The sequence below is a fragment of the Phoenix dactylifera genome, chromosome 1, assembly GCF_051530095.1.
Source record: "Phoenix dactylifera cultivar Ajwa chromosome 1, Ajwa_hap1_PhDact_Kaust_v1.1, whole genome shotgun sequence".
Lineage (NCBI taxonomy): Eukaryota > Viridiplantae > Streptophyta > Magnoliopsida > Arecales > Arecaceae > Phoenix > Phoenix dactylifera.
The window spans coordinates 15,626,065-15,687,012 of record NC_143190.1 but is presented as its reverse complement, the minus strand read 5'-3'; the positions used below and the strand labels follow the sequence as shown (position 1 = coordinate 15,687,012).

The window sequence follows — 60,948 nt, the reverse complement described above, 5'->3', positions numbered from 1 at the left end:
ACCCCTTCCATCATCTGGACCTCGACGACTCGACCCCTCGACTTGCTCCTCCCGGATCTTCCCCGACCCCCGACCCCGACTTGCTGAGTTGCTGCGGTGCCGACCCCCGACCGGCCAACCCCGACTTGCTGGTGAGTTTCCTCTTCTTTCCTCACCGTCCATCACTCCTCAGCTCTTCTACCGACTACCGCCCATCATCTATTTTTATTATTATTGTTATTATTATTTCTTTATGAAAACGTGTTTGGGACTTGGGAGGCCGGAGGAGGGCTGAATGTTATGCTTTCAAGTGTTTAAATGAATTGGTGTCCAAATTTGATTGGTTTTGTTTTGGCCTTGAATAGGCTTTGTATGGCAGTATGGGATGCTTGTGTACTAAATATGCAATTTGACTGGTTGTTTATATTTTTCAAGAAATGTTAGATAGCCAACGTGAATTCGATCAACATGCCTCTACTGCTTATAGTGCAAACGAACTTGTTGAATTGGAAAATATTATTGATTAAGATGATGCAATGGATGAAATGAAAGAAATGGGTACAGAACAATCTTGGGATGACCCAAACAGGAGGAAGAGATCTAAGGTGTGGACTGAATTTGATATCGTAATAGTAGATGGTAACACAAAGGCAAAATGCAATTATCGTAGTGCTAAATTGGCATGGAAGAAGGGGGTGCCACAACTCATCTCAAAAGACATTTAAAAGCTTGCATGCCTCGAAAACTTTCTAAGTCTAGCGAAGACAAAGAGTTAAAACAAAGCTTATTGTCATTTAATGTTACTCAAGGTCATGCAATGCTAGCAACTTACAATTATGATAAAGACAAGATAAGAGAGATTCTTGCAAAGATGTTTATAGTGCATGAGTATCTTTTTAGGATGGTGGAACATCAGTTCTTTGTTTTATTATGTAAAGCTCTTAACCCAAAATTTGAGCTAATAAAGCGGGTTACTTTGAGGAGTGACTGCATGAAAATGTTTGCAATTGAGAAGCAAAAGTTGAGGTCAATGTTAAGAAATGTTGATAAAATTAGCTTAATAACTGATCTATGGACCTCAAATCAAACAATAGGGTATATTTGCCTCACCGGACATTTCTTAGATTCTGAATGGAAGTTGCAAAAGAGAATTTTAAACTTTTGTAGCTTGGCACCTCCCCACACGGGAATTGCTATTGCTGATTATATTCTTCAGTATCTAACTAAATGGAGGATTGAAGATAAGGTTTCCACTATTACGTTAGACAATGCATCTTCGAATGACACAGCAGTCAAAGTCTTGAGGGATAATTTTGCAATCAAAGGAAAGCTTTACTTCAATGGAAAAATATTTCATGTTCACTTTTGTGCACATGTTTTGAACCTAATGGTACAAGATGGTTTAGCAGAAATACGGGATATAATTGAGAATATCCGCGAAAGTGTGAAATATCCGAAGATGTCTCCTTCACGACTTCATAAGTTTACGAAATTGTTAAACAGTTGAAGTTGTCAACCTCTAAAATTTTTCAACTTGATGTGCCTACTCGATGGAACTCAATATATGAAATGCTAGAGTCAGCATTGGAGTTCAAACCGGTGTTTCCAATGTACAAGGAAAGAGACTCCAACTATAAATGGTCACTACAAGAAACTTGGACATTAGCGACGCTTTTTTTGGCTATTAGCGACGCTTTTAAGTGTCGGTAGAAACCATCCCGACGTTTTTCAAAGCGTCAGTAAAGCGTCGCATATGCTACAGTGGAAAAAACATTTTCCGACGCTTTTAAAAGCGTCGCTGTTGCCCAGATAGACAACCCAAGAGGGGGGGGGGGTGAATTGGGTTTTAAAATAATTATTGCAATTTAAAAGTTTTGTGAGTAACTAATTAAAACTTTTGCAAGTGGATTAATTAGTTGCTATATGCAGTGAATGAAAGGAAAGTAAGAGACAATAAAGCAATCACAAACACAAGGAAATTTATAGTGGTTCCGAGCTAACCCTTGCTCCTACGTCCACTCCCCAAGCCTCACTTGGGAATTCACTATAATCCCTCGGATTACAGCCGGTTGTTTTAGAAGCTCACAACCTAACTTGTTGTTTTATGAGATCACAACGAACTCGGTCGGTTTTCCTAGGCTCACCGACTAGAACCACCCGATTGTTTTTCCGGGATCACAATCAAACCCTTACACCGTTGGTTTCAACCTAGGCTTACCAACAAACCTTTACACCCTTGATTCAATCCCCTGATTGAATCAAGTAAGGAACAAATGGTTTGAAAAACAAACAGAAAAATAAAGCTTCTTAACAAGCAGATATTCAGCGATATAAATAATAGAGAAGTTAAGAGCCCTCAAACAAATTTATGAAGATGTAGAGGAGGGCTTCTCGAACTCGGGGTCTCCTCTTGAATGTCTCGAAGACTTGATGACTGACGGAGACTTCTTGAATGCTGGGAAGAGTTGGTTGGATGGAGTTTAATGCCCCTCTTCCTTCTTTTCGGTGTATTCCCTTTGAAATCCTTTGGTAGGTAGAGATTTCTTGTTTTCTTTGAAAGAAATGTCACTCCTCTACCTTGCTACAGTTCTCTGTGGCTATTTAAGCCATTCCCCACGGAAACTAGCCGTTAGACACAATATTATAGCCGTTCTGCACATTCTGCATCTCCTGACAATGTTTCCGTTGGGATCGGAGTCGACTCGTGCGATCTGGAGTCGACTCGCTTGTTGCAGGAGTCGACTCGTGCTTTTCTGGAGACGGCTCGGCAACTGTTCCGGATTTGAATTAAAGTGCTGTCTCGACTTGGAGTCGACTCGACTCAACCTAGAGTCGACTCCCCAATGTCCGGAGCTGACCTGGCATTTTTGGAGACGACTCGTTCCAAGAAATCCTGAGATGTATTTTTCAAGTTTGCTCACTCGAGTCGACTCCCCGAGTCGACTCGACGCTCAGACCCAGAAATCCCGATCTTCTGTCTGTTGACTTGTGCCGTCTCGGAGTCGACTCGAACTGTCTCGGAGTCGACTCGGCTCTCAGTATTCGAAAAACAGTCTTCTGTCTTTTGGGGTCGCGCTGCCTTGGAGTCGACTCGAACTGTCTTGGAGTCGACTCGCCTCTCAGAGACGAAAATACCGTCTTCTGTCTTTGGGGTTGCGCTGTCTTGGAGTCGACTCGGACTTTGCGGGAGTCGACTCGGCTCACAGTGTCCGAAATTTGCTCTCTGACTTTTGCCTTATTTTCCTCTGGGAGTCGACTCTCGCTTCCTTAGGAGTCGACCTGCCAACCATCGGAGTCGACTCGAGTTCTTCAGGAGTCGACTCGGCTCTCAGGGTCCAAAATAGCTTCTCTGTCTTTCTGTCTGTTACTCCTTGGAGTCGACTCGTTCTACTCTGGAGTCGACTCGGCAAGCATCGGAGTCGACTCGCGCTCTTCAGGAGTCGACTCGTTGACAGGTTCTGAGATGATTCTTTCTGTCCGTCTGTCTGTTCTCAGTCGGAGTCGACTCGTAATGTACAGGAGTCGACTCGAGCTCGTGCCAGTGCTTCTGATACGCTTGGAGTTGACTCGAGTCTCAGACTTTGGTTCAAATTGAGTTCTTTACTTATCCAAAATGTATTGAACCAAATCTAGAGACACTTAACCATAAATTTACAAGTATTTGACTGAAACACTAGATTGAATTCATTAGTACAACATAAGATATACTTAAATGCTTTGAGCTCATCAAAATCAAATAGGGTTATAATCAATCACTCCACAATCTCCCCCTTTTTGATGATGACAAAACATTGAGTATATGTAAAGTGAATTGCTCAACAAACAAGGAGATTTATAATAAAATTTTAAAATGAATTCAAGTGTCTAGTTATTTAATTTATCCAAAACTGAAAGGTGTGAAATAATAAATTTTGAAGTTAAAGCTCCCCCTTTCATTTGGAATTATATAAGCCTTCATGTCATGCAGTCAATTGTTTGGCTTATATATATTTAATGAGTTTGCTTTCTTAAAATTTCAGATTCTCCCCCTCAACACATGCATTCAACTTTGTTTAGATTCTCGGAATTTTCTTTTAGTGTATTGAAGCTTTTGAACTTGAATTTTTATTTTTAGAGGAAAAATCTGCCAATTTGTTCTTGAGTATGATTTGACTAATCTCCGAATATCCCTTGAATAGATTCTGGAGATTACTCCTTTAGGAGCCCCAACAGAGAGATAATGAGCCTCGAGGTATCGAATCCACTTAGAACAAATTATGTTGTGTTTTAAAAGGTTCTTTTTATTGATTTCCTTTACATGTCTATTCAATATATTTTCTCCCCCTTTTTGTCATCATAGCAAAAAGGAAGAAAGCACATCACAAAAGCAATTAGAGATCAAATTTGCAACAATTTGGAAGAGAAATGTCTACTCATTGTATTGATGTATATTTAAGTACACTTGTAGATACAACACAAAGTAAAGCAGTAAGTAAATATCAAAAAGAGAAAACAAGCTACACTAGGATTTCTTTGTGGAGGATATGGCTCCCTTGCTCAGTCTAGATTGTTGCATAATTAGACTGATCCCGTCTGTAATGTTTCCTAGTTGCCTTATGATCTCCGAGGTGGCCCTACTCTGGATCGAGGTGAGCTCAGTCAGATTCTCCTGAAGGGTATCCAACTTGGAGATTAGTACATTGGCTAGACGCTCGGCCCCCTGACTCTGGCTGCCTAGGTCCTGTCGGATGTCATCTTGCATCTTTCTTGTGTTACTCGTGACATCGCTCATATTTGAAAATTGGGCTTGTGTAAGGCTTCTGACATTGTAAATCTCTTCCCTCAGATGAGCCGTCATCTCGGTCACGGCTGCCAATGAAGGAACCAGGGCAGTGGAGGGAGCAGCCGCTGGACCTCGGAGCTCCCGCAGTAGGTCGTCCCGAAGATCCCTCACGATCTCCTGCCGCAACTCTCGGAGCTGCTCAGGAGAGATCCGGACCTCCTGTGGATGAGAAGGTGGTGCAGTGGAGGGTCCGGCTGAAGTGGATGGTGCTGAAGTGGAGGGATAGGTAGGAAAATTGGAGTCATGATCAAGGCTGGGGGAGTGACGAGTAGTAGGGTCAGTAGGTGTGGAAGAGGATGGTTTCCGGACCCAGACTCCCTCAACCTTATCAAATGCCATCCTGTGAAGAGTTCCCTCACCCATGCGATCTGCGTATCGCAGTGCGCGAGAGGGTTCCCCCTCAGGAATGGGGACCTCTAACTCCCTGAAGATCAATGTGTACAGCATCCCATAGGAAAGAGTAAGCCTTGGTTTGTCTAGAGGCTCACATAGGTATTTATAGATGAGCTTAGGAAAGTTGATTGGGATATCTTGAAGAATGTAGTACATTAGGGCTAGGTCCCTCTCAGATACAAAGTCAAAACGGCCTGTCTTAGGGAAGAGGGTCCTAGATATAATACTTAAGAGGAGCCGCATTTCAACTGATAGCTGACTTGCAGACACCTCATCTAGGGGGGACTGGGTGGACTCCCTAGTATGGTCGTAAGGGCCTCAGTCCTATCGGCTGGGTGAGAGGGAAACACCCCTACTTGGGGAAGATGAAGGATTTGTGCAATGAAATCCTCCGAAATAAATAAAGGGACACCTGCTACGGTTCCCTGTATCCCACCATGACCCCTAGCTACTGTCCCGTAAAACTCCCTAACTAGCCCCGGGTAAGTAGGGAGATCTAGGGAGCAAAACATCTCTAACCCTTGGGCCCTTAACCTATGCCCTATTGTAAAGCCCTCCCGGAAGAGAAAGTCAAAGTTGACATACCTCCCGGTGGAGACCGCCTTCCCGGCGCACGGACGCGAGGGAACCGGCCTCGGCGGGGAAGGAACCAGAGGTTGTGGCCTCACGGGTTCATTCCGAGCCTTGGACCGTCGCTCGGCGCCGCTCGCGGATTGGGGCCTCTTCTGGCTCGGGACAACAACTTTCCGAGGCATCCTAGACCGAAGGAGGGGGGAAAAACACGAGGAATCGTGGGGAAACTCGATGAAATGCCCTAATGGAGGTCGGAGACGACTCTAGGGTTTTTGAACAGTGGAGGCGGTGAATAGAAGTGTCGATTAAACGCTTCGATTAGGGTTAAAACATCGGATTCCCGACCGTGAGTCGACTCCAGTAAGTTGCAAGTCGACTCGACCTCGAGTCGACTCTAAAATATGCGCGAGTCGACTCCCCCTATGATGCCATCGACCTCGAGTCGACTCCTATCTATGTGCGAGTCGACTCCCCCTCATGAGCCGACTCTAAAATGTATCCGAGTCGACTCGTAATCTGGCACGCACCTAAAAATCATGTTATTTTTGTGCCAAACAAGGGATAATCACTAAGTTTATGATTTGATTTGATAATCATAGATGAGAAACTCTATATTTAACACAAGCTAATCATCAAAATCAATGAACTAGAAGAGAACATCACTAGGATGGATCAATCACTCCTAATCCTCTCCTAAGCACACAAAATCGCTCTTCACACAAGGATTTTGTGAAGATGTCAGCTAGTTGATCATCAGTACAAATAAATTGAAGTGTAACATCACCATTCAGTACATGATCTCTTATGAAGTGATGTCTTATTTCAATATATTTGGTTCTTGAGTGCTGAATCGGATTCTTAGTTAAGTTAATAGCACTAGTATTGTCACAATTAACGAAAATTTTATCTTGTTTAATTCCATAATCTTCAAGTTATTGTTTGATCCACATGATTTGAGCACAACAACTCCCGGCAGCAACATATTCGGCTTCAGCAGTAGATAATGCAACCGAGTTTTGTTTCTTGCTAAACCATGAGATTAGATTTTCTCCTAAGAATTGACATGACCTGCTGGTGCTTTTTCTATCAAGTTTACAACCAGCAAAATCTGAATCTGTATACCCTATTAAGTTCAGGCTAGATTCTTTAGAATACCATAAACCTATATTTTTTATTCATATTAGGTATTTAAAGATTCTCTTAACTGCAATTAAATGTGATTCCTTAGGATTAGATTGATATCTAGCACACATGCATACACTAAATATGATATCAGGTCTACTTGCAGTGAGATATAATAAAGATCCTATCATACCTCTATACATCCTTTGATCTACTGATTTACCTGATTCATCTTGGTCTAGTTTGCATGATGAGCTCATGGGTGTACTGATTGACTTGTTTCCTTCCATATCAAACTTCTTAAGCATCTCCTTGATGTATTTAGCTTGATTGATGAAGATCCCTTCTTCAGATTGTTTGATTTGGAGCCCGAGGAAATAGTTCAGCTCTCCCATCATGCTCATTTCAAATTCACTCTGCATCAAGTCAGCAAATTCTTCGCAGAGGCGATTGTTAGTAGCACCGAAAATAATATCATCAACATAAATCTGCACTACTAACATTTCTTTGTTTTTCTTCTTTAAAAACAGTGTTGTATCTACATTTTCCCTAGAGAACTCATGATCTAGTAGAAATTTGCTAAGTCTTTCATACCATGCTCTAGGTGCTTGTTTCAAACCATGAAGTGCTTTGTTTAATTTATATACATGATTGGGGTATTGATGATTTTCAAAATCAGGAGGTTATTCTACATACACCTCCTCATTGATGTACCCATTTAAAAATGCACTTTTTACATCCATTTGAAATAATTTGAAATCTTTAGAGTATGCAAATGCTAGTAACAATCTAATTGCCTCAAATCTAGCTACAGGAGCAAAGGTTTCATCAAAGTCTATACCTTTTTCTTGATTATAGCCCTTTGCTACTAGTCTAGCCTTGTTCCTAATTACAATTCCATTTTCATCAAGTTTATTTTTATATATCCATTTGGTACCTATTATTGAATATTCAGAGGGTCGTTCAACAAGGTTCCATACCTTGTTTCTAGTAAATTGGTTTAGTTCTTCGTGCATTGCATTTATCTAATTTACATCATTTTCAGCTTCTTCTATGTGTTTAGGTTCAAAATGTGAGACAAAAGCTAAATGATTATTCAAGTTTCTAAGAGATGCTCTAGTCCTAACAGGTTGAGATGGATCATCTAAAATTAATTTCTTAGGATGCCCATGAGCATACCTCCAAGCCTTAGTCAGCCCATGATCCACAATTGCCTCTTGGCTTGATGATGCATTTCCAATTAGTTTTTGTTCATTTTCTTGTAATGTCATCTCATCAATCTTTTCTTCAAGAATTTCAGCATCATCATCAAGATCAACTCTCTTGCTAGAAGAGATATCACTAGTATCATCAAAAACAACATGTATAGACTCTTCAATAACAAGGGTTCTTCTATTAAAAACTCTATAGGCTTTACTTGTTGTAGAATACTCCAAAAATATACCCTCATCAGATTTAGAATCAAATTTACTTAGGTTATCCTTCCCATTATTATGAACGAAACACCTACATCCAAAAATATAAAAATAGTTTACTTTGGGCTTTTTATTTTTCCAAAGTTCATAAGGTGTTTTCTTTATAATAGGTCTCAATAAAACTCTATTTAATATGTGACATGAGGTATTAATAGCTTCTCCCCAAAAATACTTAGGAAGGTTACTTTCACATAACATGGTCCTAGCCATTTCCTCTAAGGTTCTATTCTTTCTTTCCACAACTCTATTTTGTTGTGGTGTCCTAGGTGCAGAAAAATTATGAGTTATCCCCTTTTTACCACAAAATTCATCAAATAGATGATTTTCAAATTCCGTTCCATGGTCACTTCTAATAGCTATGACTGAAACATCTCTAGCATTAGTTACTTCCTTATGAAATTTCTTAAATACTGAAAATGCTTGATCTTTATGAGCTAAAAACATGACCCAAGTATATATAGAAAAATCATCTACAATAACAAGACCATATTTGTTTCCACCTAGACTTGTGGTTCTAGTTGGTCCAAATAGATCCATGTGTAGTAGTTCTAGAGGTCTAGAGGTAGAGACACAATTTATGGATTTAAAGGAGATCCTTGATTGTTTGCCATATTGACAAGCTTCACAGATTTTATTTTTCTCAAATTTTAGTTTTGGCAAACCTATCACGGAATCTCTTTTCACTAGTTTTGATATTGTATCCATACTTGCATGACCTAACTTACGATGCCATAACCAACTTGCATCATTATCCTTAGTTTCATTAACAACTAAACAGGGGTTATGTTTGGCAAGATCCTCAAGGTCTACTACATATACATTGCCACGTCTTATTCCTTTAAAAACTAAACTGTTGTCAATTGAGTTGGTTATGATGCATAAAGATGGTTTGAACAAAACATCAAAACCTCTATCACACAACTGACTAATGCTAAGTAGGTTATGCTTAAGACCATCAACATATCGAACATTATCAATAAAGGTTGAAGGGGTGATTTGTACTTTACCTATACCAATGATGTGACCTTGGTTATTGTCTCCAAATGTCACAGCACCTCCCTTCTTAAGCTCAAGAGTGAAGAATTGGTCTTTGTCACCTGTCATGTGTCTTGAGCAGCCACTATCCAAGTACCAACAGTTTTTGTCGACCTTGGCTGCAAGACACTCCTACACAAGCAAATCATACAATTTTAGGTATCCAAGTTTTCTTGGGTCCTTCATGGTTAGTAATGTTGGTTCCTTTTGGAACCCAAACCTTTTTAATTTTTCTTTTAGTTTTTCCTTTTCTATAATCACATACATTAGCTTTATGTCCTATTGTTCCACAGCAAAAACAGATTATTTTCTTAGTTTTGCTTTTTCCTGCTTTTACAAAGAAATTACTAAGGAGCTTTTGCTTATTTTTTGGTTTATATCCTAAACCAGCTCTATTGAACACAGCTCGTTGACTATTAAGTATCATTTTCAATTTTTCAGAGCTATATGTAAACTTTTCTACAAAAGGTTTGTACTTTTCAAGTTCTAGTGCCAACTTTTGTTTTTCTGTTTTTAGTGCATTTAAGTCTTTTGTGAAATTATCTCTATAAGTTTGTTTATCCTTTTTAAGTTCAGAAATTTTCTTGGTTAGTTTTTCGTTATCTTTAATTAAGGTATTAGTTTTTTGAATTAACAGTTGGTTGCTTGTCTTAAGTTCTGAATTTTCTTTAGTGAAAACATCTTTATCCTTAACTAATGTATCGTACTTACGGAAGAGAGATTGGTTAGTTAGTTTCAATTCTTTGTTCTTAAGGTTTATTGTCTTATATTCGTCCATTAATTCATTAAAAGCATCATATAATTCATTGAAGGTAAAGTCTAAATGTGTTTCAGATGTTACCTCATTATCGTTTGCCATAAAACATAGGTTGGCATTTTCTTCTTGTTCCTCATCCGACGATGATGATGATGTATCGGAGTCCGATAGGGTGGAGACGAGGACCTTCTTTTTCTTGTACTTGCTGGCCTTCTTGAGCAAAGGACAGTCTGCTCTGAAGTGTCCCGGCTTCTTACATTCGTAACATCCGATTCCCTCATTTTTCCTTTTCTTACCTTTATCCTTGTGATAGGAACTTGAGGGGCCTCTCATTTGATGAAAGGACTTCTTTCGGTTGATGAATTTTCTGAACTTACGCACGAGAAGAGCCTCATCATCATCTCCCTCATTGTCTTCCTCTTCACTGCTGCTGCTGCAAGATAAATCTTTGTTAGTAGAAACAGATTTGAGGGCTATTACCTTTTTCTTGTGGGAGGACTCTTCTTCACTGTGTTGCTTCATTGTTAGTTCATGCGTCATGAGGGATCCAAGAAGCTCCTCGAGTGGCAGCTTGTTTAAGTCCTTGGCTTCTTGGATTGCCGTTACCTTGGCTTCCCAGACCTTGGCAAACAGCGAAGAATCTTCCTGACAAGTTCACTGTTAGTATAATTTTTGTCAAGGCTTTTTAGGCCATTGACAATGTCAGTAAATCTAGTAAACATGCAAGTGATTGTTTCATTAGAATCCATCTTAAATAATTCATACTTATGAACTAATATATTTATTTTAGATTCTTTTACTTGATTTGTGCCCTCGTGGGTCACTTCAAGTCTATCCCAAATCTCTTTTGCAGAATTGCAAGTAGAGACTCTATTGAATTCATTTTTATCTAAAGCACAATAAAGCACATTCATTACTTTGGCATTTAGTTGTGCCTTCTTTATATCATTGTTATCCCAATCCTTTTCAAGTTTGGGTATAGTTACACCCTCTACAAAAATTGATGGGACGTATGGTCCATTAAGTATGGTGGTCTACATCTCATAGTCTTGTGCTTGGATGAATATTCTCATCCTTGCCTTCCAATATGAGTAGTCGGATCCATTAAAGAATGGAGGTCTATGGGTGGACTGGCCCTCAATATGAGAAGATCCAAATGACGTTGTCATTTTGATCTTTTACTCTTTTGGTAAAAGAGTTCCGGCTCTGATACCACTTGTTGCCCAGATAGACAACCCAAGAGGGGAGGTGAATTGGGTTTTAAAATAATTATTGCAATTTAAAAGCTTTGTGAGTAACTAATTAAAACTTTTGCAAGTGGATTAATTAGTTGCTATATGCAGTGAATGAAAGAAAAGTAAGAGACAATAAAGCAATCACAAACACAAGGAAATTTATAGTGGTTCGGAGCTAACCCTTGCTCCTACGTCTACTCCCCAAGCCTCACTTGGAAATTCACTATAATCTCTCGGATTACAGCCGGTTGTTTTAAAAGCTCACAACCTAACTTATTGTTTTACGAGATCACAACGAACTCGGTCGGTTTTTCCAGGCTCACCGACTAGAACCACCCGATTGTTTTTCCGGGATCACAATCAAACCCTTACACCGTTGGTTTCAACCTAGGCTTACCAACAAACCTTTACACCCTTGATTCAATTCCTGATTGAATCAAGTAAGGAACAAATGGTTTGAAAAACAAACAGAAAAATAAAGCTTCTTAACAAGCAGATATTCAGCGATATAAATAATAGAGAAGTTAAGAGCCCTCAAACAAATTTATGAAGATGTAGAGGAGGGCTTCTCGAACTCGGGGTCTCCTCTTGAATGTCTCGAAGACTTGATGACTGACGGAGACTTCTTGAATGCTGGGAAGAGTTGGTTGGATGGAGTTTAATGCCCCTCTTCCTTCTTTTCGGTGTATTCCCTTTGAAATCCTTTGGTAGGTAGAGATTTCTTGTTTTCTTTGAAAGAAATGTCACTCCTCTACCTTGCTACAGTTCTCTGTGGCTATTTAAGCCATTCCCCACGGAAACTAGCCGTTAGACACAATATTGTAGCCGTTCTGCACATTCTGCAACTCCTGACAATGTTTCCGTTGGGATCGGAGTCGACTCGTGCGATCTGGAGTCGACTCGCCTGTTGCAGGAGTCGACTCGTGCTTTTCTGGAGACGGCTCGACAACTGTTCCGGATTTGAATTAAAGTGCTGTCTCGACTTGGAGTCGACTCGACTCAACCTGGATTCGACTCCCCAATGTCCGGAGCTGACCTGGCATTTTTGGAGACGACTCGTTCCAAGAAATCCTGAGATGTATTTTTCAAGTTTGCTCACTCGAGTCGACTCGGAAATTCTGGGAGTCGACTCGGCGCTCAGACCTAGAAATTTCGATCTTCTGTCTGTTGACTTGTGCCGTCTCGGAGTCGACTCGAACTGTCTTGGAGTCGACTCGGCTCTCAGTATTCGAAAAATAGTCTTCTGTCTTTTGGGGTCGCGCTGCCTTGGAGTCGACTCGAACTGTCTTGGAGTCGACTCGCCTCTCAGAGACGAAAATACCGTCTTCTGTCTTTGGGGTTGCACTGTCTTGGAGTCGACTCGGACTTTGCGGGAGTCGACTCGGCTCACAGTGTCCGAAATTTACTCTCTGACTTTTGCCTTGTTTTCCTCTGGGAGTCGGCTCTCGCTTCCTTAGGAGTCGACCTGCCAGCCATCGGAGTTGACTCGAGTTCTTCAGGAGTCGACTCGGCTCTCAGGGTCCAAAATAGCTTCTCTGTCTTTCTGTCTGTTACTCCCTGGAGTCAACTCGTTCTACTCTGGAGTCGACTCGGCAAGCATCGGAGTCGACTCGCGCTCTTCAGGAGTCGACTCTTTGACAGGTTCTGAGATGATTCTTTCTGTCCGTCTGTCTGTTCTCAGTCGGAGTCGACTCGTAATGTACAGGAGTCGACTCGAGCTCGTGCCAGTGCTTCTGATACGCTTGGAGTTGACTCGAGTCTCAGACTTTGGTTCAAATTGAGTTCTTTACTTATCCAAAATGTATTGAACCAAATCTAGAGACACTTAACCATAAATTTACAAGTATTTGACTGAAACACTAGATTGAATTCATTAGTACAACATAAGATATACTCAAATGCTTTGAGATCATCAAAATCAAATAGGGTTATAATCAATCACTCCACAGTCGCTAATTCCTGACGCTTTAAAGCGTCGCGAATTACCATTTGCCAAGAAAATTACCATTTGCTGTCTGCCTCTTCTCCTCCATTCAGAAATACAAACAACCTCCCCGATCGGTACCTTTATTCTATCCGTGCGGAGTGGTTGGGTTTGGCTATATAAACAGTTATTTTTTTCAGATCCGCCGATGTGGAACTAAAATGAGGTGGTTTTTTGGAATCCGACGACGCTTTTAACGATGCTTAAAAGTATCGTTAAAAGTGTCGTCAATTACGTATTAACTTCGACGACGCTTTTAAGCGTCGTCATTAGCTGACGCTTTTAAAAAGCGTCGGCAAATGTTGACAGGGAAAATTTTTTGCCGACACTTGGAATAAGCGTCGGCAAATAAGAGTCGGAAGTTTTCTTTTTTTGTGTAGTGTTACCATCCGAGGAGGACTGAATACGAGCTACAGAGGTTTTAAAATTTTTGAAAGTTTTTAATGAAGTCACAGAAGTGTTCTCGGGACGTCAATATCCAACTTCAAATTTGTTCCTTAATAAAATTTGGAGAGTGAAGGAGAAATTAAATGATATGTCCTTCGATACTAGAGATTTTGTGATGCGCATGACTCGAAGAATAAATAAAAAATTTGAAAAGTATTAGGGCGACTGTAACTTGCTAATGGCAATTGGAGCAGTTTTGGATCCTTGCTATAAAATGCAGCTCATTATATTTTGTTTTCCAAAAATTTATGGTGAGGATGTTTTTCAACGCCATATTGATGATGTTCATGAAGTTTTAGATATGCTCTACAAGGAATATGTATCTTCAGATGGACAAATAGATGTTGATGCTAGCAATATCCCTAGTATTATCTCCTCCAAATTGAAAAGAAAAAAAAAGGTCTAATCATGCCTTCATATGTGGGCTCAACAACATAGGAATGTTATTCCTTCAAACAAAATTGAGTTGGACATATATCTAGAAGAAGATATTTACAAGCCTAGTGATGAAGACTATGACAAGTTTGATGCTTTGAATTGGTGGAAAGCAACACTCTAAAATTTCGCTATCTATCAAAGATGGCTCGGGACATACTATCCATTCTTATTACTACTGTTGCTTTAGAGGCTGCATTTAGTGCTGGAGGTAGAGTGCTTGATCAATATCGTAGCTCTTTGAAGCCTAAGACTATACAAGCTTTGATTTGTACTGGAGATTGGTTGCGTCAAGAGCTTGGATTGGAGCGGTCATCAAATATAAGTATTATTTATAGTTTTTAATATATCTTTTAGTAGTTAGTTTTTCAATTTATAATTTCTGATTTTTTGTTTAATTTATAGGTTGATTGAGAGTTTATGCAATGGAACACAGAGACTGGTCTAAACAAGACTACTTGAGAACTTGAGATTTATTATGTTTATTGTGTTTCTTGAACTCTTTTGTAGAACTTGATTTGCATGGGATGTTTTTTAGTTTGTTGAGGATGACCGATATTTTATCATGTACTCATGTTAGATCTCCACCTTTAATGGGGAAAGTGTTATGGATCTATTTCCAACATTACTATGGCACATGCAATCTTCAAAATGGTCAATGTATTTTCGTCATTTGGTATTTGCTGCCCCAGTTACTAGTTAGAGCTCTGAATCCACGGCACTTTTTTCGTAGTGCACCCTCTTCTCCCTTTGGATACTTACAGGTAGAGAAACATGAGAAATATATCAACCAGAAGGGTTAGTCGTGTCTACTCTCTTGCTGATGTTTGATCCCAGCTTCATTCGGTCAGCATTCCTGTGACAAATGCAGGTATAATGTTTAGCTTCTATTTTTTGGTAGCAACCATTCTGATATGTTGCAACATTAATTGTGCTCCTCTTGGGTTTGTATCACCTGCTTTAGGGTGCCAAAACTGAGGGCAATTACAGGTGACATTTGACTACTGTCACTTGGAAATTACAGGTGACTGTTTACTCAGCCAACAATGTTGTTATTTGAGTTTTGCCAACAATGTCAGGCTAATTTACTCAGCCATTGCTAATATCTTGGAGAGAGAATATTTAATTACTAGTATCTATTTTCAAACATGTACGACCTATTGACCATTCAGAACAGGATAGCACTGATAATGGTTATCTCATGTTAATATTTGAGTTAGTCTCACTAGAAAATCTTGTTTCAGCATCATAATTTATAAAAATCTGACCACAAAGAGAAAAATAGCTTGTTTGTGGAAATATGGTGTCAGGGACAACAAAATTTTCAACCAAAAGAGATTTGTATATGCCCAAGTTTCAGCTCGTAATTATTATCGAGCCCGAGCTCGGGCCCGTTCTGGAGCTTGTAATTGAAACGAATTTATGAAATAGTAGAAATAATTGGAAATCCTTGTAATGCATTTTTCAAAAAACAAAAGTACTTATTTTTTGTTATAGGTTGGTCAGTTGTCACCGTCTCCGTTGTAGTCTAGTTGGTTAGGATACTCGGCTCTCACCCGAGAGACCCGGGTTCGAGTCCCGGCAACGGAAGTTTTTTGTGTCCTTTTCTTTTTTTTGCTCCAAAGGAGCAAAAAGTCGAATTTTACGGTCAACAAATGCTTCTAGCTTCGTATATCGGGCGACTTGTTCCATCTCTCCTGGTAAGGCACCATTTCTCCTTCGGTTATTTGATTAAATGCCAAGCTTATTGACATCAATATAGATTCTCTTTAAAACATCAAACCGCCAACCAGATGTTCGATGAAATGCCGCAAACGAACCAGCCGTCATGGCGCCAATGATCATGGCTTTGTTCGTGGACGGGCAGGGACAAGATGCGCTGCGGCTCTTCAAGATGGCAGAGCGAAGGGCTATGTTGGGATGAGGAGGAAACGAGCGTGGGAGAGAGATTGAGGGTGTCGTTCTTTGATCAAGGTTTCCCGCGATTTATTTGTTGGCTAGCGGCATTAGGGAATAAACTTTTAAAAGTTTTGGAGTTGCAAAAATTTGCAGGGTTTAAACGATATTTTTTGCTAAAAAAAAGAATTCAGGATCAGAGAAATCCTGAATAAAATCTAGATGAAGGCTAGACTCAAAACTCAAATTCTCAAAAACTTTATTAACTGCGCTAATTGGGACTCAAAGGACAAATACCTGTAATTTTTTTAAAGATTATTATTTATATGAAAAAAATCATGCCCATTTCGATCTTTAGATTCTTTACACCATAATAACTATTTTTTTGACCATGCAAAATAAAATAATTATGTCTGTGCGCGCGTATGTGTGCATACGTGGGTGCGCGTATGCACATACGTGCAGGTGTGCTTGTGGGTGTTTGTGTTTGTGGGTGCACGTGCGTGCGTATGTGTGAGTGCATGTAACAAAATATAAAGAAAAATAGATTATAACAACAAGAAGAGAAGCAAAAATAGAGAACTAGAAAAATGTGGCAAGCTATTATTGGTTAAGGCCTAACCCAAGCTGCATGATAATCAAAAAAAATATCAAAATGGGGATTAGAGCAACCACTAAATTGAAAGCAACTTTAAGGATAAATGCTATTTCTAAAATCCCAGCTTGAATCAAGAGGATAACAAATAGAATTCTAGATTTCTTCCTCTATCTCGAGGCTGGTTTAAGGGACAAAGGAGAGTAGACAAGAAATTTAAGAATCCAAACCATGGAAGACAAAGTCCTTGTCTTTACTTTTAAAAACCTCCTACAAATCATAATTATACATTAGGCATCTCTTCTTAACTGGATCATTTATGTGCATTAACGTGCTACGTGATGTGGAGCAAAATGATGAGGTGAGTTTATATGCATTACGTTTGCATCTCCAAACATATAATAATACAATCAAACAAAACTTAGAGGGGCAACATAGAGATTCTCTTAAAAAATATTGCATGTATGGTAATCCATGGAAATTTGCCTTTAATCGTAGAAGTTTCATATCGACATAAATAAACCTCTAGACTATCCATTGGGGCTCTCCCTAGAAATTTTATCTTTTTAAAAGTTTCTCATGTAAAATAATATTTTATGGCCCCACCTCATAATAAAAAAGAGAGTTTTATGACCGAAGCAAGGTGAGAAGCAGATAGATCTAACTTCTTGAATATTTTAATTTTTAGATAACATATTTAGATTTAAATGATTTTAGTCACTAGAATCATACAGTTCTGATGTAGTCTACATTGATGAAAAGTTTTACCCGGCTAGTCTTGGATCTTGATGATGTGAGTTCACATTTTAGACAGTACATCTTGATGCTACTCAATAAAAGATAATTTGGACAAAAAATGATAATTAATTGGAACTAGACACTTGCATGTGTGAGTTGGGGCTTTTCCCAAAGGAAAGGTCACACTCCTTTGCTTAACAACCAAAAAAAATATTTGAATTTTGGATGGTACATTCACATATATTTAAATTCGGATAAAATAACGTGGCAGGGTCTACCTCTGTTTTTTTCTCTTATAAAAATAAAACGACAACAAGTACACGCTAGGCACCCTCATAAAATTTTATGAGGGTGCTTTTTCTAGTTCTCCGAGAGGGTGTGAGTACGTGAATATGATGCAAGCAAGACACGTACCCAAAAGCCAATATCCCTAACCATCCGGTAGTAGTACACAAAGCATCAACCCATATTTGGTATGTTAAGGTTATGTACCTTAAGCTGGTGGATTTTTTTTCTTCAAATAAATAATCCATACAATTTTAATACACATATTTAAAAAAATCAAAATATAGTACCTTCTAAAGCATTTTAGGCAGCTTTTTTTTTATCAATTTATAAAATATTTTTAAAATGATTAACCACATACAAAATCATTCAATCCATAATACAGTTAGGCTAGTGATCCATATCCTCAATCATGCATGAAACTTTATAAAATTCAAAATTTCAAACAATATATCTATGCGGCAATGCATAGAGTCGCACTGCTGGGTCGCGGCCCGCGGCCCACTAGATCAGGTTTTTCGTTTTACTTTTTACCAAAAAGAAAGAAAAAAAGTAAGAAAAAAAAAAGCAGCTTTGCTCAGTGTAACACCATTTTGACTCTCATTTGGCACGCGAAATGAATATTATGACAAAAGAAGTATTTTTTTTATAAGATATTGCCAGGTTTCTACGTAATTCAACCATAGATATTTTTAACGACCAGTGTAAATTGGGTAGTTCTAAATACACCCCCCCTATTGCTCAGGACACCCCCCAAAAATTAAAAAAAAAATACCCAAACTAACCTTTAGTGTAATTACCATATTGCCCTTGAAATTTTCTCAATACACCCCCCTTCCTCCTCCTCCGTTTCGTGCTCCGTTCGGCACTGGATCGCCGAACAAAATGCTTCTGTTCGGCTGAACGGTGCCGAACAGAAGGCTTCTGTTCGGCGATCCAGTGCCGAACAGAAGGCTTCTGTTCGGCAACCCTCAACCGAACAGAATCCTTCTGTTCGGCGGAGGGGAGGGGAGGAGGGGTAGGAGGGTGGGGAGGAGGCGGCGGAGGGGGGAGGGGTAGTTGGAGGAGGGGGAGGTGGAGGAGGAGGAGGAGGAGGAGGGGGAGGTGGAGGAGAAGGGGGTGGAGGAGGAGGCAAAGAAGGGGGAGAAGGCGGAGGGGAATGCAGAGTAAGAGGGGATGGGGATGGGGGGCGGAGGTAGAGGGGTGGAGGAGTAGGAGGAGGGAGGAGGGAGGAGGAGGAGGAGGCAGAGGCGGGGCGGAGGAGGAGGGGAGAGGGATGAGGGGGAGGCAGAGGTGGGCGGGAAGAGGGGGAGGGGGAGGAGGAGGATGAGGAGGGGGGAGGAGGAGGAGGCAGAGGCGGGGCGGAGGAGGAGGGGAGAGGGATGAGGGGGAGGCAGAGGTGGGCGGGAAGAGGGGGAGGGGGAGGAGGAGGATGAGGAGGGGGGAGGAGGAGGAGGCAGAGGCGGGGCGGAGGAGGAGGGGAGAGGGATGAGGGGGAGGCAGAGGTGGGCGGGAAGAGGGGGAGGGGGAGGAGGAGGATGAGGAGGGGGGAGGAGGAGGAGGCAGAGGCGGGGGTGGGGAGATGGGGGGTGGGGAGGGTGGGGGTAATTTAGGAATTTTAAATTTTTTAGGGGTGTCCTTAGCAAATGGGGGGGTGTAGAGAGTATTTAATTTTTTTTTAATTTTTGGGGGGTGTCCTGAGCAATAGGGGGGGTGTATTTAGAACTACCCGTGTAAATTGGTAGATGCTTATCAATATTACTTTCGTTTTCTATTCTCGTGCGTAATTTAACTATTTAAACCGGGAGGGCACGTACTTCCCTCTTTTTTTTTTTGTTTTTTTTTTTTTTTTGTTTTTTCGGGGGGAGTTGGAGTGGCCATTAAAACCGGGCGAGGGTCCGAGGGAGAGATGGGGCGAATGGTAGGAACCTTCTGGAACCACACAACCAATAAAACGAAGGCTCTTGTACCCTCTCGATTTTTTCTTCCCTTCTCTTCCCCCAATTAAGCGCGGTCTCGGTCTCGGTCTCCTCGTGCTGCTCTCCTCTAAAAAGTGAGTCATCCGGTTCTCCCGATCTCTTTCGTTGCTCTGTTCCACCATTTTTTTTTTCCTATCCTTCCATCCCTTGTTGAAATCTAAGGAAAAAAAGTGACTGAAATTTTGCAGATTCCTGGGATCCAATTCGAGAGGGCCTTACTCAGAAATGGAGGATGCTCAGGATCGGAATAATCAATCCAATGGTGACCCCTCTCACTCTTGTTAGTGTCAGCCATCAGATTCCAGATATCTTTTATCACTTATTATTATTAGTTTGCGGGGGTTGGGGGGGTTGGTGCTAATCGTAGTTGCTCATTTTATTTCTGGAATGTCTCTGCTAGACCATAGCAGTTCAATTCAGCAGTCCGAGATTGGTACATCTTTGCTCAATTCAAAAATGTCTGTTTCAATTTTTATCTTACATGACAGGAAGATTAATATCAAATAATTTTGTAGTGCACATACCTAGGTTTGAATGTGTTCGCTTTTCGTCTCATTCTAATCCCATCTCCTTTCATTTTCTTCTTTTCTTGTTTGTTCTCGACATCTTTTTCGTTCATTTCATGGCATTATCTCTCAAAATTGTTTAACATCATAACCAGCAGACCAGCAAAGTTGGGCTGACCTTATCTTTTCACCATGATGATCAATAAGCAGTTTTGCCAATGTTCTTGAAGTCTAGAAAAAAAACATTGATTCGTGTTTTGTTTTGTTATGAGTTTGTACAGAATAAAATGAGGGGCTGAAGATCCTCAACTTTTTGGACCCTCATTTCAGACGATGCAGAGTGACAGTGATCGTTAATGCTGTTATTCGAATGTTGAAAGACACATAATTTTCATTCTTACGTAGTTCTTAGATACTTAGTTGGAATTGGATATTTTAGTTCCTATTCAAGCTTCTGTTTAGTTTATACTTTTCTTTTTTATCTTGTAATATATCCAATAGCTGTATTGTTATGCCAAGGACAGTATATCTCCCCCCCCCCCCCCTCCCTCATTTTAATAAATTTCCTTACACACCTGTTTCATATAATACACATTCAAGATCTCTCTGGCTAGACATCTATATTATTTATTCCATGCTTTTATTTTGTTCCTGATTCTCCTCCTAAGTTTTACTTTAGGTATTGCTCTATGCTTATGTCTTTGAATTGGTTAATATTTTCTGTTCTGTTACTTGCTGACATATTTATTTGGTAGGCAATCATATATATGGTTTCTTTTGGATCTATTGAAATTTAATAGTCACCCTGGATGCGTAGTTTTTCATTCTATATGCATTGTGTAGATCCGAATGATGATAATGATATCATCACTGAGAGTGCCGCAGTTGTGCGTGATGAACCTCCCCAAGATGACAAAGGACCCCCGAAGATTGACTGTGAGATGGAGGTCCTTCACGACAAAGTCAAGAAGCAAGTAATTAAGGAGGGTCATGGTCAGAAGCCGGCAAAATTTGCGACATGCTTTTGTAAGTGCTGTATGGTTAGGTCTACCATGTCTTGTCCCTTGAATGAAGTTCACAAGCTATTTAGTGGCATTGTGGTTTCTTTTATTTGAAGTGATGCTATGATTATGTTGCGAAAGGTTTATGTGCATAGTATTTAGATGGCTGTTTCCCTTTAGTTTAATGATGCATCAATTTTCAGCTTTTCATGTGATAAAGAGGCAATGACAAATACCTTAATCTTCAAGTTTTATTTGATTTATGGGGGTTTGCTATTTATGCTAATACTGAGCATATGTGATGCATGGAAGGGTTGAAATGCACATACTAAATGTTAGTTTTGGATTTATAAATCTACTTGCCTGATGACCAACATGCATGTTTTTCAGTCTTAGTCATGCTTTTTGAGAAGGATGTAGGAGAGTATTTGTGAGATAGAAGTGATTTACTAAAGATGTTTCACATCTTCCCAGGCTTTGTAGTTGGTTCATAGCAAATTTCTTCTGACCCATCACACCAATGTTGTCCAAGCTGGGAAAAAAATATTCAGAATAGTGACCTCTTCTATTAAAATCAGTTGTAAACACAAGAGCTGTATCCTGATATGGGCAAGCTCCAGATCAAACAGGCGATTGAGTCTTCTGATAACGCAGTCCCAACCTGTTTGTCCAATTTTATCTGGTCCTAAGAAATCTGCTATTTGGCAATAGCCTATTGTCTGGAAGACAAGCTCTATATTTCAGGCATTTGGTGCTGTTAGAAAAGAATTCTATCAGTTTAGTCTGTTTGTCCAAAAACCAAGTCTAAAACCAACTCTAAGTTGGAGTCTTTATATGCTATTGGTTGGGATGAACTTTTTGCACATATATACATTATAGTGTGGTAAGACTGAATGTCTCAGACAATTGTTCATCAAGTCAAAAGGAAACCTCAAATGTGTTTTGGAATTTACGCGTGAGGTTTTGAAAAGCAAAAACCTTTATTGGTTAGGTCTGGCCCAGTAATTTTTCTTTTATCCTTATTGTTCTTCCTCAGTTTTGTCTTCCAAGTAGCCGGCTAGCTAGCAATTAGGATAATTACAATTTACAACTTAAAATAGGTAAGAAAATGGAAAGCCAAAACATGACAACAATTTATAGAAATAGAAAAATTATAAAAAGGATTGTAACACAACTTAAGCAGCAAATAACAATAATTGATATAAGAAAATTGGCATCTTCATGTGGCAGAGGAGGCAGTATAGCAACAAGTTTTGGTGCAAGAGGAAGAAGAGGGGAAGAAGTAAGCAGCAACGGCCGAAAGGTGTGAAGGGTGAGGAAGGACAGTTAAGACAATAAGAAAAGAAAAGAGATATGACACATTTGGAGTATTGGTGGAAGAGGCCCGGCAAGCATAGGGTGGCGGAAGCGTTCGGTAGGGTCAAAAGATGAGAAGCAACAATAGGTGTCACGCCCCAAATTCAGGATATAACACGGGCATACTACCAAGGGTTACAACTCACGATAACACAAAATCAACCATTACATTTAGCCCATAAATCCATCACAAATAAAATATAATAAAAGAATTTAATTCCATCATCTATTAAATAACAAATTAAACCTTGGTTCGGAGCATCTAAATCCAAATATAATTACCAAACCCATAATCTGCAATAATTATTAAGCTACAAATTTATAACCAACTAATGAACTAAATTTCTTCTATAAAATCAGCAAGCTTGCTAATGCAAACTTCAAGCCTGAACCATCCTTCGTCCTTACTGGCCCTAGTCGTCTGAGAGAGAAAAATAAAAATAGATATTTGTGAGCGACACAGCTTAGTAAGCACATCTTATGTAGGAAAAGCATGATAATTTGAAAAATAATAAGGAGCACAATATCTACTTACCTCTTTCGTCTTAAACTTTCAAACTTCGTTGGGTAAATCTGCTAAACCTATTTGAAAAAATATTAAATGCAAGATAAATTTCTATTTAATGATTTTAATCGAATTAAAATAATAAGGAAAGGCGACGGTTAGTCGGGTGACAGTGTTTGGCGGCCCCGGATAGGTAAGGTCTAAGCAACTTGATTAATGAATCATGAGGTATGGACTTGATAGTCAACTTTAAATACCACGTAATAGCACGTATCTTGTAGGATAGTAATTGCGGGTATCGATCCACAGGGATTGGGGTACGGTTGTTTTCTTAAAAATAATATTTAAAAAAGAGAGTTTGTGAAGAATACTACACTAAGCAATTTAATAAGGACTGTAATCAAAAATGATATGAGTAGAAGAGCCTAGGGCAAGGAATTCACTACTAAGATCGTAACAAGGATTATTTGTATTTTAATTCATTCTTGGATTAACATGCAAATTGACTACAAGCCCTATAAGCATTCAAATAAAAATTCACTTAAGTAATTTTAGGAAAACCCATTTTCAGTAGGTATGAAATGTCTACTCTAAAATAAGGTGGCAGGACACTGCATCTTCCTTAAGCATGGATTATCTTTATACTCACTCAGTGATCATGAAAAATAGTTGTACGAACATCATATTTAAAATCACAGAGATTAAATATGAGATGAAAGAAAAATATTCATTTAAGAGTAAGAGGATTCATACAACTCCAAGAACAAAAATTAAAGATACAAAATCCTTATTTCTCTGTTAGAGCTTTATCCAGCCCCAGTGACAGAACTCAGCCTTCCATAGGATTGTGGACAGCAGCAGCACAGAGGGCTTCCATCACCTTCCACGTCTTCTTCTCTCTCGGTCTTCTGTGGGAACTTCAATAAGAAGAGTGAATGGGATCAGCCGGGGAGAATCAATGCCCCCTGTTCACGTCGACTCCCCTTTTTATAGGCTGCCAACTCCCTCTCTACTCCCCTCTTGAGCTGATTCGGTCGCTGGTGATGCGGCTTCAACGCAGAGGAGACGTGGATGTTTGAGAGGATTTCAGAGGGATGAGATGGCTGGGAGCAGGGGATGAGCTTGGGACGTTGGGAGGCCGTAGAACCTGGGATCTGGCCTTAGAAGCTTATCCACGGATGCTGAGAAGTTAATCGCGAACGGTAGGAAGTTGTGGACGCGTTGTAGGATGCATCTGGTTGCGATCACTCGAGCGGGGGACGCTGGGATCAATCCGAAAGAAGCTGGAATTTGAGTTTATCCCGTGGATCATGCGGAGGATCTTGGTTCTATTCTTTGGATGCGGCAGATCACCCACGGTTGGCTGGGTCAATCCAGGAGAAGAGGACAGTTTGAATTCGGCTAATGGCTGATCCGTGGGATAAGGATGATTGCGAACGGATTCGTGAGCTGGGAGGAAGGCTGCGGACGACTGTATTACGATCGCGGGAGAGAGGAATCCGGAAGAAGAGAATCATGGACGTGGGACCTTTTGCATGCATCACGGGAGGATGGGGCATGGCGGACGGCTGGGAGGCTTGGGATTTACTGGGACGAAGTTGTTTGGGATGCTCACGGGATGAAGATGAATCGCGGAACACCCAGTCGTGGGAGGAGATGGGATGCTGGGACGCGATCAACGGAATGGGGAGAGGATGAACTCTGTTCTGTTTTCGTGGCTGGGAGAAATCTGGAATGACTCCGGGTGAAGAGATGGCTCCGCGCGGACAGGAGGAAGGTTGGATTTGTGAACGAGATGTGAGGAGGGGTTGTGGATGGCTGGATTCATGCGAATGAAGGATGTGGCTATAGGATGGACTCGGAACAGGGGAGAGGACACGTGAACTTGGGATGGCCACATGCTGAGAAGGGAATTTGGGAAGTTTGGACACGTGGAAAGACTTGTTTTTGATGGGTGAATGTGTGAAGAAAAGGGAAGAAATTGATGAAATGCAGTGTGGGTTTAAGCATCATTCAATTGGGTTTGACTCGACCTGTATACATAAGGCTTTTAATCAATAAATAATCAAATCAAACTTGAATTACCTTTATTAATTTATTATAATGCAATGATGAAGGAAAACACATTTTCACATGTTTTGATTTAAAATATGTGCATAAAAATAGGGATCAGTGCTATGTAAAATAAATTAATTTATACATTATTTAGCACTTATTAGGACTCGTTCGACAGGGTTCATCAATAGTGGTTTAGGGACATTCAACAGAGCCGGGATAACCGGTCCGGTAGGCGGCCCGAGTGCCAGAGCAGTTTAGGCCCTCTTTGCAGGGGTCAACTCAAGTTTGTAGAACAGGTAGACGGGACTCTGTATTGGAATTCATGGGTCTGTTTAGAAAGAGAAACAAGTAGATGCGAGAGAAAGAAGAGAGAAAATAAGAGAGAGAAAGAGAGGGATGGGCTCTCTCTTTCCTCTTCTTCTTCGTCTCTTCTTTTCTTTCTTTCTTCTTCTTTTATTGGTAAATAGGGGAAGGAAGAGGGTGGACTGGTGGCTGACTATGGTGGTCCGACGAGGTGGCAGTTGGCGGTGGGGACATGTGGCGGAGGGCGGCCGGCCGGCCAATCAAACCAAAAAACAAGGCCAAACAGGAAAATTTCTTGGCTCGGTGATTCTTGGGTCTCAACCCACTCGTCGGCGGCTAGGGATCCGACATCTGCTAGGGGCCAATTTAGAGATTGGGGCTAAGGTCTCGACAATGAACATCGCCGGCGGAGGCGGCCGGAAGAAAAAGAAAAGAGAAAAAGTAGGGGTTTTTGTTCTCGGGTGGTTTTCGAAAAAATAGAAGCTGGCAGCGGGTGGTTTAGGACTATGGAGAGAATAGGAAGAAAAGAGAAAGAAAACCAAGGCTTTACCTTGCTTCGGCGAGCTCTCTGACCTTGATTCCCGACGGGCACGGTGACGGGAAGCCATGGACTCAATGAGAGAAAAGAGGAAGAAAGAACAGAAGACAGACAGTGGTGGTCGACATTCGATGACGATGGAGGGAGAGGGGCCTTTTAAAGACGGAGGCAAGCCTCTGACTACTCGTGGGAGTTTGACTCCTACTGCAAGTCGATCGGGAGTCTTCTTCTCTACCATTTTTCTTTTTTACTTTTGATGGAAACATGGGCTGGGCTAAAGCCTAGTCGGGCTAGTCAAGTGGACCGGGCCTTGACCAGGCCATCACAATGGGAATGACCAAGGAGATGGAGGAATTTTATTGGAAGAAAATTGTTCTCCTATGTGGCCCATGATGGAGCACGTAGATTGGGACATCATTGCTGATGAACACCAATTTTGTGATATTTCAAAGATGCCGTAACTTTCGAATCCAACTATGGGGAAGAGCTTATTCTTATTAAGCTATAATTTATCTTTGTCATCATTGTTCAAAGTAATGCGAATTACCTTTCCTCAACTGCATCTAGTTGTGGTTAGCATGGGTTCATTGTATTGCTGCATGTAGCAAACCTCGTCCTTGGTTTGCCTATATGGCTATCTATAATTGGCACAACTTGCATTACTAAGAGTTCTTCTTGTCTCATGAAAGATTTTTAAAGAATTAGTGATGATCTGTGTTTATTGTACAAGTTTTTTAAGTCTGTCTTTGATGTGGCAGTGCACTATAAGGCATGGGTTGCAAACTCTTCACACAAGTTTGAAGATACCTGGCAAGAACAGCGACCAGTTGAACTTATCTTGGGAAAAGGTATTTCATGTCATTATATTTTTCAATGCATCTTTTGTTTTTACAGTAACTCCTATCTTTGCTGTTTCTCTGCTCTCATTCTTCTCTTAGCGTCCCAAGCAGCATGGAACTTGTATAGTTGGTTCTTGACTTCCCATGTTGCTTAATAATGTCTATAGATCATTTCTGCCTATTAATCCTGTCTCACATGGATATTTTATCAATATTACAAAGATTCAAGTGTTGTTCCAAAACAATAAAAAAAAAGGGGGGTTCTTCTGGCTCAATTTCAAGTGGTGCCATGCTGTATTTACCTGTCAGTTTGGAATGGGTTGATATCCTGCATATCTGCTGGAAATTGCATCAGACTTGCCTGCTTTCCACCTGCTGCACCAGTTCGGCATCAGTGAGCCCTCTATGTGATCATATTGTGCCAATACATGGAAAAAATCAACAGAATATGCAATGCTCCATGAGTAGCTACTTTGAAAATGCACAAGCTAGAAAAATCTATTATCCTATAGAGATCAATTATGTTTAGCTTCAAAATGATGAATAGACTTGCTTTTTAATTGTAAAAGGCATAAGTTATTCTCTTGAGCACTTTTTGTTATATTAGCAACACCAAAACATTAAAAGATACTATTTATTTTTAAAAAAAGTTTCGAGTATCTACTTCATTGGTATGTATAGTTCTGCATTTTGATGAATACACCCCGACAGCAAGCCATGCTGACCAATTCTTGGTCCCCAAAATACATAAATTTGCTTGTGTTGCCTAGCTGTACTATGCATTTTATTATACTATGCAACAATACTGTCAACCATGGTCCTTAGTAAGTTATCCTAAAATTAACTACTATATAGAAATTAAGTATATGTTCTTTTAAGAGTTCACGAGCACTCTGGTCCCCATTCATGCCACCTAAGAGTAACAAAATGTCTTATAAATTATGACATATTATAACATCATTAATATCCTATATTCACATTTAATTCTTAAGTGTGCTTTAATTTACTATTGCATATATGAAGATGATGTACGGAATTAAATGAAAGAAATGCGACAAACTTCTCATGCGTAGGAAGTGTAGAGAAAATTTCAAATCACATATTGAACCAAAGAGAACTTAAACTGTATAGTTTAACAAAAATGTAAAGCGAGATGATATCTAGAGATGTATTACATGTTTTCTGAATAAGAACAAAAAGCAGGACCTTAATAAATCAGATTGTTGTAACAGATAGAAAATTATAAATCACATTAAAGTTTTACAAAGACCTTAACTGACAAGAAGTTTCAATGGTTGACTCAAAAATGAAGAAAACTTCAATGAAAATCTTATAAATAGATTAAAGCATACATGCCCATTATCATTTAAGAAACAAGGACATGAGCTTAGCCTAGAATTTTGTTTCATAACCACATCAAATGTTAATGAGGGCGTGAGCTTAATCAATTACATTATAGTAGTTTTATTTCAGATCAGGCACTCCGTGCCTTTCTTTCTCTTCATATATTTTATAGAAAGAAACATATTGGAAGTGATCAACTAAAAGTAAAAGAAAATTTTGTATTTTATGGGTATGTGCATGTATATGCATTGTACACATAATATATGTATATGTATGAAACACATATCTTTTTTTTTCTTTTTTTGGAAATCCTCTGATGCAATTGTTAGGAGTTGGTTGATTCTGTTAGCCTTTATGAGCAGCTGGAGAGGGTAAGGAGGTCAAGGATAAGGCTGGCTATTCCTCCACCCACCACCCCCCACCACCACCACCCTTTGCTGCGGGAAGATCACTCCATCTTTAGCCCTGGTCATAGTAGCCATGGCTGTTGATCTCTATTACTGCCTAATATATGGGTTCTCTCTTCTGCTGGTGGCTCTCTTTTGGTGTTACTGCCCTGGCAAAGGCTATGGCTACATTCATTTTCCTTGCTTCCTCAATATCCACCTATGCCCCCATTCCCTCCCTTCCCCATTTCGTGATTCTCACGCCTTACCCTGTTTCCCTGGCCAGTGGCTCCAAGTTTGAAATATTGGTATCTGGTAAAAAAGTAGGAATTCTGATAGTTTAATGTAGGAAATTGTGAGCATTCAAACCATGTAACTTGTGCATTCAAATGCATTTGCCTGTATCCTTTTCTGAGTAATGAACTAAGAGATATATTATAGTTGGGGGACAGGTAAAGTTTTTTCATGCCCTGCCCTCCTCCCACCAGAACAATTTTAGTGCAGAACTGCAAGATAAGGCCTCTATGAACTCAAATATTATAAGAATACGTAGTCACACCAAGGTGTTTCTTGAAGGAGGATATGGAACCTTGTTTAAGTATAATTTATTTCTATCTGGAAAAAAGATCATTTCCTAACAGGGTATACAATGGTATACACAAGGGCTATCTGATCCATGAGCTTAAAATCTTGTTGTCAAGAAACTAAATAGATGAAGGGAAAAACTGATACGGTCTAATTCAATTAATGACTAGGCTGATGCCTTATGACTGTCAAAATGGAATTTTTTCATGGATTGTTAATTATGGCCATATAATGTCAAAGAATTAAATAATTAAAAATTATAAATGTAACTATCAAGCCTTATTCCAACTATTTTTAGTTAGCCTTATGGATCCTTTTTCATGAAGAATTCCTGTTTAGGACCAATATGTTCCTGATTCTATTCCAGACTTAATTTTTCTTTTATTACTTTTAATCTTGACTAAATAGTCCTAGAAGGCTAAAGTCAATATGGTGAAAACTTTGATATGATTTCAAAGAATTAAAAAAAAAAAACTAGAAGTCTCATGGAAATTTTAGTTCTGTTCCACAGTAATACTGGAAGAACTTGAAATTGGCCATGTACCTGAGCCATGTCGTAGACTGAATCACTTCTTTTCCTATATAAGTGATCAACTAGTGAGAACTCTGTATTCATTCTTGAATTGATTAGGGAGAAATAATATGTAGCATAGAAATAATTCTGACTCTGCTTATGCCACAACAGAAAAGACAGAAATGACAGGGTTGGGCATCGGTGTGGCAAGCATGAAGAGTGGGGAGCGTGCGCTGTTGCATGTGGATTGGGAACTAGGCTATGGTGAAGAAGGAAGTTTCTCATTCCCAAATGTCCCCCCTATGGCAGACCTTCTGTATGAAGTTGAGCTTATTGGTTTTGATGAAGCTAAAGAAGTATGTTGCCTCTTGTTTATTGCTACTGTGGCATCTTATATCAATAATCGTCTCTTGTTTTTTGCTATTGTGGCGTCTTATATCAATAGTCTTCTAATGCTTGGTGTGTTTATATTGCCAAATTTGTATGCAGATTTTTATTATAGGTGAACCTTGAAGCTTAGATAATTAAAAATTTAAGCTTGATATATTATTGTGAGTTTGTGACATATGTCTGTTAATAGGGGAAAGCCCGAAGTGACATGACAGTAGAAGAAAGAATTCAAGCAGCTGATAGAAGGAAAATGGAAGGAAATTCTTACTTTAAGGAAGAAAAGCTTCAGGAGGCCATGCAACAGTATGAAATGGTTATCAACTATTTGTCCCTTGGATTTCTTCATTTTTGTCCTCTTTTGTAGTTACAAGTTTTGTAGGAAGTCATAATGAACTTTTCCTTCGTGTCAGGCAATAGCATATATGGGCGATGACTTCATGTTCCAGTTATTTGGAAAATACAGAGACATGGCCCTGGCTGTTAAAAACCCATGCCATCTTAACATGGCTGCATGCATGCTCAAGCTAAAGAGATATTCAGAAGCTATTGGACAATGTAGCATCGTACGTTTATTGATTAAGTTGGTTTATAATTGCTTGCATTACTTTGTGCTTCTTTTTTTTTTTTTTCTGATCATTGCTTGACAATGACAGAGACCTGGTAGATAGATGATTCCTATATGCATGTTATATTTGAAGACTATGTTTTTCAAAAATTGTTTTGATTTTCTGTTTAAAAGATACTATCATATAGTTCATCTTTCCTTTTCAATATTTTCTATTAAAACCCACCTCATTGTTTCTTTTCTAAAACAAAATTTCTTTTCAACTCCCATGGAGAAGTGGCATAAGGTAATTTTGTTTTCAAGCATTTTGTACCAGTTGTAGAGTGTTGACATCATGTTGAGGACTCGTTGCAAATAGTTCTCATTTAAAAAAGTATAACATGAACCAGTAGGTTGACCATATCTAAATGAGACTAAATAGTGCTTTGTGGAGTCATAATATTTAGCTATAAGGTGGGTACAGATATATGCACTAGGTTTTGCAAAGCTAAGAATTATGGTATGCCATACTGTACCGAACCGGACAGTATGGGCTGTACTATACCAATTCGGTACTGGTATATGGTACGGAAGGCGTACTGATACTCAGTACGCCAAACTGGATCCCATACCGGATGTATTGACATAGTGACAAGGTGGCACCGGTAATGGGGCTCAGTATTGAGATGCCATACCTTGCTAAAAATATTGAATTGGATTCATGACAAAAGTGTGGTGATTGAGTAGTAAATAACGAAACTTGGGGAAGCTTAAAAGTTACACCACAAGTGTTTGAGGGGATGGAGAACTAATTGAGCTTGTGCGAGAAGGTCTCAGTAGGGTTGGATGGAAGTTGTAAGATTGGAATTGGAAAAGTCTTGTCTATTAAGGGTGAGCTTTAATAGGAGCAAACCCCCAGTGTAGTAAGCCTTGTCAGTATTAGCTACTGTTATATTTTAGAACTTGGTTTCCTTTGTTCTTATTTACCTTATGAAAAGGAAATATACAATTCTGTAATGAAACATCAATCTTTTTTATGTTTTCTTTTTCACCTCGTGTCTATTTTACATGATCGTCGTAATTGTTGAGAGCTGGTGCTGGTTGGTTCTATATTATATTACTATGTTGTAAGAATGAAAGGAATGATTGTCATTCTATTCTCGAAGTAGGGCGTTTGAGGGTTATACCATTTTCATTTTTGTTTACATAAATGCGGTCTTGATCTTGAAACTGTTAAATTTATAAATACTGTGGACTGATTGGAGTTTTGTTGCTATTGAAGTGTGGAGTATCTTCTTTTGTTTAAACGTCTTATAGCACCAAGAAATCCATGTTAGCTGGTGTCTTGGTGAGAGAAATTTTTGATGTCACTAAATTTTCAGGCGCAATGGGCTTTCAGGTGTTATCAGAAGATGAAAACAATGTGAAAGCATTATTCAGACGAGGAAAAGCTAGAGCAGAACTTGGTCAAACGGATGCTGCCAGGGAGGACTTTCAAAAGGCAAGAAAATTTGCCCCAGAAGACAAGGCTATTGCGAGAGAGCTGAGGCTGCTCGCTGAACATGACAAAGCTATCTATGAGAAGCAGAAAGAGATTTATAAGGGGATTTTTGGAGACAGGCCTGAGCCCAAACCCAAGAGGTTGAGTTGGGTAGTTGTTTTCTGGCAATGGCTTGTATCACTGATTTGCAGCCTATTCAAGCGCCGACAGCCTAAAGCTGACTAAGCATTATGTGGTAAGCACTAAGCACCAAATGAGACCATTGAAGAACTGGTACCATTTTGTCAGGATATCTGATCTTCCATGCTTGCTATTTTAATTTCTTTCGAATCCCATATGGATCGTGCATTGCTTGTTTCTTCATATTTTGTTAGTGTTGGTGCTTGTTTTTCGTATTGAATAGAAAGGGCACTCTCTCTCTCTCTCTCTCTGTCCCCCACACACACCCCTTTCTTAGTGCTAAATTTGGGTTTGTGTGAATAAATAGCTTTAATGGTGGTGGGCACTCTATGATCGTTTAGAAACAATTCCAATGCTATGCCGGTCACAGATGCATGTGATGCAATCAATCCAAATACCTAAATTTAACGCCTTTACAACCTTTTATGAACGCAAGCTTCTTAAAAATCCCACATTTTCTCAGCTGTTTAAGAATAGCAAGCTGTAACGGAACCATATATGTTGCAGGCACCTCTGCATGTTTTACATGTAAACTTTTGCATGTCTGATTTGCATGGAGTGAAATTTTAGCGGGCTACATGCTAAAGTAGTTTGTGATAATGGGACTGAAGTTTGCTTGGAAAGACAGCTCCTTATAACTTGCAAATGTGATATCATCTTTTCAGTTAATCTCTAGGAGAGGGAGGCATGGATGTTTTGTGTAAATTATCTTCAAATCCTGAAGAGATTAATAACTTTGTAACATTTGTACGCCAAATGGAAAAGAATCCCGAAACATGCTTTTGTTATGATGTTGAATCTTTTTTTGAGGACGTGGCTTATGCTGTTTGTTTTACGAAGTCTGTGCATATACGAACAAATTCCATGAGTCTGTGTAGGATCTGCAATGCTATTTACCTTTCATTAACTTTTACATATGTCCTTGGAAGAGGTGGTGCTATAATTTGCTGCAGCATGAATCTATCATTTACTAGCTCTACTAAGTGAAGAAAGTCAACATTGACAAGGACAACAAAAGCATGAAACCAGTTAGTTATAGGACATGTCATTGGAAATATTAGAGAAAAGAAACGATAAGCCACGTCTCACCTTTAATTGCGAAGTCTTGGTTTGTATTTAAGTAAGGTGGTTTTCCTTGTGGTGTCTGAAATTCTTTTTAGAAGATTTTAGTCTCTCTCTCTCTCTCTCTCTCTCTAGTTTCCATGGAACAAAAAACTGGCCGCATAGGGTATTTCAAGCAGCATCTTGGAATTTCCTCTCTCGCTGCTTGGTTATGAGGCTTAATTATGATGCAGCTTTTGTGTGCACCAATAGGGGAATCCATCAACAGGTAATTCATCATGATGGTTCTTGAATAATACTCAGCGAAAGTTATTCTGAAAAAAAGGTCTCTTTGGGTGGTTGTGGGGAGTGTAAAGGGCAAGTGGTATTGCCGGTGCCTTCTCGGCCCCAATCAGCAGGTGTTGGTAGGCATCCACTGGCCGAAGCCACAAAGTATGCCTGATTTCTCCATTTATATCATCTGCGACATTGCCTTGATCAAACACAAAGCAAAATCATTGCATCAACTGCTACACCAAAGGGTCTAAAAATTCTCCGAGACCATTTTATAGGGAATCAAACTTATGACTCTCTATAAGTGGTTCGTACCAAACATTTTTTTATAACCTTTTTTTAATAAAAAAAATATAAGCAAACGAGTGACAACTCCACCTAGTTTCATTGAGAAGAAAATGGTTGCGCTATAATTTGCTGCAGCATGAATCAATCGTTTACTATAATAACTGAAGAAAATCAACATTAACAAGGACAACAAAGACACAAAACTAGTTTGTCATAGGAAATGTCAAAGTAACGATAAGCAGCAGCAATTTCAAGTAGGTCTAAACCTTTATTTAATTGCCAACTCTTAGTTTGTGCTTTGAAAGAGCAAGGGGTGATCGCCCCCTTTTGCTCCAAAACTTTTGGCAGTGTGCTAGAGAGTGTACCTTCTTATGGGCTAGTTATATTTACCGTAAGACCAATAGAGCGGCGAATATGCTCTTCTCTTTTTGGGATATTTTGTTTTTTGATTCTGCTGGATGTATTCATACGAGATCTGTGTGAGTCGGTCGACTTATCAAAAAACAAAAAAAAATGAGGTGATGAAAAGGATGGGCAAATGAAATTGATCCAATAGGTGTGGGACCACATAAAGTCCCTGCAGTCCATTTGTGTAACGAGATTCCTTGGCAAGATGCAGCAAAGTTTAAAGCCATGAGGGCCCTTGTTGTTTCTAAGTTGTGGGACAACCCATGACCTCTAAAGCCAAGTCCCCTCCTCCTTGTCTCTCTAAACGGCCAATACCCCAGCTCGATTATTGACTTGGACCAACATACCTTCTCGCTTTATCTTTTTGAGCGTACCAAGGCAACTTACTAGGGAGGGCTCCTCCATCCACCACTAGAGCTGGCCTGTCCCACAGTCTTAATCAAAGGCTGTTAGTATAATAACATTTGTAGATTCACAAACAAATTCATCTTTCTAGTTTATGTCATTCATTTTTTTTAACAAGCTTTTGGAAACAGGCTGAGTAAGCAAGTCATCGAGTGTATTCTTAAAAATTTCATCCCTGAGCAGCTTTAAACTGTTTTTGCTACCACTTTAGGAAATGGCAAAGAACATAGGCACATAGCTGATGCTCTGGGCTGCATGATTGGTCTGCAAAAATTTCTAATGTCCGGCGTATGTCACATTCTAATCCTGTTTATATTTCATTTATCATTTGAGTTTTTTTGTTGCAGCAAATCTTTATTGGTGGAATGATGACAAGAGATGAATGAGCTAAATTTACAATTTGATCAATGATAAAGATGGAGACGTTTACGGGTTTTGGGAAAAAAACATTTCACGAAGATACGATGCCTAATACTCGCAAAACTTCAATTAAGTACCGCTATATATATATATATATATATATATATATATATATATATATATATATGCTGTGCAGCTAATAATGAGGTCATCATGGTAAAACATAATTCACTTTCTTCTATAAATGCTTGGCAACAAAGCAAATCTGGCATGAGAAATTAGCCTAAGACGCCATTTCAAAACATACCGGGCTCATTGGTCTTCGAGAAAGGAAAAAAAAAAGGAGTATGGTCCATGAAAAAAAAAAAATAATTTATAGTTGATTGGAGTTTAAAAAAGATAAAAAAATATGTTTTATGGGAATAAATTTTTTATATTATGGCCTTATTTGGATGATTAGGTAGAAAATTTTTTAGGATTCGTGATTTGGAATAATACAACAAGCAAAATTATAGGATTATAAGTTGAGCTAGATTTATATTCATAAATATACAGAACTAGCTTTAGAGTTGGCCGTTCCAAATCCTATAGAGTTGAGGGTTTTTTTTTTTCTCTCTATAAAATTCGGGCCGTCCCACTCCAAAACAAGTCTTAGGTATTTATGAACACAAGCCTAGTCCATCCTATAATTCCATAATTTTATTGGTTGTACGGTTTAAACTACGACCCCTATAAGATTTTCAGTCTAATCATCCAAACATATCCTTCATAAGAAAAGAATTATGTGAGACATAGAAAAGTGACTTCCCCACATGATGAAAATTAGAATATTTTTTCTCTCAAAGTATCTTTTAGATTAAATGGAATAAGATCTTTTCTTTTATTAAAAGCACAATAGGTATTTTATATAAGTTTTTTAGAAAAATAAATGCTTAAACAAACATAAATCATTATGAAATCTATCTCTTTTCCTCGAGCATCAGCTCTTTTTTTTTTTTAATATATATTTTAATATTTTTTTCCCATCGAACCATACGATCCTGCAGAAGCACCAAACATACTGTACTTAGATAGGGCAAACAAGCGGTGCGCGTGATCAAGCTAATAGTCCGAAAATGGGTTTCCCCTGGCTCCTAGAATCCCTAGTCCAGAACAGGTGCATCAAGATATTTTTTAGTCTTCGATGTAGTGTCCATGTAGAGCCTAAAACTAGAATAATATATATTCAAGTCCCCTGTTTCACGGGCGAAAATGTGGACATCGGCAGCAAGAAAAAGCCGAGTTAGGGAGCCGTCTTTCCAAACAGAGGATCCAATGTCCCGATACTAAAGCCGGAAGACAGGCGCGACCCCCGAGAAAAAGCCAGAAAAATGCATCCAGAAAACATATGGCCAATCCATATTCCCTGTTCATCGAAAGAAATATGCTCTGTTAATGAGATGCTACAGTCTAATTTGTTGCGATTTCACTCGACTCGCATCATGAGAATAATATATTCTCAGTTGTACTTATCTTGTCACCAGACCTAAGATGTACAGTAGAACAATAATACAATCAACCTATGTTCTTTTTTTAAAAAAGAAATAAACAAGATCAGCATGTGTAAACATCCATTCTCATTATCCAAGTTTACATGAAGATACGTTACCAGTATGACCCACAGCTTAATACTAGTCTAGAATGAAAGTGGACGAATTAATTAAGGTTACTGTTTTTTCGCCTCTTCAGCTCCCATAATCTATTAATACTTTCTCCTGTTTTTTTGTTAAATATTTACTTCTAATCAATGCTTTAAATAATGCATCACCTTATTAGATCACTTGTAGTGTCATCTCGCTATTACCTCGTGGAAGTCAGTGATTGGTTAAGAAATACCAAGAGCACGGCACCTATCTTTTGTGCACTGCACCAATCTGGGACAGCACTCACAAAATAAACTCAATTCTAAGCAACTGCAGCTCGCGTGAAAGCTTAGAAATTAGAATCTCGAGGAGCACAATTGCACAGACCTCAACAAAAAGCTCCCAAAAGACGACACTCATTTAGCGGGAGATAAATTATTTTTAAATTAAGCCTCGCTTGCACTGGTCTGAAGCATTTTTTTGGTTGCCACATCTTGGTCAATGGTCAAAGGTTAATGGACCAAAAAAAAATAATAGTCATAGATTACCGAGATCTAGGGATATCTCCAGCCTCGTCCGGGTAACGACCGCCCACCGCGGTCGCTGCCCACAACATCAGCCTTTGGAACTGTTGGTCCCATTACCAATCGGCAATACGCCATTAATCCGTCCTTGTAAGACAAAAAAGAATTCTTCGCTGTGAGGAGAGTCAAATGACATACTCATGGCGTCGAGCACTAGAAATCTGATCTCTACTGTTCATTTCGGCCTTTTTGCATTGAGAATAACCTTTAGGAACCCATCTCAATTGGTAAAAAGTTTTTAAGAAATATATTTAATGAATTCTTTGATAGGGAAAAATGGGCGAGAGAGAGAGAGAGAGAGAGAGAGAGAGAGAGAGAGGAGAGGAAGGTCGTGTCAACCGTAGCAGGCCCCAATGGTGTACTGCTGTGCTGCTGCTCCACCCATGGCCCAACTACTACTCCCTCATAGATGAAACGAGACTTCTGTGATGTCGCTGCAAAAGGACTGGGTGCCACGCCTGTTTCTGGCTTCCGGTCTCCTTCAACACATCCCCACCCATCTCTTCTCCTTCTCGTGTTTGCCTCTTACAAAGCTTGCTGTTTGCTTTTGTGCCCAACTTTTTTTTTTATATATGTTCGATAGAAGCATTCAAGGAAGGGACCAGGATTTCTTTCTAGGTATCCTTCACTCGTCCACCCAGCTCAAGCTGCTGTCATTTTGTGAATCATGTAAATATCTCTCTTGTATGCTTTGGATTTGAGGGGGGGGGGGGGGGGGGAGGGGGGGACTAGTGATTCTCAAAGGGAAATCAACTCTTCCTCACAGGTGTGGGCTTGTTAGATGAGAGATGGGTCTCCACCAGCCCTCTAAATGTATGTCTTGAAGCAGAAAGTGGAAAGAGATTGTTTCTCTGAAGAAAAGAAGATATAGAACATCATCTATATACCAAAAAGAAGAGGAAGAGGAAAGAGGGTACTGGCTCTGCCAATGGCTTCTTTTGGCTGCTGCTGTTTTGCTCTTCTAATGGTTAGTCTTCTACTTGGAAGCCAGCCAGCCACTGCCCAGCTTCAGGATCAGCCCACTATGGTGGCTCTCCAGAGAGAGCTCATGGTGGCGGACTGGGAGCTCAACAGCACAAGCTACTGCTTCTGGCGCGGCGTCACCTGCGGCGGCCCGAACCAAGCGGTGGAGGCGCTCGACCTCCCTCGCCGCAACCTCCGAGGTAACATCTCGCTCATCTCCGAGCTCATGTCATTAAAGCGGCTGGATCTTTCCGGCAATTCCTTTCATGGATCAATTCCTTCTTCTCTTGGAAATTTAGCCATGCTCAAGTTCCTCGACTTGTCGATGAACAAGTTTGAGAACAGGATTCCATCATCTTTAGGCAAAATCAGAGACCTCATATCATTAAATCTTTCGAACAACTTCCTCTCGGGGGAAATACCCGATGAGTTGAAGAATTTAGAGAGGCTTCAGGAGCTTCAGATTTCTGGGAACAATCTTACTGGCTCCATTCCTGATTGGGTTGGCAACCTCACTGATCTGAGAGTCGTTTCGGCATATGAGAATAGTTTGGTTGGTGTGATTCCCAGAAATCTGGGCTCGGTTTCTCAGCTTGAGGTGGTGAACCTCCACTCCAACCTGCTCGAAGGGGCGATACCAGAGAGCATTTTCAAGTCGGGGAAGCTGCAAGTTCTGGTGCTGACTGTAAACAGATTGAATGGCAGCCTTCCCAAATCGTTGGGGAACTGCAAAGGCCTCTCGAGTCTTCGAATTGGAAACAATCAGCTCGCTGGGAGCATTCCTGCGTCCATTGGCAACGTTAGCAGCCTTACATACTTTGAGGCAGACTACAACAACCTCTCTGGAGAGATTGTTCCAGAGTTTGCGCAGTGCTCGAACCTCACGCTATTGAACTTGGCCTCTAATGGCTTCACAGGGACCATACCTGAGAGGCTCGGGGAGCTGAAGAACCTCCAAGAGTTCATTGTCTCAGATAACAGTCTCACAGGCGATTTCCCAAAGTCTATCCTCAGGTGCAGGAACCTTAGCAAGCTTGACCTGAGCGACAATCGATTCAATGGAAGCCTACCTGAAGACCTCTGCAGCATGTCGAGACTGCAATTCCTACTTCTGGATCACAACTCCATCAGTGGAGAGATTCCTGGGGGAATTGGGAACTGCGGAAGGCTGCTCGAGCTGCAGATGGGCAGCAACTACCTGACTGGTAACATCCCACCTGAGATCGGCAAGATCAAGAATTTGCAGATAGCTCTAAATCTTAGCTTCAATCACCTCAGAGGACGATTGCCTCAGGATCTGGGAAGGCTCGACAAGCTGGTCTCCTTGGATGTCTCCAACAACCAGCTTTCTGGAGGCATTCCATCGGAACTCAAAGGCATGCTGAGCTTGATAGAAGTGAATTTCTCAAACAATCAGCTCGCCGGCCCGATACCAATCTTTGGTCCATTTCAGAAGAGCCCTCGTTCAAGTTTTTCAGGAAATAAAGACCTATGCGGTGATCCGTTGGAATCTAACTGTGGGGATTATTTTGGATCGGCCGATGGTTCGGACCGACACAGGGTGTCCTACAAGATTGTATTAGCTGTTGTTGGATCTGGTTTGGCTGTTTTCGTGGCGGTATCGGTTATTGTTGGCCTGTTTATGCTGAGAGAGAGACAAGAGATGGATGCCAAGGCTGTCGTGGTTGCAGGGGAAGTGGTTGTGACTCCTCCACAAATAGCTGCTGGGAATGTCTTTATTGAGAGCTTGATGCAAGCCATCGACTTTGACAGTGCTGTCAAAGCAACCTTGAAGGATTCAAATAAATTGAGCAGCGGGACATTTAGCACCGTCTATAAGGCAGTGATGCCATCAGGACTTGTTCTTTCAGTCAAGAAGCTGAAATCCGTGGATAGATCGGTTGTTCACCACCAGAATAAAATGATAAGGGAGCTTGAAAGGCTTGGAAATCTTTGCCATGCCAATCTGATGAGGCCTATCGGTTACGTAATCTATGAGGATGTCGCCCTCTTGCTGCACCATCACATGCCTAATGGAACACTAGCGCAGCTCCTCCACGACACCACGGGCACTGGGTTCGATTCCAATTGGCCAAGAAGGCTGTCCATTGCTGTTGGAGTTGCTGAAGGATTAGCCTTCCTTCACCACATTGCCATTATCCATTTGGATATATCATCTGGCAACATTTTTCTTGATGCTGATTTCAATGCTCTGATTGGGGAGATAGAGATATCCAAGCTCTTGGATCCATCAAAAGGAACTGCAAGTATCAGTGCAGTGGCTGGCTCCTTTGGTTATATTCCTCCAGGTAATCTTTTTTTTTCCCTCCTTTTTCTTTCATTTCTTTCCATATACTGAGCCCAAAAGAAGTGCAGTGCTAGCATGTTGTTCATTCCAATCTCTTTCAACAGAATATGCATACACAATGCAAGTTACAGTGCCAGGGAATGTTTATAGCTTTGGAGTGGTGTTACTTGAGATCCTAACATCTCGATTGCCGGTCGATGAGGTCTTCGGGGAAGGGATGGATCTGGTGAAATGGGTCCATAGCGCACCAGGAAGGGGCGAGACTCCAGAACAGATAATGGATGCGAGGTTAAGTACTGTCTCATTTGCTTGGAGAAAGCAAATGCTGGCAGTTCTGAAGGTTGCGATGCTCTGCACCGACAGCACACCAGCAAAGCGGCCTAAGATGAAGAAAGTATTGGAGATGCTTCTTGAAGTGAAGGAAAATTAGATGTAAGATTTTTTAGAAACTTCTCCAACCCTTCATTTGAGGTTTATGTGATGATAGGTACAAGGTTCAGAACACTTAGTTGATTGGAGCTTCTGCTATGCTTCCACTACTTGCAGGTTAGGCTTGAAAGTAGAACTTAAATTCTTGGGGGGAGAAGGGTGGGGGAAAAAATGCTAGAACTTGTACCGTGTTTCAGCAAAAGCCGAATCAAGATTTCTGTAATTACGGTTTATATTGAATTTGATGGTGAATTTGTTGTGAGAAGAACATCTTGTGATGCAACGGTGTCTATCTTTGAAGTCGATAGATGTCAAACAAAAAATGTTGTTATATTCCTCTGCTGCATGACCATATCTATATGAACGTGAGTTGGTCTGAAGACTGAAAAAGAACCAACAATCCAGTTCTGTTCTGCTTTCTGAGCTGTATGGAGATGTTGGTTTCTAATGCGTAGTCTACTTTTAATATTTGCATCTTCCTTGAACTGATTGTTAGCCGAATGTTGAAACAACAAATTCATCTTTTATCATGGCTGTCAAAGTAACTCTAAGTCGATAGGAAGTCTTAAAAGAGGAGAATGAGAGAAAAGAATTCTATTTCTGTCTATTTGTTATAATGTACTGGAGCAATCTTTATATAGATTAGGAGGCTGACAAAGTTTAGTAAGGCCGACTAAGTTTGATATAATCAATCACAAATTAATCAAGATGAAATTTGATAAAGCCAGCCAAATTTGGCATAATGTCCTGCGCAATGATTCTAACAGGAGGGTCATACTTTGCTCAGCCTATCGCTTCAAAAACAGGGGGCTTCCGTCAGTCAACAGTCAAACGTATATTCTTGGCTCAACATGTTCATTGGACCTTCTGATTTTTCTGTTGTTTATGTGCCATTAAAGTTTGTTTAAACAAATAAGCAATGAAAAATTAGTACTCGTTTCTATTTGCTTATGGATATGTGAAAGATGGGCTCAGAGTTGGAGTCCTCGAATGACTCCAGACCTCTAAATACCTATCCAAAGAGATGCGAAAGATTGGGTGGCAAAGTTTGCTGCGGATCACAGCAGCTGTCGCCTGTGGTCCTGGGCTCCAAGGTTCATAACCTGCTCACTGATACTAATATCTGTCTCTGTACTCGAGTGGCATGAGCTAAAGATCAATTTTTTTAATTAAAAAAAGAAGGCACTTCTTTATGTGAGGATTGCACCGCATACCAAGACTGCACATAACGCTATTTGATCAATCCGCTTTGGAAGTTCAAAGAATTGGACGTAAATTGATTTCCTGCTGCATATTACCCATTGCTTATTGCCAAGAAAACGGTGCTAATCGCACTTGTAGAAGCACTCCATAAACATAGATATGCATGATATTGGCCAAGTCTTGTGTCCGCAAAGAGACTTCCTGCATTGCCTTCCCCGGAGAATGCTCTATAGCAAAATAGAAAGAGCAAATTATACCCCACACTGCATGCACCAATGTGCCATGCACCATGCCAATCAGCTCGTCTTTTTTCTATTTATGAGCCAATCGCTAATACGCTCATAAACAAGATCTATAGAAAAGAGACAAGATGATTGATATGGTGCATGGCTATATGGTACACATGGTATAAGATATAATTTGTCAAATATTAAGTTAGTGATGAAAAGAATTTACCACATGCAACAACAATTAATTTTACCATTTCTTCAAGTGATTCAAATATAACTACAAAGTTTTTAGGTTCCAAACAAAGACAGCCAAACCAACACCGATTATACATACGAGCCAACAGCTAGTTTACCCTTGCTTCAAATTGTGCGCGTCGGAGTTACCAAAGAACCACTCTAATAACCTAACGATGCAGACGTGGGAGAGGACAGACCCTTGAAGCTTATAAAAAAATTTTATGGATAAAAGATTTTCTATGAGAGTTGGGCCTAGAACAAGAGAAATATATGCTTTATTGTGTTAGTCAAAGTGTTGTCCCCATATCTCAAAGAATCTAATATTTCATTCGAGATCAAAGCATATTGGTGTGAGATATTATTGGGTTCGAGATGCTTTAGAGATGAAGTTATTGTGTCTTGAAAAAATTCATAATGATAATAATAGGTCAGATATGATGGCCAAAATCTTACCCATGAAAAAAATTATTATTTGTAGAGAAAAAGCGGGCTTGGTAGAATCCCCATATGAGTACGGGAGGGAGAGCTTTGTTGGTGTGGTCTCTCCTCATGTATGAGCCACCTCATTTGAAATGGCTTGGTGGAATCCCACATGAGTTGGGAGAGGAAGATTTGTTGGTGTGGTCTCTCCTCATGTGAGAGCCATCTTATTTAAATTTTTTTTAAAAAAAATTAAGGGATAAGAAGGCAGTTTCAAACTTCCAGCTTGGGCAAGGTAATTGCAAAAAAATAAAAAAACAGGGAGTCTGAGACTCTATGGAAACGGTGAAGAAGAAAAAAATAAAGAAAAGAAAAACATAGAAGAAGAAAAGGTGCTACATTATCGGATGGTTAATTTTATCTAGATTTAACTGAAATTCCAGTATATTATTTTCGACATTAAGAATTATAGATTGAATGATTTAAATTTTTAAAAAATCTTCTTTATTAATTATTTCAAGCATCAGGATAAGATTTATCTTTTATTTTATTATTTATTATTAAAATCTCATTGTAAAAACTAAAATTAAATTTTGTTAATATTTATAGAGTCTCTAAAGATGATCTATTATAATTTTATTATTTTAAATAATAAATTTTTTTAACTAGACTAAATTTCATAATTTTTTTTCTTTACATCAAAAACTTTTTTATATTAAAAAAATTATATTGCCGCTTATGTATAGATTACTTAATTATTATAATTTTTAATTATTTAAATAAATTATAAAAATTATTCCTGTTTGGTGAATAATATTCTATTTAATTATATAAAAAAATTATGATATTATTATTTTTAATTGCATTTTTTCAACAATTCCTGCATTGCCTTTCTTGGAGAAGGCTCTATAGCAAAATATAAAAAGTTATACCCCACACCGCATGCATTAACATGGCATGCACTATACCCTGCGAGCCAACTCCTGATAGGCTTGTCAATAAGACCCATAGAAGGAGACAGGATAATTGGTACAGTGCAGGGCCACACAGTGCCCATGGTGTAAGATTTAATATATCAATATAAAGTTAGAGATGAAAATGATTTACCACTCGCAACAGCAATTAACTTTACCACTTCTTCAAGTGCTTCAAATATAACTACAAAGTTTTTAGGTTCCAAACAAAGGCAGCCAGACCAACACCGATCATACATAAAAGCCAACAACTAGTTTACCCTTGCTGCAAATCGCACACGTCACAACCACTCTAATAACCTAACGATGCAGACGTGGGAGAGGATAAACCCTTACTTGATCCAAGACTGGCCCACAAAGAGACCCAGGTTGGTCAACTCTAGTGTGGTAGTGGTAGCTGTAGAATGTGAGCCTAGTCCTGCTCGAAATCGCCATAAACTTCAAGCTTGCAGCTTTAAATCCACCCTTTCCATGGGATCGTAATGCCACTGACAGTGTGCTATTGCCAGCGAAAGCTTCGACCTGCATCGCGCCATGGCAGCCATTCTTTGCATCACCAACCACAAAACTGAGATTGTAGTACTTGTATTGGATTGTCCTGATGACTTGAGCTATCGCACTCTCTCTCCCAGCCACAAGCTCCACGGCATATTGGCCGACGGGGACAGAGAAATGGGCCGAGTCTACAAATCTGACAGCCTTCAGGGATTCAATGATCCAGCCAGGGAGAGGAGATGTAACGTCCTGCTGCTTGGGAGGGAGAAGGACGCCAGTTGTGGAGTTCTTGAAGACATGCGGACCTTCCTCGAAACCTCCATTCTTCACAAGGTTATCTGCAGTATAGAAGAAACACAGCAAGCCAGAGATGACTCGAGGAGATTAATGAGAAGTATATCGAATTTCTTACATGTTATGTATTATGGAGAGCAGCCCAAGTTCCCTAATGGAGAGATGGATGCCTCACCAAACAACACAAGACACCAGAAGCAAGATACTATAACGTAGATAAAGTATGAATATTTAGTCCAGGCTTGGCATACTGCTAGCAAATTAATTCCTTCTTGTGACAGACTTCTGACTTCTTGCAACCAATGCAAAGAATGGCAATAGAACAACATAAACCTATAGCAAGCCTAAGATCGAACTATCTATAAGCATGATCTACTGGCAGAATTGCATACCAAGATACATCTTAGTGTCGCTGAATTCAAAGTAAAATAAAACTTAGACAACCAAGTGGTGGTCAGTAGTTTTGAATATCCTGCAAACATAACAGAATTCAACATTCCTCCCCTGCACGACTCTTAACCATCAACCGACAGCAATAGCCACACATCGATCAACTAGTTATCGAACAAAGCTGAGAAATGACACCCTTGCAGAAATTCATGCATGTAAAAGGATGGATTAAATTCACAAGCTAAAAAAGGTTTAGATTACAGAGTGTTACTTCATGATATATACCTCTTGTGGGCATTGGAGGGAGGAGCTCCTTAATGGCCACAGCATCCAGGAGAGGCCCGCATGCTGGGTCCTCCTGGACCCCAATGTTGTGGAAGATCACCTGCGCCGTTGAATTTGTAGGCCTGAAGGCCCAAGCATAAGTATCGCCTCCAGTGGAGCTGTACAGTGTCTGGATTGGGACATCACCGAGGAGAGGAGGCACCGAGACCCTCAGCACCTCATCCTGGGCACAAGTCCTGGTGGCACTGAACGTGAGGGCGTAGAGGGAGCCGGGCTTGACGGTAATGTTCTGGGAGATGGAAGCCTCGTTGCCAAGGCGCACGGCATGGACGCCATGGGGCACGGCGAAGAACATGCCGCCGGGCTGCGGCCCACCGGACACGTACTCGACGAGGCCATGGATGGTCCAGTTGGGAAGGGAATGCTTGCCGACGATGACACTTTTGTTCAGTTTGTGCGGCCTGGGGCTCAACTCAAAGTTGCCATTGGGAAGGAGCCCTGACGACAAACATAACAGAGAGAGAAGGAGGGAGATTACTTGTATATTTGATGAAGCTGAAGAGAGAGAAATCCAAGCATATGAAGAGAAAGGAGAGGAAACGAGAAAATTGTTTTAGCAATCTTCCTGTTTGGTGTTTCTTTATATATATAGAAATCCATATGATATGATATGAATCTATAGCAAAACTTTTCTAAGATAGCAGAGGCATGCGAAGAATCATTCGTAAATAAGGAAAAAAAAATCTAGAAACCATGACAATGAAGAAATGTGGGGTGAGATCGAGATGAAAAAAATAGACCCCTGCTGCAAGATAGTGATGCGATCTAGTTTCTACTTGAGCCTTTGATGAGACAATGCCAAATATCTTCAGCACATACATAGGAAAGCATTTTCCTATTGTTATGCAGAGAAAACTCAAGAAGAGGGACTACCAACCTATTTAAAGGGAGAACACATGTTTAATGAGTCAGAGATAAAACGTTCCTAGGGACACAGCTATATTAGAACTGGGTAACCCAGAAAGCGAGACCTTATGTCCTTTGAAAGATACCTCATTTCTTCTTCTTCTTCTTCTTCTTTGGATTCTTCACCCATTTTAATGGCTAATCCACCCATTTTTTTCTTGAGAAAAAAAAAAAAGATAAAGGGCTACATACATCAAAATGCAATTTAAAGCAAATCTAAGAAATACAACTAACCTCGGTAGAACAGAACAATGAACCTAAGCTAATGCTGCAAATATGGGATCTTGCAAAGCATTTTTAAAAAAATAAATTACAGCTTTTCTACCTAAACACTTGGACCCTCCATAGAAACAGGGGAAACTAATGACAAGAATGACAAGAAATAGAAGCTTCTCTCAAAAAATGAGCCACAAAAACTCCTTGACAATTAAAAAGCAAGTATCACCTAAAAGATTAAAAAAAAAAAACCAGAGGCAAAAGAATGCAATACAAAGACCTCTTTCAAGTTTTTGAAGTCGTGTAAAACTTCTAAAGCATAGAATGAAAGAAGCCAACATAGTAGACGTACTCCACGAATTACTAGCAGAAAAACAAAGAAAATGAACCTATTTTACTTCAATACCATCAAGAGCTTCTTGAGCTCCAAAGCCATGGACGCAGAAGGGGAGGCAGAGCAGCAGCAGCAGAGGTATCACACCCATTTTTTTACCGCAAGATCTACCCTGGGTCAGCAGGGAGCATGGAGCTACATTTATTTTGAAAGTTGAAGTTAAGATGTTCCTCCAGAACCTACGGCTTCAGGATATGGCTTCCTTTGCCCAATCCTTTTCCGTCTCCCATTCGGAATTTGGAGTCTAGTTTTAACACTTAGACGGTTGATCCTGAGGTACATCTTGCTCCCTTCTGTGGGAAAAATTAAAAAGGAAACAGCAGCCACGCTACGGGGCTGTCGGGTTGCTGCAGACTGCAGTGCGCATCGAGAACCGTTTCCACGCTTTGCACCAAAAGGAAAGATGCCATTAATGATGATAGCAGCATATTCACAAGTCCCAGTAGATGACCACGAGAAGTGACCACCCAAGCCGTGGCGTCTCACTAACTCCATGACTCCCTGGTTATTTCTGGTGGGACTCGCAGCACTGAGACTGGGGCCTTCAGAGTGACCATGAGATGGCTTCGTGGCTGCTCCAGAATGAGTTTTATAAAAAATAACCTGAAGGGGATTAAAAGAATTCCGGAAGACAAGATCACTGTCCATGATAGATAGAGAACTAATATTGCGTATCCGCTGATTCCGCTTGCCTTCCTCCCATGCCGGGGTTAATGATGTGTGGGCTTGGGCTCGTAGTTTAAGCTCGTTAACCCGAGCCAGATCCATTTTTTTCTTCTTTTTTTTTTTGGTTTTGGTGTGGTGCACTTAATGCATCTTATAGGAAGCAGATATTTTACTGCTCGAAGAATCTTTTGAAAAAATCATGTTGGCATCCCATGTATTTTATGATAAGAATCTTTGTGATAGTAAATAACAGTAAACTAGTGTTATGATGCACAAAATGCATAACATATTTGGTGCCCACGACACAAATGGGTTCTAGATGGGAAAGAAAAAGGTTCCATACAATAAAAAAAAAATTATATATCCATATGCTGGCCATGCACATACAGCAACGACTTAATGCATTTAGAGATCTAAGAGGATTTTATTGAAAGAAGCTTTTTTTGTTTTAATTTTATTTTTGAAATTTTTTCTGCAGTGGGCCAACCTAACAACAGCTTATTTTTATAGTGGTGTATTGAGATAAATACTTGATGAATAAAACTTTCAGAAACGATTTCGGTAAATTTCATTCATCAAACTCTAGTAGTTTTGATTGGTCTATGATGTATGTTGTGTAGAATATAATTTCTTTTGGTGTAATATACCTACAATTTATTTGGCCTCTCAAAGCACTAATTTCAGTTTCAAAAATGAGATATGACGGTGAGATCCCACCTCCCATGCACTACGTACCATGCATTAGCTGCTCACAACCGTATCATGACATGGCAATTAACTTCATTAGCATGCACCAACGGATCCGAAGCCCCGGAATTCCTCTCTCACTTACATTTGTATGCAGATATCGATATACTTATATATTTTGTTAATTTCAGCTACACAAGATTTACACGGATAAAATATTCGCTGTTACAGTAAACACCGAACAAATTCGCCTGATTTTGATTTTGTTATACAACAATTCACATAAAAAATGCATTTCATGTGCAAGGTATTAAAATCTGGCCTTAATTGGCATGTTGATTAAGGAAGCCTAGCATTATAATAATTAGCATGCTTGGTGAGGTCGGCTCGGCGGACTCGGTTCGGAGGTCAACTTGGTAGGACGCCCCGAGCTCAGGCGGGGGCGTCATTATGGATACAAGCGGTCGACGGAGCCTCTTCGGCTCTTGGTCAATCATACGGGCTCATAGCAGCAGAAATATCTGGCTGAGATCGGCTTGGCCTTCGGCGAGGTCCGAGGTTGGATTGGCTTTTAGAGAGACCGAGGTTCCGCCTAGCCGGCGCTGAGATCTACTTGACCGGAATGGGGTGGTCCTATGTTGTGAGCAGGACGATTCATTTTGCCCCCCATCAGAAGCCTAGCATTATAATAATTAGACATTTGCGATCCGGTTGAGGATCTTGAGGTCTTACACAGTCTTTCACTACATAACCAATCATCAACTTCTACCTAGGACTGGTGGAGTAGTCTAAAAGCAGGAAATAAAGTGTAGTAGGAAAACTTTTTACTAAATTCTCATTAGCAAGAGGTTGGTCTTGTTGTAAGGGCTTACGGATCCAGATAACAATAGGGACCCAATCAAAATTCTGCCTGGCTAAGACGAAACAGGTTGGAGTAAAAGTCGTTCACGGACGGGATCTGGGCTCCACCTCTCCGTGATCGGTTCAAGTGGACACCAACAAGTCCACGTGGTGGTGGGTCAGGTCATCAACAACAACAGCAACCATGAGATGGAAATTTTGCCGTAATTGGTGGCCAATGAACGTCATGCGGGCAGTGCGTATAACTGCGAATCCACGCTGAAAGAGGAAAAAAGGGCAATCAAGGGAAAGCCGAGAGCAACGGAAGAAAGGGTCATTGGGTGGCAGATAAGACGCCGCTCATCTCTCCATATATAGAATATTAGAATAATTTTAGAGATTACATAATAATCTGCATCACTCATAATATTTTCTTTTATCAGCATGATTCTTATCAATCTATATTATTTTAATTTGTTAGCATAATCTAACAGTGATTTTAGAGATCACATTACAATTTCTATCATCTATAATATTTTTCATTATTAGTGAAATTCTATATTTACCTATATTATTTTTTATGTATGTAGTCTGTATACAAATATATATAACTGCTGAAATGTATCGAATATAGAGTAATAAAAAAATAAAATCACTTTTTTCTCTTTTTTTTTTTTCTGTTCTTCTCCAAATATTTCAATATGAAAATTGATCGAATTCTTGCCAACCTCCTCCGCTTGTAAGAAAATATAAAATATATAAATAAATCTATTTTATTCCATCATCTTAAGTTTTTGAGATAATTGGTGATTTTAACGTGGTATCAAAGTGCAGTCCAATCCGCTCATTGCCATGAATCATGAAGGGGAGATCAGACGTGGGGAACCAGCTGCTCATCCACTGCATGGACATGAATCATGAAGGCGAGATCATCGGTACCGAGATCATCAATGACCTTGACCGGATCCTTTGCCTTTCCCTGTTGCTCTTCTCTGTCGATGGGAGGAGGGAGAGACGGAAATTATTACATGCACCCAGGGCTAAAACCCGGGGCACGTACGGTGGATAAGAGGATGAAACTCGCCCTTGTGGCGAGTGACTATTGGTCCGGTCTACAACCGGTCCAGCTAATAATTTCTTGCATGAGTAATGTCCCACCGGGCCGACAACTGGAATCAAAATAAAGCACCGCACTCTGGTTGGCGGTTGGGCTCTCAACAGTTTAAATTTCCGGCTTAGGCGGCAAGCGATTTTACACTCCATTGTCCTTTTTTTTAGAAAGAACTCTTTTATGAGATGGCCCAAGCTATAATTCAGACAATGTTAAAAAACAGTGGCACGCAAGGTTGCACCAGGAGATATTGAAAATAGTAATATAACTTTATACAATAAATAAATATATTTTTTAAAATAAAAAAATAAATTATAAAATAGAATAAGGTTGAAGATTTAGTCAGCCATAAAGACCCAATTAATTTTGAAGTAGCTTTAGAGATAAGCAGTAGGAGAACATGCTTGGTATTGATAACTCTTATTGTGTTTTGGTATTCGATAAGATTTTTGGTATATCAATTAATTTTGAGCTATTTTTGAGTTTGAACAATTAAAAGATTCTATGCATGAGGATTTGGTTTTGAATATAGGAGCCAACTATATGTAGATATAGAGATACTCAAGAGGAAGCTTATGAATATGGCTAAAGTATTGTTATTGGTTTTACTTATTTGCCGGTAATGTCCGATGCTTTGGTAAGTAGTGATTGCAACTGGCAACTTGTTGCTCATTCAAATAAGCTAGATGCTTGATGGAATCTCAACATAGTGATAGTGGAGTCAATGCTAAGGGGAAATCTTGTAGAATATCATCGATTTTAACATATGCATTAGATATGTCAAGCCGATGAAGGTGTTATTATTCGAGTTAATATAAAGGACTTGCATTGTCTAATTGTCAGTTCAATAAGTCACAATATTGCTGTTACTATGGTAATAATGGCAACGGCTATTGTGGCATATCAAACATCGAAAAATTCAACATAGTCGATATAGACTTTGTAATGAGAGGGAGTATTGAAATTCATTGCCAAGTCTTGGTCTTCTTATAACTTTTGTTTCTTATATAGACTTTGCAATGACGGGGAATATTGAGATTAATTGCCAAGTCTTAGTCTTATTATAGTACTTATCTTATAGTGCTCATTGTAAAGACTTGCGAGAACAAAATAATAGTGGAAGAAAAAAATTAAAAAAAAAATAAATTTATTCAAAAGAAAATAAAAAACTGAAACAACGTGTTCACTTCTCTCACAAATATGTTTTACTAAAAATGCTCCACATAAAAATGAATTCTCTCCCTGTAAAATACAAAAACATCAATATCGTACTCCAGTCGGAAAATAAACTCAAATATATTAGGCCCGAGATTCAATCTAAACTAAAATGGATCCAGCTAGTGTTGGAATAGAAAAACAGATAAATCTACACACCATAGTATGGTAAAAGAAAAGCAAGTGGCCAAACACGAAAGAATATCAGTCAGGTTCAAGTTAAAACTGCCGAATGACTTGCAGGGCATCTACAAACATTAAAGCTATAATTTGAGAAAGCTAAACAAGAAGTCCATGCACAAGAAAGCAAGATATCTACTACACTGCCCGCCTGACCAAGACAAAAGTGAAGAGCCCAAGCACAACAACATCAGGACACCGAGCTACGAGACAATTAGCCCAAAGAGAGAGGCAGAGAAGCAGCAGAGATTCTCTAGCCATCCTCCTGGAGAAAGTAAAAGAATCCTATGCTGAAATCGTATACGCTAAGGCTACATTTATCATAGAGTTCGGATGTTCATCTAAGGTTCGCAAATATCTAATATGGATACATCAAAATAAAATGTTACGAAATCATCGGTCCAGAGTACTCCTCCAGAATACTGATGCAATCCGATCACTATTTCCCTCAGCACACAATTTGTGGGATGGCTCTCTTTCTACATTCTTTTATCGTTATAAAAATAATAGAAAACTTAAAGTCTGGTGTTAGCATTGAGGGATATCTCTCCATTCGATATAAAATAAGCGAACAAAAAGAAAAGGTGGTGCAACATCTGGGCACCTCCAAAGTCATTGGTGGGTCCAATGTGGTGAGACTGGGACCTGGAATTAGCTCTCAGTTCCAGAAAGAGTTTTAAAATAATAGATGAAAGTTTGAAGAGATAAGAACGTACATAATCCGGAAAAGAAGATCACCGACTAATCCATGGTGCAAACTTAAAGGACCCGTTAATTCTGCTTTAGTCCCCAACCCGAGGTCAACGTGCCATGTTGGATTATTACTCATTATATTAAGTTTGGCTCAAACTTAAGGATAAAGACATGCTTGTGTTTTAACTAGTTGGGCTTTGTTGCATAATTTGATCAAAGATTTGCAGGCTATGCCTTGAGGTATCCAACAAAAAGAGCTTCATAAATTCTCAACCTCTTAATGCGGTCTACTAAGGCCTATTGTGGTCTTGCAAAAGAAATATATCGATTTGTTTCTTCCGATGATGATTTAATTCTAATACCATCAAAACCAACATGTCTTAAACGTTTGGCTTCTTAACGAACCCTCGGCGGGTGCTTCAAATGTTCTTTAGAAATTCTATTTATAAGCTTCATGAGGAGCTACTTTAAGATTGTCACATGATTCAATGATGAGAATCCTGAAGCAAAGGAAGGTAGACAAAACCAAGCATTGATGAAGCCCAGAATTGTAAGTTGGCCCGCTGGACCCTGTTTTAAGAAACTCTTGAACCGGCCCAAATACAAAGCAAGTCTTGGGCCACTGTTTAATTAAACAATTGCTTGATCCCCATTGCCAACTCAAGTTCGAGCTATAATTTATTATCTGAACTAAAATGAAATGCATGTTGGAAATTGATGGTGCAAGTAGATATCTCCGAAGCAATTAATGAAAGCGGTGTGTTAAAAACTGTAATTTCTCCCGTACCTGAGAAGCTTGTGAGCTACTGGAAATCCTTTCCTCATGATACAATGTCCAAAATGATAAGTGTACTTGGACTTTCCACTACCTATTTGGCTTGTAGAACATCATCATACTCAACCTGGATAAATGAAATATGAAAAGCAAGAATAAGAATTGAAAGAGAATTTTAGAAAATTTGAAAACACAAAAGAGAGAATGGAAGAGTGTACTCTTAATTTCTCATCTCTCATTCGATGCACATCAATTTATAGAAAATAAAAAGGCTGTGAACATGTGATTATTCGCTCGAGAATAGTCACAAAAAATCAAGAGAAAAAACTTTTTGTGAATAATCACTTTTAAGAGAAAAAATCACAGTGGTCGAGGTAGAGCTGCAGCCGCTTGGAAGAATATATCATATGCGTGGCAGGTACTTGGTGTGGAGCGGGTCTGCCTTGAGGGAGACTCATCTGTGGTTATCGACTGGCTCCGAGAGGCGGATCGATTTGGGGATGGTCATCTCCTCATTCGGGAGATCTGTAGGGTGGTGCAGTTGATGGGCGGTGTTCAGATAGGACATGTGTTCAGGGAGGCGAACAGGGCTGCAGACTGGGTCGCCTCTTATGTTTACTTTCCCGCGATTTAGCAGGTTGTACTCATGTTAGAGTTATATAAAATGAGTAGCCGTTTTTATCAAAAAAAATAAAAATAAAAATAAAAATAAAAAATAATCACTTTTAAATAAAATTAGAAATTTAGAGATTAAAACCAAATCAAGGGACAAGAGTCGCTTAAATTTTCAATCAAAAGTCGAAAAGCTAAAATGGCATCCCTTGGAACCAACTTTAGTTGCTTTCGACCGGTTAAAAGGCTAATGACTATTTAAAAATTTAATTATAAAATACTCTAACTATTTCCCACTTAGTCATATATATATAGTGCATAGTCATATACGGATTGATCCTTGAACTTGTGGTTTAAAAATGTTTTTTTTTTTTTTGTGAAAACAAAAATTCATATAGCTCTAACGTGAGTACATCTTACCAAGTCAAAAGAAAGTAAAGAGTACAATGGAGGCGGGAGCTCTACTGTGGATGTCCATAAGAACTCTCCGAAATATTGTATAACATAGGAGGCGATCCAGTCTGCAGCTCTGTTCGCCTTCGGAAAAGCATTTGCTACCTGATGCTCGCCCAGCTCGACAACTATCCTGCGTGTCTCATGTATAAGTGGATGACCATCTTCATACCTGTTTGCACCCCATATCTACTCGATCACCCCGTATCTAGTGGTTTAAAAATGTTTAAAAGAAACAAGTTTACACTATATACGGTTTCTAATTTCCCAAGAAGGCAACATGTTTAAACAAAGCTATGTGTTGATCCTAACTTAGCAAGTACTTAAGAGCTCATATTGATTGATGGATTGTCAACGACATGTCTTCTGAAACTTACAAACTTATTTCACAAGTGTCATCAAAATCCTTCTATCGCATGTCACATAGCGAGATGTGAGTTTGTTAATGAACAAAGTCCAATCTTCACTATATGACATGCATGCTTAGAAGAATGGGACTATTTTGAAATAGTTAGCCTCATTATTTGGAATTTGGTATTCCAAAAATACTAGTGCATTGGGAAGTGTGACTTGTTACTTAGCATTTCTCTTGGATAAAATTTGTTTCTTTGAACTTTACCTATGGCATCTTCTAGTTCATAGATTACTAAATTCTAATATCTAGTGAATACCATCATGAAGTAGAATTCTAACCAAATCCATCATATTTCAACATGTAGAAATCCCGTCTTCTTTGATCTATTAAATATTTTCTCCCTTTGCAATGCCTCGCTAAGAGGGTCAACGAGCATTCACTTGGTAGATGGATATTCTAACACTGTCTCATCTTTCTTTGCAAGTCTCCTAACATGATTATGTAATGGTATCGATACTTTATAAAAATCATATTGTGTGTGTGTCTATATATATATATATATATATATATATATATATATATATATATATATATATATATATATATATATATATATATATATATATATATTATCATACTATTTGAATATAGTAAGACACTGACATACTCGTAACTAGAATTTCAAATTTTTATATTTTTTTTCGACAGTGACAAACTAAATTAATCGTCAACATGAATTACAATTGTAATGCTAAACAATAATTAATGACTTAGGAACAGAAATATAAACACATAAAACAATTCAATGTTTAATAATTTGTAAATTTATGTCTCAAATTCCCTAATGATTGAATCAAAATAAAACGAGCCAAGGCTTCTCCCTAGAAAACTCATATCAAGAGAAATTCTCTTAAAAAGAAAAAAGTACAGATTTTTCTCATCCATGTCTAGCGAAAAGGAGGGTAGGTTTTTACGTGTGAAGTGTCATGGCTCTTCTTTTTTAGAAATACTTTTGCACAGAGCATGCGTCGTACAAAGAAACCAATCATGCATAACCTTCAACAAATCAAATAAATAAATAAAGCATATTATGCAAAAAATAATCTCCAGATAAGCAAATAAATATTATCTCTTAAATTACATGGTATATATACATATATATGGAAAAATGAAATATAAATATTTCTACTCTATAATTACTGGAAAAATCTTGCTTGATATAAAATAAAAGAATTGGTATAAAGTATACTTGTACAATGAAATCAATAAAAATAATTAAAAAACATCATAAATTCTTGTGGGCACGTTGTGATAAGAATATATGCCACTTTCAGTATATTCAATTAAAAGAAGACTTTCGTTCTCTAGCTCTTTTGATTGCAGCATCAAGTCAGTCTGGCTTTTCTATTCCATTGATAATTTTTTTTTCATCATAGTTGAATCGATGGAGGATACTTATTATTTTTAAAATGTTAGAAAATTAGCGGAAAAAATAGAGAAAAATACAAAAGAGAATGAGAGGAGTTAAAAAAATAAGTTATAGGCAGTGGATGCTCATGGAATCGCGATCTTAAAGACATTAGCTTTCCCCGCACTATAGATGCATGTGGGCTGCTGGAAATCTTGTCCCTGGGATAAAATGCCCAAAATAATAAACTTTCTTGAGCTCTACACCATCCGACTGACTTGTAGAGCCAGCATTCTGAACATACAAAATATGAAAACTGATAACAAGAGTTGAAAGAGAATACTAGAATAAAAGGTGCAAACATGCGCTCACTTTCAAATATTTACAAAAAAAATCAAGAAAAATGGTTATCTACGGATAATTACTTTGAAAAAAATAAATAAATCAAGTGATAAAAGTTTTTAAAAAAACTAAGGTCAGGAATACCAAAATGGCGTACATTGTAATCAATAGCCATTTTAATCATGAAGTACTTCAGCAACAAATGCGAAGCAACAGAGCGATAGCAGACAGCGACCCCAATCAATAAAACGGAGCAATTCCGTACATCCTAGTAAAATTTGATTCCCTTCGTGCAGAACCGTACATGTTTGTAAAGATTTGATTCCCTCGATGTGCTGCTGCGCCAGTGCTCCGTACCCAAATTATTAAACCAGATTGAACGAGGGGAAGACAAACGAGGGGAAGACAAAAGCAGGGGAAGCAAGCGGGGAACCAGAGAATCATCCACTAATGGACAAGATAATGAATGATTCATTAGTGGGCTACCGTTTCGTTGATGTCGAGAGTAATTAAGCTTGACCAATTAAATCAACAAATTTAAGGCTGAAATGTTTCAACCTCGTTAATCCTCCTGAATTGGCATCTGCAATTCTGTAGGCGAGTGATGTTGTCGAAACTCAAAAGATCGCTTAAAAAACGGGAGTAATCGGCCGGCCTGGAGTGGCTAGGCCTAGCTCGATCCACTGGCCCAGCCTAGCCGTGGGCTTGTGAGCTAGCCTAAAGAGGCATGGCCTAGCTTGACGATGCACAAGCGGAGAAGACACTGATGGGAGTCTTCTTTCTCCTCCGATCCCGTCGGAGTCGGAGACTCCCCGAGATTAATTTAAGTCCGACTGAAACTCTGAGAGTTTCTTAAGGATCCTCCTCCTAGCTCATCAATGAAAATCCGAGAATGGATGTCGATTCCAAATCTTCCTCTCCGAGCCTCCTCCTTGATTCATCGTCGGAAAAAGCTGCCGAAACCTCGCCGGACCGAGGTGAGAGCTCTTTGCCTCCTCCTTTTTCTAGGCTTATACCTGTTCTCGCTTGGGTTTGAGCCGGCAAATCACTGGGATATGATCCGAAATAGGGGTGCCTTGTTTCGATCTTCTTCTTTCGAGTTCCGTCGCCACCAGCCGCCGGAAAAAGGCCGAGCTTTGCCGCCGTCTAGGACCCTTGAGGGCATGTGGCTGCTGGTTAGGGAGTTAGCCATAATTCATTCTGAGTTTGATCAATTCTTTGATAGTTTTCTTCCTTTTTTCTTTCCTTCCTTGCGTCGGTGGACCACCGTCGCTAGTGGTGCCGCGGCTGAAGGCCGCCATCACCGGAGCTCAACTACCTTGGGCAGCCACCCCCCCCCCCCCCCCCCCAAGATCTGAGAACAAGAGGGTAAGATCAGGCTCTCTCCTATTTGGAGAAAGAAAGAAGAGAGTCTCTCTTCTTCTCTCCTTCTCTCTTTTATTCCTCTCTACCTAGATTATTTCTCTCTCTTATTTCTCTCTTTTATTCTTCTCTACCTTAATAGAGGGTTCTGGACTAGTGTCGCTGCAACCACTCGTCATGCTAGCCTTACCCCTATTGTGTTACTTGTACGTTGGTCTGATTCTTGTTACATGATTTAACTGGTTGGATTGGCTAGAGTGGGCCGACCTGGATTGTTGGACACTGCTACCTAGTCGATCATGTCCGTCCTGTACTCGACTATTGTCAGCCACCATTGGACCCATAATTAATAACCTCTAATTTATTGCCTTGATTGGATATATGTTTCATGATCAAATGAATTGGAATTCGTGATGCCAATCGATTCAAACAATTAGATGATGTCCTCTAGTTAGCCTTGTATATCTTTCTATATGAATCTATTTCATAGTCAAGCCCTGGTTTTGTATGGAGCTGCAGTCATCCAGGCAGAAAGAAGCCTAACGAGATCTTATACTCTAGTTTCTCTTTCTTCATGTTGATACTTTCTCTCTCTAGCTCGATCCAAGGAGATCACTGGTTTTGGGTTGCTACGTGATGGTGGACCCCTTTAGTGGATCACTAGAGAATCTGGGTTGTCGAATACCTCGAATAATTTTTGATGTTGACTTGGTTCTGTAGGAGATGAATCTTTTGGGCAAGAGGACGTTGAGCAGGGTTATGCACCTCGGTTCGTAGATCACAGTAGTCTATTTGGGTTGTCAGCATAGAGATAAGAATTATTGTACACCGACCTGTATGATATAAATATTTTTGTACCTATATATGTATAATGCACTAATGATCAAGATAAGTAAGAATTAATAATAATTTTATGATGATTTCTGTATTAAATCATATTTTGATTAAGTGTGCTTGTGATTGATAGCATGATAGATGCATATATGAGCATAACTTATATTTGCATATTCGGACTAATGAATGTGGTGCTATAGACTAACCATATTATATTGATTGCCTCGTCACGGGCTAAAAATGTGACCATGGTTAGTTTAAAGCCGAAAATAAAAAGAAATTGATATGTGGATGTAAACTTGATTAAATGAACAAGAACTTTGGGCTTATTTCCTTATTATTGATTGTCCTGTTATAGGTCAGAAATGTGATACTATCGATTGCTCCATCACAGACTAAAAATGTGATATTATCAATTGCCCCGTCATAAGTTAGAAATGTGATACTATCTGATAGAGGAAAAAATGGATCATCCAGCCCACAACTAAAAGGCCGCCCAGTTTCGGCCCAGTAAACACCAACGACGGACAACTGAATCTTCACTCTGGCCCAGGGCCAGCTCAACCTTGAGACTCTGCCGAAAGCTCCACCAACTTCAGACACTCACTGACTTCCCCGACCAAGCTCGGGGTACCTCCAGACAATTGCCGACCCGTTCCGACTAAGTTCAGGACACCGACCCCAGCGATATGCTCTGACCCTCGAGCGGGGTGCTCCTCCGAGCACATCTCGAAATTCGGGAAGCCAAGCTACTCCCAGCCTCTGCCAAGCCGACCTCATCAAATGCATGACGCGACCACTTCACGAGCTCGGCCTCGCCAATGACCACACCCATATGCGGGCGTAAGCCCACCAACGTGGCCGTACTTCATCATACTATTGTGTCACATCTCCATAACCGGCCAACAGTAGTCAGACGGCACCTTGACTACTCCGGCTATATCCTGCTGTGACTGTCAATATCCTACCATTCTCAAGAACGAGCTGTACCGCACATCACCAGCCAGCCTGAGCTGCACACCATCCGGCTCAGAGCCACGCTCCCTCATGATGAGGACTGACAGTACCTCCACCACATGGGCCACTCCACCGAGGCTATAAATAGCTCAGTCAGGTATTTCTAAGGAACTTTTTTTTTGGTTGGACCAAATTTACCCACTCTAACTTGATCGCCGGAGGGCCCTCATTGGAAACACCGGTGAGGCTTTGTGCAGGTCCGCGGCCGTCGCATAGGAGGTGGCTCCCGTCTTCCCCTTTCCAGCACCGGCGGCTCCCTAGCTCCACCAGCGTGGTCACCCTCGGGCCAGATTTGAACCACAATATTTTTCGCGCTAGAGGAAATGACTAAGTCGTGATCACAAGGATAATGAGCCAAGGGGCCCCAAATGCGTCGAGCAGCCGTGAATCAGTGCCCGACTGTCCTCTCCAAGGTTCACCTCCTGCATCGCACGTCCCTGCAGACCAAACCTCTCAAATCCAGCCAGAGCAATTTTACCTGCTCACCCAACAAGTCCAAACCTTGGCTGTGGTTATCCAAACCCTTCATCTGGCTGGAGTCTCATCAACCACCGAACTCGACAAGAAGGTCGAGAAAGCAGGGTGACAAATCCAAATGCTTTGGGATCAGATCGCGGAACTCTGCGAGGGATGTTATTGATCGAGGAGTAGGTCCCCTCGGAGATCCGGAAGACATCTCTCCCATCGAAGTTTTGAGGAGTATACTCCTTTTACGTCCTTCCGGGCCGAGATCCTTACGGAAATTGAGGGTTGTGGCTACCTCCAATCTCCTCTGAAGATGCGATCATCCAAGTCGCGGAAGCGCTTAGGCAAGTACTGCCGCTTCCATAGAGATCACGGCCATGACATGGAGGATTGCTATCAGCTCCACGATAAGATCGAAGTAATCGTCCGCCAAGGCCATATGAGCCGATTTGTTGGTGGGTCAAGTAGAGCGGAGCTCGATGGGCAGACTTCGGGACCATCTGACAAACCCGACGATGGACGCCCCGGTGCGGGCACTACCAATACCCCGCCTATGAGTCTTATGTTGATGCTGCCCTAGCCCCAAGGGGCCGAGAAGAGGCCACACTCACCGGCCCGAGGTTGGTGACCCCAGATGTAAATTACTCCTCCAAGGAAGGATCTTAGCCTCCTTCAGGTCGGGGCTTTCTCCCTTAGATCGTAATCTGATGAAGTTATCTTTCGGAATTTTCCCAAGGCGTCTCTGAAGTACCCTAGGAAGCTCGGCGCACGCTCGATAAGCGCGAGTCAAATGCCGATGACTTTATAAAATCACCCTCGGAGCTTGC

At 39.9% G+C, this 60,948-nt stretch overlaps 4 protein-coding genes and 1 non-coding gene across 10 annotated transcripts; 4 read left to right on the top strand and 1 right to left on the bottom strand.

The window, feature by feature from the left end:
- Positions 1-309: 309 nt before the first annotated feature.
- LOC149768510 (zinc finger BED domain-containing protein RICESLEEPER 2-like) lies at positions 310-14,687 on the top strand. The gene is made up of 2 exons (XM_089929386.1): positions 310-1,473; positions 14,371-14,687. The coding sequence occupies exons 1-2, from the start codon at positions 662-664 to the stop codon at positions 14,600-14,602; spliced, it is 1,044 nt and encodes a 347-aa protein (XP_089785512.1). The 5' UTR covers positions 310-661; the 3' UTR covers positions 14,603-14,687.
- Positions 14,688-15,774: 1,087 nt separating this feature from the next.
- TRNAE-CUC (transfer RNA glutamic acid (anticodon CUC)) lies at positions 15,775-15,847 on the top strand. Its single transcript has one exon. It is a non-coding gene; the product is annotated as a tRNA-Glu (tRNA).
- Positions 15,848-19,682: 3,835 nt separating this feature from the next.
- TWD1 (FKBP-type peptidyl-prolyl cis-trans isomerase family protein) lies at positions 19,683-33,088 on the top strand. Of its 6 annotated transcripts, none has more exons than XM_088721024.2 (9): positions 19,683-19,824; positions 19,939-20,012; positions 21,100-21,282; positions 26,776-26,865; positions 29,857-30,041; positions 30,266-30,388; positions 30,486-30,638; positions 32,019-32,355; positions 32,808-33,088. In XM_088721024.2, the coding sequence occupies exons 2-8, from the start codon at positions 19,976-19,978 to the stop codon at positions 32,343-32,345; spliced, it is 1,098 nt and encodes a 365-aa protein (XP_088577150.1). In that variant the 5' UTR covers positions 19,683-19,824; positions 19,939-19,975; the 3' UTR covers positions 32,346-32,355; positions 32,808-33,088. The 6 variants fall into 6 exon arrangements, with proteins under 6 accessions (XP_088577150.1, XP_026656639.2, XP_088577152.1 ...); XM_026800838.4 differs by having other exon boundaries at positions 19,939-20,030; XM_088721026.2 differs by lacking the exon at positions 32,808-33,088 and having other exon boundaries at positions 21,142-21,282; positions 32,019-32,544.
- Positions 33,089-37,392: 4,304 nt separating this feature from the next.
- LOC103696298 (Leucine-rich repeat protein kinase family protein) lies at positions 37,393-41,267 on the top strand. Its single transcript, XM_008777869.4, has 2 exons — positions 37,393-40,574; positions 40,678-41,267. Exons 1-2 carry the CDS (start codon positions 38,231-38,233, stop codon positions 41,001-41,003), a joined length of 2,670 nt encoding a protein of 889 aa, XP_008776091.4. The 5' UTR covers positions 37,393-38,230; the 3' UTR covers positions 41,004-41,267.
- Positions 41,268-44,194: 2,927 nt separating this feature from the next.
- On the bottom strand, positions 44,195-47,489 carry LOC103696299 (protein TEEBE-like). The gene is made up of 3 exons (XM_008777870.4): positions 47,119-47,489; positions 45,531-46,028; positions 44,195-44,899 (listed from the first exon to the last, which is right to left on the bottom strand). Exons 1-3 carry the CDS (start codon positions 47,195-47,197, stop codon positions 44,367-44,369), a joined length of 1,110 nt encoding a protein of 369 aa, XP_008776092.4. The 5' UTR covers positions 47,198-47,489; the 3' UTR covers positions 44,195-44,366.
- Between the last annotated feature and the right edge of the window lie 13,459 nt (positions 47,490-60,948).

Coding starts and splice junctions, on each gene's coding strand:
- LOC103696298 (XM_008777869.4), top strand. CDS start 38,231: ATGGCTTCTTTTGGCTGCTGCTGTTTTGCTCTTCTAATGGTTAGTCTT. Junction 40,575..40,677: donor CTTTGGTTATATTCCTCCAG/GTAATCTTTTTT, acceptor CTCTTTCAACAG/AATATGCATACACAATGCAA.
- LOC103696299 (XM_008777870.4), bottom strand. CDS start 47,197: ATGGGTGTGATACCTCTGCTGCTGCTGCTCTGCCTCCCCTTCTGCGTC. Junction 46,029..47,118: donor AGCTCAAGAAGCTCTTGATG/GTATTGAAGTAA, acceptor GTTTGTCGTCAG/GGCTCCTTCCCAATGGCAAC. Junction 44,900..45,530: donor CCCTCCAATGCCCACAAGAG/GTATATATCATG, acceptor TCTATACTGCAG/ATAACCTTGTGAAGAATGGA.
- TWD1 (XM_026800838.4), top strand. CDS start 19,976: ATGGAGGATGCTCAGGATCGGAATAATCAATCCAATGGTGACCCCTCT. Junction 21,283..26,775: donor AAAATTTGCGACATGCTTTT/GTAAGTGCTGTA, acceptor TTGATGTGGCAG/TGCACTATAAGGCATGGGTT. Junction 30,042..30,265: donor GTTTTGATGAAGCTAAAGAA/GTATGTTGCCTC, acceptor GTCTGTTAATAG/GGGAAAGCCCGAAGTGACAT.
- LOC149768510 (XM_089929386.1), top strand. CDS start 662: ATGGAAGAAGGGGGTGCCACAACTCATCTCAAAAGACATTTAAAAGCT. Junction 1,474..14,370: donor CTTCATAAGTTTACGAAATT/GTTAAACAGTTG, acceptor ATTGGTGGAAAG/CAACACTCTAAAATTTCGCT.